The sequence below is a fragment of the Podarcis pityusensis genome (assembly GCF_964106645.2).
Source record: "Podarcis pityusensis genome assembly, chromosome: 1".
Taxonomy (NCBI): Eukaryota; Metazoa; Chordata; class Lepidosauria; order Squamata; family Lacertidae; genus Podarcis; species Podarcis pityusensis.
Genome location: NC_138028.1, coordinates 8,706,860 through 8,778,566, shown reverse-complemented (window position 1 = coordinate 8,778,566; position 71,707 = coordinate 8,706,860). Strand labels below are relative to the sequence as shown.

At 43.3% G+C, this 71,707-nt stretch overlaps 2 protein-coding genes across 3 annotated transcripts; one reads left to right on the top strand and one right to left on the bottom strand.

Moving 5' to 3' along the window:
* Positions 1 to 13,066: 13,066 nt before the first annotated feature.
* SIX6 (SIX homeobox 6) lies at positions 13,067 to 26,869 on the bottom strand. 2 transcript variants are annotated; one of them, XM_080992828.1, is made up of 2 exons: positions 26,191 to 26,869; positions 13,067 to 14,301 (listed from the first exon to the last, which is right to left on the bottom strand). In XM_080992828.1, the coding sequence occupies exons 1-2, from the start codon at positions 26,760 to 26,762 to the stop codon at positions 14,124 to 14,126; spliced, it is 750 nt and encodes a 249-aa protein (XP_080848954.1). In that variant the 5' UTR covers positions 26,763 to 26,869; the 3' UTR covers positions 13,067 to 14,123. The 2 variants fall into 2 exon arrangements, with proteins under 2 accessions (XP_080848954.1, XP_080848955.1); XM_080992829.1 differs by having other exon boundaries at positions 26,250 to 26,869.
* Positions 26,870 to 42,607: 15,738 nt separating this feature from the next.
* Positions 42,608 to 67,648, top strand: LOC308474616 (protein SIX6OS1). Its single transcript, XM_081001148.1, has 22 exons — positions 42,608 to 42,631; positions 44,281 to 44,338; positions 44,927 to 44,983; positions 45,806 to 45,932; positions 47,374 to 47,463; positions 47,838 to 48,025; positions 49,255 to 49,297; positions 50,373 to 50,493; positions 53,253 to 53,347; positions 54,520 to 54,653; positions 55,794 to 55,873; positions 58,214 to 58,299; positions 58,407 to 58,471; positions 59,325 to 59,395; positions 60,419 to 60,549; positions 60,703 to 60,835; positions 62,532 to 62,589; positions 64,256 to 64,323; positions 65,498 to 65,628; positions 65,783 to 65,915; positions 66,495 to 66,549; positions 66,999 to 67,648. The coding sequence occupies exons 2-22, from the start codon at positions 44,290 to 44,292 to the stop codon at positions 67,187 to 67,189; spliced, it is 2,106 nt and encodes a 701-aa protein (XP_080857274.1). The 5' UTR covers positions 42,608 to 42,631; positions 44,281 to 44,289; the 3' UTR covers positions 67,190 to 67,648.
* Positions 67,649 to 71,707: the final 4,059 nt, after the last annotated feature.

Genomic DNA, 71,707 nt, shown 5'->3' with positions numbered 1-71,707 from the left:
ATTGCACTTTGCGCATACGCAGAAGCGCCGGATCGCAACCTGCGCATGTGCAGACATGTTGCAAATGCTGCGGGTTGCGAACGTGCTCCCCGCACGGATCACATTCGCAACCCAAGCATCCACTGTATTTGTAACTGTACCTATGTAGGCACTTGATTTATATAGCCTGCCTTCCAGGCTCACCAAGCAGTTCACAAAGTAAAATAAACACTCCAGCATGATAAAAGTTTTAAGAGGCCCTAAAATGGTTTAAATGATGTAGATGGTCAAATAACAAGCAGAGATAAGATCTATAATAAAAACACCAAAGAATCAGCCATAAAGCCAGCAAATCAGTGTTGATTACAGTGGAACCTCGTGTTACGTCCTTGTGAACGCTGTGGGTTACAAGCTCCGCTAACCCGGAAGTAGATGCTTCTGGTTGTGACCTTTGCCCCGGGATGCGAGTGGAAGTCGTGCGCTGTTAGCATGGCAGCAGCAGGAGGTGCCATTAGTGAAAGCACGCCTCGGGTTATGAACGGTTTCGGCTTAAGAATGGACCTCCAGAACAAATTAAGTGCATAACCAGAGGTACCACTGTATAGTCACCCAACACCCTGACACACCCAAAGGCCTTTTGAAACCTTCTCCATTGCCTCAGGCGGCAAAATGTCTTGGGCTGAACCTGATCACCCACCCAAATGTGCACATGTCTATAGTCAAATGGACTTGGGCTCCATCCAAATTGTGCATTTAAAGCTTTGTTTCTACATTAAACCTATATACTATATCAATTATGGCTTCCCCTCCTGTCCCAAGCACCCTGGGAACTATAGCTTGTTAAGGGTGCTAAGCATTGTTCAGTGACCCCTATTCCCCTCACAGACCTATTGTCCCCAGCACGGCTGAACAACCAATCCCTCTTCCCTGGGAATTGTAGCTCTGTGATGGGAATAGGGGTCCCCTAACAACTCTCTGCTCTCTTCACAAACTACAGTTCCCAGGTTTCTTTGAAGTGGAGGCAGCCAAGATGATCAAGGGCCCGGAAGCCAAGCCAGATGAGGAACGGTTGAAGGAGCTGGGTATGTTTAGCCTGGGGAAAAGGAGATGGAAAGGAGATTGGATAGCTCTCTTCAAATATCTCAAGGGCTGTCCCATGGGAGATGGAACAAACTTGCTTACTGCTGCTCCAGGGGGTAGGACTTGACTCAATGGCTTCCATTTACAAGACAGGAAATTCCAACTGAACATCAGGAAGATCTTTCTGATAGTAAGAGCTGTTTGACCGTGGAACAGTCTCCCTCAGGAGGTGGTGGATTCTCCTTCCTTGGAGGTTTTTATTTTTTCCCCAAAAAAAATATTAGTTTTCTCTTATAACACATAGACAAAAATACAAAAGCAAAACATTACATTTGACACAACATAAAACCTTAACAACAATGAAAACACAAAAAATAAAAGAAGAATTTTTTCTTCTTATTCCCTGGTGTATTTACATTGCTAAAAGACTTCCTCGACATCCTCCAATCTGGATTTCATCATATTACATATTTAGCAGTTCCCAATTTCATATTTATAACATCAGTATCTTCTTTCATTACAAACTTCTTAACCTTACTTCCAATTGTAATCCATAATAATCTATATTATTAATCTTTTTTTCTGCCTTAGCCTAGTCTGTTACTTCTAGGGATTTCTTAATTATCTTATACAGTGGTACCTCAGGTTAAGTACTTAATTTGTTCCAGAGGTCTGTACTTAACCTGAAACTGTTCTTAACCTGAAGCACCACTTTAGCTAATGGGGCCTCCTGCTGCCGCCGCGCCACCGGAGCACGATTTCTGTTCTCATCCTGAAGCAAAGTACTTAACCTGAAGCACTATTTCTGGGTTAGCGGAGTCTGTAACCTGAAGCGTATGTAACCTGAAGCGTATGTAACCCAAGGTACCACTGTATTACAATATCTCACTAAATAGTCTTTAGATTTCTTCCAGTCTTCTTGTGTTTCCTTCTCTTTCTGGTCGCGGATTCTTCCAGTCAGGTCAGCCAGCTCCTAAAAGTCCATCATCTTCATCTGCCATTCATCTATTGTTAGTATTTCCAATTTTTGGCTAATAAAAGTCTTGCTGCTGTAGTGGCATACAAAAACAGTCTTGCATCCTTCTTGGGCAATTCCAGTCCTCCTTGGAGGTTTTTAAGCGGAGGTTGGATGGCTATCTGTCATGGATGCTTGAGTTTGAGATTCCTGCATTGCAGGGGGTTGGACTAGATGACCCTCGCCGTCCCTCCCAACTCTACATTTCTATGATTCTATGGAGAGAAAGCCATAGGGGGAAATGGGTGCTTCTCAGCAGTATAGCATTTATTTGCATGCAGAAGGTCCCTGGCATCTTGAGGTAGGACAGGGAAAGACTTTCTGTCTGACACCCCAGAGAGCTGCTGCTAGTCAGTGTTGACAATACTGAGCTAAATGGACAAATGGGTCTGACTCTCAATATACAGCAGCTTCCTGTGTTCTTGTTGATTAAACAGTTTTAAAGATGATTGTTATCAAAGTGATAAGGTGCTTCATCCCCTTTTAATCTCAAGGTAACTGTTAAAAGGGACGCAGGTGGCGCTGTGAGTTAAACCACAGAGCCTAGGACTTGCCGATCAGAAGGTCGGCGGTTCAAATCCCTGCGACGGGGTGAGCTCCCGTTGCTCGGTCCCTGCTCCTGCCAACATAGCAGTTCGAAAGCACGTCAAAGTGCAAGTAGATGAATAGGTACCACTCCAGCGGGAAGGTAAACGGCGTTTCCGTGCGCTGCTCTGGTTTGCCAGAAGCGGCTTAGTCATGCTGGCCACATGACCCAGAAACTGTTCGCGGACAAACGCCGGCTCCCTCGGCCTATAGAGCGAGATGAGCACTGCAATCCCAGAGTCGGCCACAACTGGACCTAATGGTCGGGGGTCCCTTTACCTTTACCTTTACCTTTAACTGTTAAAAGCGTTTTTCTTTTCTTTTAAGAAACGTAATTAGTCATTTCTGTGCTCCCTCATTTCCGAATGGGAGAAGCAGTAATCCTCGTTGGCTTCACAAATAGGCATGCAGAGTGAAGGTTCCAGTATTTATTTCAGAGCAAGCCTCTCTGTCCCGGAACAGAGGATGGTGCTGCTCTGACCACACAAATTGTCCAGTGTGGCACCATCAGTTGGTGGGAAATGGCATTCGAGAGGACAAAGTGGAACTTTACAAAGGCTCAAACAGGAATCTTGGACTCCTCTCAATGCCAGCTCTGAAATTAAATGGTGTTTAGAGTCCATTCTAGTCCACAATGGGCAGAAAGTACCCTGGAAAATAAGAAATCACATTCCCCTTACATTGCCAGCTCTTTTAGCTCTGCAGGATAGAGGACCTCCATAGCTGTCTGTCTCTCTCTCGAACTGAGTTACAGCAGTGTATCAGCCCAGAGATCTGTTTGGTGTTCTTGACTTTGATAGCTCCAAACGCACTTTAGTGCAAATTCTTTGCCCTAAATTGCTCTGCAATTTATCCAACAGAGGCCTCACGTTTTCACCCAGCTGCTTACAAATCCAGCGCAGACCACCTACCTTATTTGTCCTCTCTTTCCAAGCAACTCAGGGTTGATCATGGATGCCCCGCACCACCGTCCCCCCCAATTTTGTTTCACATCGCAACAACCTTGAGGGGCAGGTTAGGCTGTGAAATGGGGATTGGCTTAAAATAACACACACACACACACAGGTGGGCCAAGAAGGGACCTGAACAGTCTTCCCATGGCATCACAATGGCTGTGTGCGACAAGTTCCTGGGACAGTTTTGTAGCAGCAGCCCAATTCAAAATAATAATAAATTTATTTTTTTATTTCTTTTAAAGGAAGGCTGTGTAATGTTTGCATCCTGCGGGATCGCCTTGCTTTCTAATCGTGCACTTTGCACACAGCTCCCTCCCAAAGGTTGACCAATCTGGATTGCTTTGTCTAAAGCTATTTTAAACCTATCTGACATCCTGCAGTGCTTGGTGTGAAGCTGCTTTGACTCTGCGATACCCAACTGAACTTTTCTGGAGCGCTTAATCAGACTCTGTTTTTAAAATCCGTGATCCCAGCCACCGCTGGACTTTCTGGAGCTGAATCTGTGATGCCAACCTGAATTCCCTGCTTGAGTGTTACCTGCTTAACCACTCTGGGGATCCCAGCTATTGTGTGTGTGTGTGTGTGTTTGCGTGCCTAACCAAAGTTCCATTTCCCCTTTTTGTCCGTCCACTTTGCTGTTGCTCAGCTTTAGCCCTGATGAGCAGAAGGCAAGCGGAGGGGGGGGGTGCTTGTCAGTGTGTGTATGAGAGAGAGAGAAAAGGGGGGTGGGAAAAGCTGTGAAAAGAGGCCCTTCTTCTGTCCACAGCTGGGCAGAGGCCCACCCTCCCCCTTTCTCTCTCCTCCTTGCAAAATCAATCCCTCCACAAGCCAAACTCATCTCTTCCCCAAAACGCATTAGCCATTCAACGCCCCCCCCCCTTCCCAGCAGCAGTGGCAGCAGCAGCAACCCCCCCCCCCCAGCTTGCCTTTTGTCCCAAGGAGGACTGCAAACCCTCTCATTAAAGCTTATTACTCTGAGCGGTTTGACAGCCTCCCTGCCCGGCTTGCGAGACTCCCCTATTCAGGCCTGCCCCCGCCTGAAAAGAAAACGGAAGTATTCAACTGGCTGAATAGAGGGGAAAAGCTGTTTCACTTCTCCTCCCTCCCTATTCATGTTACTTCTGATACAATACTTTCCTCTTTGTCCGCCTAAAGAGAGACAGGTCAAGGCAGGCCCTGTAGCAGGCTTTTCTTCTGCGCTTTGTTTAACGTAAATAACCAATTCTTGCTTTGTTTCTTAATGCCTCTCTGTCCGGCCTCTGCATTTGACATCTTGCTGGTCTGGTGGAATGAATGCATGTCTACTTGGAAGTAAGACCCACTGGGTTTTTATTGGGGGGGGGGGACACACCTTACTCCCAGGTAAGTGTGTGCACACTGCAGGGTTTCAGCCTTAAAGTGTTCTTCTGCTAATTTGGATGCTGGTCTGTTTATTATATCATGCCATTTTGAGTCAGATTTCAGCTCATCCCGCCCTCTAAACATAAGCAGGCTGGGTCCAGTCGAATGCGGGGTGGGGTGGGGGAGATGGCGGAGGGGAAGGGAAGCTGAGCAGACTGAAGGATGATTCATGCCGTCACCAGAGGCAAAACCTGGGTATGTGGGGTGGCACCAGGCCTCCATCTCCTCTCGGGCTGATGTGCATCCACTCAATTTCTGCAATCTGTCCAGCCTTTTCTCCCTGATACGCAAGGACTGGAGGGTTGCGTGTGTGTGTGCATGCAGAGGTAAAAGACTCCAGAAGTCCGATCCTCCAGTGAAAACAGGAACAGAGCCTTTGGATCTCCCATTATCATGGATTTGGGGAAGGACTCAGTAGAAGAACATTTCCTTTCGCTGGTTCAGTCCCTGGCATCTCCAGGTAAGGCTGGGAATTGTCTCGTGTCTGAGACCCTGGAGAGAGCAGCTGCTAGTCTGCTTAGGCAGTACTGATGGATCAATTAGTCTGACTCAGAGTAAAGCAGCATCGTTTGTACCTCAGCTACTTAACTCCCAGAAATAAGCAAATGGCATTTTTTTCATGCTCTTCATGGGGCTATCTTTGAAGGTGCCTCAGAAACTACAACTAATCCAGAATACGGCAGCTAGGCCGGTGACTGGGAGTGGACCATATAATACCAGTCCTAAAGGATCTTCACTGGCTCCCAATATGCTTCTGAGCACACTTCAAAGTGTTGGTGCTGACCTTTAAAGCCCTAAACGGCCTCAGCCCAGTATACCTGAAGGAGCGTCTCCACCCCCATCGTTCAGCCCGGACACTGAGGTCCTCCTCTGAGGATCTTCTGGCAGTTTCTTCACTGTGAGAAGTGAAGGGAACCAGACAGAAGGCCTTCTCAGTAGTGGCGCCTTCCCTGTGGAATGGCCTCCCATCAGATGTCAAGGAGATAAAGAGCTACACAACTTTTAGAAGACATCTGAGGGCAGCCTTGTATTGAGAAGTTTTTAATGTTTGATGTTTTATTATGTTTTTATATGTGCTGGAAGAGTGGCCAGGGAGACCCAGCCAGATGGGTGGGGTATAAATAATAAAATTATTGTTATTGTTATTGTAACATTTCCTTCACCCATGCCAATAGCACTTGCTGTGGCTGCAGAGACAGGTAACTTGTAACTGCTGGCTCCCGTGTTGTTTTTGCTGTGTTAGCAGGACCAAAGTGATTCTGGGGCACAAGCTTGGGCAGTGTGTATAGAAGTCCTGGGCTGCCCAGATGACAAGACCTCCCTGCCAACCTCACTGATGTGATCCACAGGAAAACAGAGCAATACATTTGGCCCCAGCTTGGCTGCAGAAGTTGCCAGAAGGAGGCGTACAAGGCGCCATCCAACTATCTTAGGGACTCCACTCCACATTTGTGTAGGGTTTATTCCTTAGCCTTTTCTTCTCCCGAAGATGTCCTGCAAGGTAGGGATTTTTATCTCAGGGCTTACTCCTGAAGTATTCTCCCATTCATAGATGCTGGACATAGGTTCAGAAGCATACAGCCACCATTTGGAAACCTATGTCCCCAATGTGGAAGGACGTGTAGATCCAGAACTGGCCTCCACAGTCACTTACGGACTAACTGTTAAGACCATGTTCATGGAAGACAATCTTACTCGGCTATGAGTGATCGCCCGAGAAGATACTGGAACTTGGGATCACACAATAAAGTTGGTGAGACAATAACAAAGCAGGCAGAAAGAAAATGGTTTCACACAAGCACAAAGACCCCCATATGCATCGTACATTTAAAGCAGTATTGTACCACTTTAAAAACGGCATAGCTTCCCCACCTATCTGTGATTCTCAGGAACTAGGAGTACGTCCTGCTATGTTCAAAGCAGCTTTTTGTGGGAATGTTAAGGAAGGTAGGAGAAGATATATTGTTTTGATATTATCCCTCCTCACTCTTGCTGGTGAGTAAATGGCAGAGCACATTCCCTTTGCAACTTATTGGAAGCAAATTGTTTATTCGTTAGAATCCTTTAATTAAGCAATCCAGTCTGGCTTGTCCAGTCTGGATTATTCCTGGTAAATTCCCCCTTTATTTCCCTCTTAAAATAATAACAACACAACACAGTCTTCTTTAAAAATAAGAATAAAGTTTTACTCACATTCAGTTCACAGCAGTAATCTGAAGGCGGGCTTTATCTTGTGGTTACAGTGAAAAGAAGTCTGAACTACATCTCAGACTTTCTGCTTGTGGGCTCCATCCTATGTGAAGGTTGAGCCATGCTCTGGCTAAGAGCCAGGAGATTCCAAGAGTAAGAGTAAGAGAGTAGGAGTCCAAGAGAGAGGTGGTTGCGTGGCCAGCCCTTTTATCTGGTAAACTAGGGTCACAGACATCTTCCTAGTCACACACATGGGGAAGAAGCTTCAGAGCAGGTAAGACAGGAAGTCCTCCCTGTCTGGAGCCACATTCCCCTGTGTGTCCATTCTAGGCAACTGGAAATGTTGTACTTGACTGCTCTGGTAATAATACTTATTAAAAAACACTTATTTCTAGGAAAGTTTGAAAAGTATTGCAGTAGAAGTCCTATAGTTTTCAACTTGTGTAGGGTTTAAACTTGAGGTCATTAGACACCTGCTTAAGCATGGGCATAGCCAGGATTTATCTTGGGGGGGACATGACACCCACCTGTCATCGTCCTCTGTCTGGCTCTGTCTAGCAGATTTGGAATGAAATCTCTCAATAACAATTGTTTTAAATCACTTTCTTTTGACCCCAAGTGCTCAAGAGAATCTGTCAAAATCTTTCTACAATTTCAACGTTTGGCTTAATATTTTTTATTTATTTACTTGATTTAAGGGGGCAGCTGTCCCCTTGCTCCCCCCCCCCAATTACACCCATGTGCTTAAGGCTTAGATGAGCCCTGAGGAGCACAGTGGCATGTAAAAAAGGTAAAGGTAAAGGGACCCCTGACCATTAGGTCCAGTCGTGGCCGACTCTGGGGTTGCGGCGCTCATCTCGCTTTATTGGCCGAGGGAGCCGGCGTACAGCTTCCGGGTCATGTGGCCAGCATGACTAAGCCGCTTCTGGCAAACCAGAGCAGTGCACACAAACGCCGTTTACCTTCCCGCTGGAGTGATACCTATTTATCTACTTGCACTCTGATGTGCTGTTGAACTGCTAGGTTAGCAGGAGCAGGGACCGAGCAAGGAGAACTCACCCCATCGCGGGGATTCGAACCACTGACCTTCTGATCGGCAAGTCCTAGGTTCTGTGGTTTAACCCACAGCGCCACCCGCATGCCTGGGGTTCCAAGTCTGTAGAACAACCAGTTCAGGATTCAGTTCAGGATTGGCCTGGAGCTGATGGAAGATGGTCGCAGGTTAGGGTCGCAGGTTAGCCACCCTTGGTGCAATTGTTGCTGTAATCCTGTACTTATTTACTTGGGAGTAAGCTCCATTGAACTCAGTGGGACCTTCTGCTGAGTAGACAGCTAGCAGGGGTCAGCAAACCTTTTTCAGCAGGGGGCCGGTCCACTGTCCCTCAGACCTTGTGGGGGACCGGACTATATTTTGAAAAAAATAATAATGAACGAATTCCTATGCCCCACAAATAACCCAGAGATGCAATTTAAATAAAAGCACACATTCTACTCTTGTAAAGACACCTGGCAGGCCCCACAAACAACCCAGAGATGCATTTTAAATAAAGGGACACATTCTACTCATGTAAAAACATGCTGATTCTTGGACCGTCCGCGGCCGGATTAAGAAGGCAGTTGGACCAGATCCGGCCCCCGGGCCTTAATTTGCCTATCCATGAGCTAAAAGATTGCTCTGCCAGCTATTTTAAGAACTTCCTAAAGCCTAGGAATATACTGGTTCGTTTTTCTTTTATGAATTATGTTAAAAATCACAGGCTGCAAACTGATGAATGAAGGCTGCACCCTAATCGGATAGGGAGGGTTGCTCCAAAATAAGGTACCAACCCGAGAAGCTTTTTAGTTACCATTTTAGAGTGGACACCTCCACCCAAAAAACCCAGTGGTTTGGTTTATCCATTTGCATGGTCTGACTTTTCTGACCATCTTCCTCCTGCTGTTATTGAGATACACACTTAACCGGCAGTAAGCCCCAAGTTGAGCTCAGGGAGACTTACTCCCGAGTAAATATGTATGGAGATGGGCAGTGAGGCTGCAATTCAAGATGCATTTACTTAGGAGAAAGTCTCCATTGAACTCAGTGGGACTTACTCCCCAGTAAACATGCATGGAATCCTACTGCACCTCAAGCGCTTCTTGGTAAATTTTTATTGGATCTGGGCCGTCAGCATGTCCCACTCCTTTAATTAAACAGGGATTCTAATTAACGGAGATCCCTTTCTCCCTTCTGTTCTCAGCGCGCGCCCTCCCCTCCTCAAACTTCTATTATTTTATAGGCATTAATCCTTCACGCTATTTAAATCACATTAATGGCGGGGCACCGGGAGGAGCTGTACTCAACGAAACTGCAGTGCGGACTAAATGCAACGTCAGCGCCTATCTCCTCCACACACACCCAGCCGGTATCTCGTCGCTGTTTGGTCTCCCGTACCAAACTGGAGAAAATGGGATGTTTCTTAAGGCAAGAAAGAGATGATTAAAATGGAGATTTACACCAAATCCTGAGCATTTAACGATTCCCCCAGAAACAGGGAGTTTTGTTACTGAGAAGTAAAATGTTATTATGCACCTCAGTCCTATAGATGTTCACTCGGAAGCAAGTGGCGCCGTGATAACCAGTAAGGCAAGTAAGCGTCTGTTCAATGGTTCATTCGTCCTTCCTTCCTTCCTGTTTTGTTTTCTTTTATTATTATTTTTTAAAAAAATAATAATAAAAAGGAAGCAGCCAAGGAGCGCAGCGCAAGAAGGGGATAGATGGCCCGGCCCCGCAAGCAGAAGTAATACAGTGGTACCTCGGGTTAAATACGCTTCAGGTTACATACGCTTCAGTTTACAGACTCCGCTAACCCAGAAATTGTGCTTCAGGTTAAGAACTTTGCTTCAGGATGAGAACAGAAATCGTGCTCCGGCGGCGCGGCAGCAGCAGGAGGCCCAATAAGCTAAAGTGGTGCTTCAGGTTAAGAACAGTTTCAGGTTAAGTACGGACCTCCGGAACGAATTAAGTACTTAACCTGGGGTACCACTGTAATAATAATAATAGTAATTTATTATTTATACCCCGCCCATCTGGCTGGGTTTCCAGTTTAAAATATTAAAATACAAGAGTCCGTTAAACATTAAAAGTTTCCCTAAACAGGGCTGCTTTCAGAAGGTCCCAACTTCAACCCTCAACGTCAGGCATCCCCCAACTCGGCCCTCCAGCTGTTTTGGGACTACAACTCCCATCATCCCTGACCACTGGTCCTGTTAGCTAGGGGTGATGGGAGTTGTAGTCCCAAAACAGCTGGAGGGCCGAGTTTGGGGATGCCTGCTCAACGTCATCTCCAGCTCGGGCTTGGGGAGACTCCTGCCTGAAACCCTACAGTGCCGCTGCCAGTCCGTGTAGACAATATTGGCGGAGATGAACCAATGGCAGGTGAAGCGTTGTTCTGACTCGTTACAAGGCACCCTATAGAATCAAAGAATTGTAGAACTGGGTGGAACCCCCAGGGGCTTTCCAGTCCAACCCCTTGCAATGCAGGAATCTCAACTAAAGCATCCGTGACTGATGTATATTTTCCTAGGCATGCGTCTGCCTTAGGCAGCTGGTTTGGAGCGAGGGAATGAAAGGGCACCAACGTTTTAGTTGCGGCTCCCTTTAATGCATTCTTGTTGGGTTTTTGCTGCCAGCGAGGAGCAAAAAACAAAACAAAACAAAACACCCACCACGTGCGTCGTGGAAGTCTCTGCTGTAGGTGCCAAAATAACATGACCCCCCACCACCCACGCATAGACGCCTTGCACTAGTTGCAAGCGCCCTTGTTCGGCGCTCTCTCGCGCGCGCTCTCTTTGCGCTGCGCATCAGGAAGCAAAATGTCTTGGTCCGGCCCTGAAGGCGCTGCGGGCGAAGGCAGTGCGCGCGAGCCGCGACTGCCTCCGGCTCCGCGCTTGGCTTCTAGGAATTCGCCAGGCGGCGGGGAGAAACAGGGGGCGACGCAGGCGGGAGGCAGAGGAGAGAGGGAGGGAGGGAGGGAGGACTCGGGCAGGTTCCCCTGCGCGCTCCCTTTCCTTCTCCCGCTGCAAAGAAGCCAAGCCAAGCAAGCAATCAGCTTATTCGGGTAGCCGAGTCCCCGAGGACAAAACGCGAGACCGAAAAAAGCACAGCTCAAGTGATTTAAAAGATCAGCGTTCAAATTGTATAATATTGTGAAATCCTCTGGGCTGGCGGAGGGGGAGACGCGCGCAAGGAGCTTAGCTGCCTCTCGGCGCGGGCTTTCTCTGCAAACCCGAGTCAGTGAGCGAGTGCGCGGCGAAGAAAATTAAGCGGGTAAAGCGCCCGGAATCTTGCTATATTCCACCCAAAATTTAGGGGGAACCGGGCGGCCAAGGTGCCCTCTGCCTCCGCACATCGAGTTGTGCGGCTGCTTCGGAGCTTGAGATCTAGCAGTGCAACGAGCCCGCTGTTTTTAGCTGCTCGTGAAAGGTAAACAAGGGCTCTCCATCCGTCTTGGCGCAAGAAGGTCGCGGCGACGCAGGATGCAACGCGAAGCTAAGCAGGGCTGGGTCTGGTTAGGGCCTGGATGGGAGACCACTCTGGGACCCCCGCGGGAAAAGCCTTCAGGTTCCACAACAGAAGAAACGCGGGATGTTGATGTAATAACAAAAGTACCCTGTTGCAATCGGTTGCAACTTGCTTTCCAACATTAACTCGGGACCCAAAAGCTAAGCCGGGTTGCATTGCACCTTACAAAAAGCTGTTGGTTTCAAAAAGGGAAAGGTCCATGGGCGTAGCCAATCAAGATAAATAAAAATAAAAATACTTTAACTGAGGTTCTGTACCCACAACATGAAGCCGGCTCCCCAGAACACGGAGTCTGCCCCCCAAACTTAAATCCTGGCTCCTTTCCCAGCGGTGCAGCCCGGTTCTGTACACATTTACAAACAAGTGTTCAGGAAAGTGTGTCAGTATTCTGTAGGGTTGCAAATTTATTCCGCCCCATCCTGTGTATACCATTAGCGCGCAGAACGCATTGATCCGATGCATCACTTTGCACAGGATCGCTCTAGCATAAAGAGATAAAACTGGTATGTTGAAGGTAAATAGCATTTTTTTAAGCGCGCCAAGTTTATGCTCATAAAGCCTTACTCAAAGGATGGATTGTGGGTGTGTGGTGCCCAATTTATGCTCTGTCAACTGCAAGTTATCCCCGGGATATTTTTACTTTAAAGTAAGCACTGTTGAAAATCTGCCCTGTTTTCCATATTGAAAGGACACGGGAGCTACATTTTGCCTTACCCAGATGGCTGCAATATTTTCCCCCTCTTGCATTAGCCCGCTGCGCGTACAAACAGGGCTTAATTCAGAAGCCAGAAAAGGCAAAGATGCCATCTTGGCAGCTCCGACCTAACCTCTAGTTTCTGCAAAGAGCAGCTGTGCACTGCGATCCTAGTAGACCCGTTGAGTTTATCAGGGCTTACCCCTCATTGCATTATGTTGTTATTTTAATTGCTTTTAAAAAAAAAGAGTAACTGGTTCGGAGACCTTCGGTTACTGGACGGCGTTGCAATGCAGTTAATAAAATAGCTACTCCTAAGTCTGGATAGGACAGACTGCTGCCTTGTTCTCTCTTCCAAGGCCCAAAGATTTTCCTGACTTTTGTCTTCTTTTACCGAAATGCTCTCTTCTCTCTCCCTACCCTCCTTCCTTCGGCTCGGTTTGTCTCTCAAAACTGCTTTACTCCAAGACGGTAAAACCTCCTTGGTGCTGAACCCACAAGCGCAATAAGGGGCCTTCTCTTTTTTTGCGCACCAACGAAAATGAATAAGCGTTGCTCAAGAACGTGGATAGAATGGGCCGCCTCTGGTTTTCTCGAAATCACGCTTGGTTTTAAATTCACTTCTTTTCTTTTAAATCCACATCCAGGTCTCTCTGTGGACCTCGTTTAGACCCCAGATCCATGCAAACAAGCAAACAAAGCGCTTCCAACTCTTCTCCTGGTTTAAAAAGCATTTTAAGTCAAGGAAGGGAAAGAAAGAATCTCAGATTCGCTCACCTATTATTTTATTACACTGGAATTGTTCGTTTCTTGGTCTGTTTGTTGTGATTTGGCTGCCCCCTCCCCCTACAATCCCTGGTCCTGCTGCACATGCTCCACGGGGAGGAAAAGGAAATTAAATCACCAGCGCACGCAGGCATCAAGCCTCAAACAATAATTATAATAATAATATTAATAATAATTAATAATAGCAATTATGATAATCAAATAAAACAATCTACCCACAGAGCAATTCTTTAAATAAGTCAATAAACATTATATAGAATATTTATATTTATATATATGTATATGTATAAAAAAAACCTTTTAAAAATAAAAGCGAACTAACAAACCAAACCAAACAAACAACCTCCGAAAAACAACCACCAGCAACTTTTCAGCTGGAAATCCCCAGAGGGAGGAATTAGGATTTGCGGCAGGCGACGGAGCTGCAATTTCTATCCTCCTCCCTCTAGGTTTGGCGTCTCTCTTTCTCCCTCTGCGCGCGTGTGTGACTTTTGAGGCATCTTTACAGCAGATCCTGGCTGAAGGATGGAAGGCGACGAAGACGCCGCTGGGAGGAACAAGCGTCAGCGGAGTCTCTCCGAGCGTTTTCGCGTCCTGCTTTTCAGACGGGCTGGACGGTCCTTGGAGACTCCGGCTGCTCCGCAGGCCCGCCACCAGCCGTCGGGCCCGGGATTGCGGACAAGGCAAAGCGGCGCAGGAAGCCGTGAAGGCGGGCAAGGCAGGCAGACAGGCACTGGCTGGCGAGGAGTGCTTGGCTGGAGGCGGAGGCGGCTGTGCCACCGCTGCTGCTGCTGCGCCCTCGGCTCTCCCGCGCGCCCGGCCGCTCCGTCCGTCCGTCAGTCCTTCCTCCTCCTGCTCTCCCCCTCTTCTTCCTTCTCACAGATCACATTCGCTGTCGCTGGAAGTGATGGAGATGGCCGAGGAGGCGGCGGCTTTGCTGGACAGGCTGGCGGCCGGGCTGGCGGCGGCGCCCAGGAGGGGCTCTCCGGCGCTCTCCTCCTCCGACTGCAGCGACCTCCCTGCGCCTTGCGACGACAAGACTTGCTGCTGGAGCCTGCGGCGGGAGAAGCGAGAGGGAGCCGTCACTTTGGGGAGGCAGCGGAAATAACCAAGGGCTGCCCCTTCCCTCCTTCCGGAACACCCCCACCTCTGTCTCCAGGCCCACCCACTGCACCCCCGATGCCCATCCCTGAGCCACCTAGCCAGGGGTCCTCAGCCCTCAGACGCAGCCTCCTGCTTCCGGGCAATGTGCATTCATATTTCTAGAGGGGCGAGGAACAATGTTGACCCTCCACCTTTGGGCTAAGGAGGGCCAGTGAGCGCCAGACACTTGTTTTCTATATTTGTTTTTTTTTTTCTGGTGGTGCGTATTTAATCCAGCCAGATGGGCTTGGGCAAGGTATAAATAATAAAATTATTATCATTATTATTAAGGCGGTAATACATTTGGATATATAATGTTTTCTGCATTTAGGTATGAGCTGCACTCCATTGATTCTCTCCGCTTCAAGTACACTTAAAATTTCTAAAAATTTGCAAGCTGCTCTTTCCCAAGGAGATTCGCAATCTATATGATGATGATGATGATGTTCCCAACTAAATCCTACTCAGAACAGATCCACTGAACACAATGGGCATAAGTTCATTATTTGCAGTGGATCTACTCTGAGTCGGGTTAACACGGGACGCAATCCATTATGTTTGTTATTATTGTCAAAATACAGCCATAAGTAAAACAATGACACAATGATTTTTTTTAATTAAATGATTGCAATAGACTATAGCATTAAACACACACACACCCCTAGCAGACCATATTAATGAGAACCCCTGTCTCTTTGGCAGAGATGAACACACCTCTTTCCCTTTGTGGTCACTCATTATGCTTCTTCTCACCTTGAGCAGCCCAAGGTCTCACCTGCATTCCAGCCTATGCTTTCCTCTACAAATCTGTGGTGTGACTGCATTTGGAAAACGGTACGTTTCAAAGCACAAACCAAAGTGTTGGTGCTGACCTTTAAAGCCCTAAACAGCCTGGCTCCAGTATACCTGAAGGAGCATCTCCACCCCCATCGTTCAGCCCGGACACTGAGGTCCAGCTGCGAGGGTCTTCCGCTGGTTCCCTCACTGCAAGAAGTGAAGGGAACCAGACAGAAGGCCTTCTCAGTGGTGCCCTCCCTGGGGAACGCCCTCCCATCAGATGTCAAGGAGATAAAGAACTACACAACTTTTAGAAGACTTCTGAAGCAGCCTTGTATCAGGAAGTTTTTTATGTTTGATGTTTTATTATGTTTTAAATATGCTGTAAGTTGCCCAGAGTAGCTGGGGAAACCCCGCCAGATGGGTGGGGTATAAATTTTACTTACTTACTTACTTACTTACTTACTTACTTACTTACTTACAGTTTTGGTCACTTCATCTCAAAAAAGTAATTGCAGAGCAGAGGAGCCAACTCCTAGGGGCTGAGGTCCCTTTGCCCCCCAATAAAATATTTGAAGGGACTGGGCCACCCAAAGTTAATGAGCATTGCCATTCAAATGGTGCGCATGTGCCATGTCGTGTGATCGATTTATGTGGGGCAGGGCTTACCTGGCACCCCCAATATTTTATTCAAGTTGGCACCCCTGTTGCAGAGCCGGAAAGGGTAACCAGATCGAGGGGATGGGACAACTTGCCTATTGGGAAAGATGGCAACATTTGGGACTTCTCAGATTAGAGAAAAGCCTAGTAGAAGTGTATGAAATTTATGAATGGCATTTCAGAAAAACCGAGAACTCCGATGAAGCTGAATGCTGGAAGATTCAGGACAGAAAAAAGAAAGGGATTCTCCACACAGTGCAGTTAAACTATGGAATCTGCACTGCACAAAGTGGCAGTGATGTTCACTAACTTTGATGCCTTTAAAATAAGTAATCTCCTCTAATAAGGCTACCAATGGCTACAAGTCATGATGGCTCTGTTCTGCGTCCACTGCTGGACGCAGTATGCCTCTAAACCAAATAGTAGTAATATTAGCAGTAGTAATAGTAATAGTAATAGTAATAATAATAATAATTTATTTATACCCTGCCCAACTGGCTGGGTTTACCCAGCCACTCTGGGCGGCTTCCAACAGGATATTAACGGTAAAGGACCCCTTACAGTTAAGTCCAGTCGCGAACAACTCTGGGGTTGCGGCACTCATCTCGCTTTACTGGCCGAGGGAGCTGACGTTTGTCCGCAGACAGTTTTTCCGAGTCATGTGGTCAGCATGCCTAAGCCGCTTCTGGCAAAACCAGAGCACTACATGGAAACGCTGTTTACCTTCCCCCCAGAGTGGTACCTATTTATCTACTTGCATTTTGACGTGCTTTCGAACTGCTAGGTTGGCAGGAGCAGGGACTGAACAATAGGAGCTCACCCCGTCACAGGGATTCAAACCACTGACCTTCCGATCAGCAAGCCCAAGCCTCAGTGGTTTACACCAAAGCACCACCTGCATCCCAACAGAATATTAAAAACACAATAAAACATCAAACATAAAAAACTTCCCTAACAGGGCTGCCTTCAGATGTCTTCTGAAATTCAGACAGTTGTTTTTTCCCTTGACATTGGCTGGCAGGGTGTTCCACAGGGTGGGTGCCACCACCGTTAAGGCCCTCTGCCTGGTTCCCTGTAACCTCACTTCTTGCAATGAGGGAAACGCCAGAAGGGCCTCGGAGGTGGACCTCAGTGTCGGGGCTGAATTGCACTGTTGCACTAAGGTCTTGTTTGTGGGCTTCCCAGAGGCATCTGATAGGCTGCTGTGAGAACGGGATGGTGGACTGGATGCACCACTGGCCTGAAACAGCAGGCTTTTCTAATGTTGTTTGCACCCCTGTGCTAACCCTACAGTCCTCTTTATCTTATCAAAAGGTGGAAATGCAATCATAAGCTCTGCCACTGCCTCAGGAATTGCAGCCTACCACTTCTCCAGCTCTTAACTATTCTGATTCTGTTAGCCAAAAACGCACACAATAGCAGTCGTGTTTGCATCATCAGAAACCACGCTTCTCCATGCTTTCATGGAGAGGGCAATGAAGAAGAAGAAGAAGAAGAAGAGTTTGGACCTGATATCTCACCTTTCACTCCCCTTAAGGAGTCTCAAAGTGGCTAACAATCTCCTTTCCCTTTCTCCCCCACAACAAACACTCTGTGAGGTGAGTTGGGCTGAGAGACTTCAAAGAAGTGTGACTGGCCCAAGGTCACCCAGCAGCTGCATGTGGAGGAGCGGGGAATCGAACCCGGTTCACCAGATTATGAGTCTACCGCTCTTAACCACTGCACCACACTGGCTCTCAGTGAACGAGGACAGGGGTCAGAAAACTTTTTCAGCAGGGGGCCGGTCCACTGTCCCTCAGACCTTGTGAGGGGTCGGACTATATTTTGAAAAGAAAACAAAAACGAATTCCTTTGCCCCACAAATAACCCAGAGATGCATTTTAAATAAAAACCACATTCTACTCATGTAAAACTCGCTGATTCCTGGACCGTCCGTGGGCCGGATTTAAAAGGCGATTGGGCTGGATCCGGCCCCTGGGCCTTAGTTTGCCTACTCATGAACTAGGACTTCCCAGCTGCTCTCAGCACACTGCAGGGTGTGGGGGTCTCATATCCATACAGGGAGAGTGGTTCTCTGATTTCGCAAAAGCCCAGGCAGACTTAGGAACTAATAAATTGTTTTAATGAGCCACAAGAACACAGAAATAGCTGGACTAGGACAAAGGCCCTTCCAGTCCAGCATTCTGTTCTCCCGATGGCCAACAAAGCTCACAAATGGGACCTGAGTGCAATTGTGGGGAGGAAATTCCACCACTTAGGAGGTACTGCAGAGAATGCTCTCTCCCAGAGCACCACCACTCAAACTTCTGAGGGCAGTGGAACTTCCAATGGGGCCTTTTCTGCAGTGGCTCCCCATTTGTGGGATGCTCTCCCCAGGAAGGTTTGGCCTGAGCCTTCATTATATATCTTTAGGTGCCAGGCAAAAATGTTCCTCTTTGACCAGGCCTTTGGTTGATTGACATCCAATAACCTTTAAAAATGTGTTGTGGAGGCGGGGGATTATTGGGTTGCTCTTGTTTTTGTTGTTATTATGCATTTTATGTTTTTTATATTGTGGTTTTAGCTTGAGGTCTGCGGTCACAGGGCGGTATACAAATTTTAATAATAATAATAACAATAATAATAATAATAATACCAAGAAGACCTGCTCTGTTGATGTTAATAAATGAGTGGGTTTGTAGGGAGGGAAGCAGTATTTCAGATATCTACATCATTTAGACCTTGACATTATTATTATTATTATTATTATTATTATTATTATTATTATTATATTTATACCCTGCCCATCTGGCTGGGTTTCCCCAGCCGCTCTAATCATAGCATTACTGTATGATTAATAACAAATGATACACCTACCCTCCATGAATTTGTCTAATACTCTTTTAAAGCATATTCTCTGTGCCTTGTGTCAATGAGTTCCACAGATTAATTATGCACTGCATAAAGAAGTACTACCCTTAGTATTCCCAGTGGGATGGCTTGGCCATAGAGTATCAGAAAGGTACACAACAATGATGTGACCATATCCCCAAGCACCACCACCCCCCGCTTAAAAAAAACTTTCACTTTAACCAAGCCACTCTGTTCCCTATTAGTTCAATGCATGCTATTTCCCCAAAGGACAAAAGCTTATCTTGGAATCTGTACCCTTGGACGGTGAGAGAAGGCAAAAGCTTACTTAAAGATGTAATTTTCCTGTTCACCTACTCAGCTACTGCAAAGGAAATTTTAAAAAAATCCTTACAACCTAACAGTGTAAGACACATTTTGTCTCCTCAGAAATCACTCTATCTTTCCTTTATGGTGGGGGAACCTGATGCCCTCCAGGTGTTATTGGACTACAAGTCCCATCATCCCTGACCATTGGCAGGGGATGAAAGGAGTCTGGCAATATATGGAGTGCCACAGACTAGCCACCCCTGCCCTAAATATTTGCTTTCCTTTGGATTTTTGTGTTTCTTCATGAACCTGCTTCAATCAGAGATTATAGAGGTATAGAGAAATGAGTATGCCCAATATTGGCCCTATCAGCAGGGCTTTTTCGGCCGTGGCCCCAATCTGGTGGAATGCTCTGTCACAAGAGACTAGGGCCCTGTGGGACTTGACATCTTTCCACAGGGCCTGCAAGACAGAGCTGTTCCACCAGGCCTTTGGCTGAGGCACAGTCTGATCCCCTCCTTTTGTAATCCTCATAGAACTCTAGCCCAATGGTTGTCATTAATTTGACTCTGAATTGATTTTGGAATGAATTGATTTTAGAATGTATTTCAATTAAATGATTATGATTTTATGTAAACTGTGCTATTTTTACTGTTGTTAGCCGCTCTGAGCCCAGCTTTGGCTGGGGAGGGTGGGATATAAATTAAAAATTATTATTATTTTTAGTAGTAGTAGTAGTAGCATCATATCAGGTTCAAGGCTCCTAAGCACTGCTTTCTGTTAGAGCCACGTTTGCCAAATTCAGCTGGGTCCTATTGGCTTCCAACTCCATCCATCTATCCACTTGTTAACCACCTATTCTGATGCTGCAGTAGCCAGTGTCTTACACTTCCCCATCAGCTATCCTAGCCATGGCCACTTCCACAATTTAAAATGGCCAGTCATAGAATGACTTCACGTACATGTACAAATAACTTCAGTGTAACTTTGGTGCAGGGATGCGGGTGGCACTGTGGGTTAAACCACAGAGCCTAGGACTTGCCAATCAGAAGGTCAGCGGTTTGAATCCCCGCGACAGGGTGAGCTCCCGTTGCTCGGTCCCAGCTCCTGCCCACCTAGCAGTTTGAAAGCACGTCAAATTGCAAGTAGATAAATAGGTACCACTCCGGCGGAAAGGTAAATGGTGTTTCCGTGCGCTGCTCTGGTTCGCCGGAAGCAGCTTAGTCATGTTGGCCACATGACCCGGAAGCTGTACGCCGGCTCCCTCGGCCAATAAAGCAAGATGAGCGCTGCAACCCCAGAGTCGGCCACAACTGGACCTAATGGTCAGGGGTCCCTTTACCTAACTTTGGTGCAGGGTTCCACAGGTTTCAAACCATCTCCCTAGGGAACCCTAAGACACTACGGAAATTTGTCAGAGGTCCTCAGTGAAAGGTTCAGGAACGACAGATAAGCCAGTTGATTCCTGCATCAGCAGGGGGTTGGACTAGATGACTCCCCCCCCACACAGGCATTCCTTGCAATTCTACAATTCTAAGCTTCCCTGAAAGAGTATTACCAATTCCCCCCTTTAATGCACAACCAAAGAAAAGGGTTGTGTGCATTCTGCAACAGTCGGTCACTTTGCACAGGGGATGGGCGTCCCTCGTGCCATGATCTTTCTGCAATGGCCAGGGGTTCACTGACAAATACTCACAGGTTCCTCAGCAGACAGATCAGGGTGGAAATTCCTCCTGAATGCAGGAAGTTTGAGAAACGCGTTGGTATAGCTCAAGGGGGTATTTGTCCTGCTTTGGGGGCTAGGGGGTGTGGCAGGTCAACTGGAACAAGCTGTGACTCTTCCTCATTCTGCAAACTTTGCTAATTCACCATGCCTACATTTGCATCCACTGCAAGGTTTTAAAACTCTTGCCAGCTGATCCACTCATGCAGTTTTAATTAGTCCATTTGTGCATTTAAATTATATTTCCCTAATTCCAAATTGTATTATTATCATTAATATATATCCGTAATATTCTGGATGAAGTTTCTTTTCAAGAATGCATTTCTCATTCCGCATCATATATTATTTCAGATTCTGTAAATGCGATTATTTCTACTGTTATTTTTCTTGCAATGCTATGTTATTTGATACCGCCAACTTATACACCCAGACCTTGTAAATTACATTTTATTTGGCCCCCATTTTGTTTTCATTGGGAGTAATTGTTTTCATTTGTGTAATAACCCATACAATTTGGAGATGATATTCAAACATAAATCAAAGGCCTTTAACATATATATATATATATGTATATATATATATATATATATATATATATGGATTCATTTCAGTTTGTGAAATTTTCAGTAGGGAAGGGTCGCAGGGTTGAGTGATGTTCGAAAGGCCTGCTAGAGCAGTTATTGTCAGACACAACAGAAGTCCACAACAAATGTTCTCAACAATAATGCTTTTTTGTAGTTCTACCTTGAACATGTCTGCAAAAAGTACAAAAAGAGCAATGTATCGTTCAGAGTAGAGCAGCAAAAAAGGCGAAATCAATGTATTTTGAGAAGATTTTTAGTGGTTTTTTGTTTTGTTTGGCCTCACAATAGCTGCTGTAGTATTATCGACATGGATGAAGTCATCACACATACAGCTTTTTTAATATAAAAAAACCAAAGGCACACACACACCTAGCACATGGACCCAGTTAACAATAGTCACTCTCTGGGTAGAATCGGCATGGAAGACCAGTTCAAGATAGAAATACTTTGAAGCAGATGTGAAACACATCCTACAGAATAACATCTAGGAACATAATTTAAGATTGTATTGTTTTCCCCTCCTCTCTTTTTCTGAAAATCACGTTTTTAAAATTAAACCTGCCTTGGGCAAACATGGGTGTTACAGAGCTGAAATAAAATACATCTGTGAAATATTGCAACTGCTTAATGTATGCTGTTTTACTGTTATTCATCATCATCATCATCCCTTCACCTCTTTATGGAGCCGGGCTCATTGTTACGGCTGACTACATCTCTTAGAACAAAGAACCGAAGAACTGTGTTAATCTAAGCACCGAGGGTTAAGCCTCGTCTATAGAAACGGCTCTTTTTAGCTATCAAACTAAGACAAATACATTAATGGGTGACGATCCAATAATCTGGCATCGAAGCAGCAGTTTCTGTTTCTGCAAACTATATGTCGTAATAGTAATTTTATACACACCTGCTTTCAAGCAACTTTTAGCAGAAATGTATCTTGGATCCCTTATTTGAGGCGGCTGATGTCCCCACAAATGTTTCAAAACATTGTTTCTCCCCCCCCCCCCCCCGCGCCGCCCCCAGTTCCAATAAATTTAACCACACTTGCACTACAATGGAGAAGAAATGCAGTTTCTGCAGATTGCACTATGGAGTGGAATCAGCGCCTCTCCAGTAATTTAAGGAATGTCCTACAAGTGATTTCCACCAAGGATAGTTTAGAACCAACAACAGTATTTTTTTCACTGGATTCATTCTTTGTATTTATTGCGTAAATGGAACATCCACTCCCAAGTACACCGGATTTTAAATTTTGTTTTTGTAATATGATATTTTCTTGTGTGCTATTGCTCTGCCCTTATTTTATAAACATTTATGAAATAAAGAGTCAATACTGTTTTAAAATGACACATCCACAAAAATACAGAACAAAGAAGAGTATTTTCTGAACAAAGCTTTCAAGGATGTTAAGATTAGAACCAATTTTAGCTCTGAGCAATCCAGAGTAGATTTGGAAAATACTTTTTAAAAACAAACAGCAGGGCCGTTTTTAAACACAGTCTGCTAAATGTTCTGCTTTTTCTCTTGTAGCCTTTCTCTCAGTTGAAGAATCCGCAACCCACTTAAAATAAAAGTCCTTTAATTTTCAGTTTCGCTGCATTGGCTTCTGTGGGCCTGCCTGAATTTAAAAATCTCTTTACAGCTGCAATCCCATGTGCACCTGACCTCAGAAAGATTTACTTCCAAGTAAACATGCATGGGGATTATAGCTGCATCCATATTGCAAAACTCTCTTTCTTCTTCACCGGTTGCAACTGAGGAATAGATTCAAAAATGTATATACTTCGACTGGATCCCAAAAACTGCTTGTCCCCAGCAATTTCCCCCCTCTGTCTTTTCGTCTCTCTCCTTGCAAGTTATTTATACATTGGTGTGCATCGCCCTCACATTTAAACTTTGTAAGATGGAAGCCTTTCTATGTTTACGCAGAAATCAGTCGCGCAGCACAGGATTTACTCCTAGGTAAATCTGTATGGGATTGTTCTGTTAGTCGGATTCGCAGACTTAAGCCGAAAGAATCCTATTGGATTTAAGCCGAAAGAATCCTACTGAAGTCCGTGCGACTAAACCGGTTTACATTCAAGCACTTTGGCACAATGGAATCGTAAACACGCCTCCTGCAAAATATAGGTCATTCGTGCTAATTAGTGCACCTAATTGTCATCAGAAATCCTTTCCCATTCTAAGCTAGGCGTCTTCTTTTTTTACTTTCCCTATTTATTCCTTACGTCAAGCTCCCCATGCAGTCCTTAAACCAGCTCCCTGTTTGGCTAAATAAAAGTCCTAGTTTTGTTCTACGCTTAAATGGCAACATTGAGCATCTTTTTAAAATTATGGGCTGTATCCATAACCCTAGAGAGGGATAAAGGATAATGGTGAAGGGAAGCTGATGTGAATTTCCTAGGAATGGCATGTACCTTAAAATATGCATGAATCACAACTGAATATTTGACAGGTTCAATCCCGCTGCCTACTGCCATGGTAAAGAGGCTTTAAGAACCATAGCTTTCAAGATACCATCGTTCTGAATTCTGTTAGAAGTGGGTCTTGCTGCATTGAATACAGGCATTTACTACTGTTGTGTCTTTGCACTGAAACACAGCAGTGTGTCTATGTCCTTTTACAAATTGGATTTAGAAAATGGATGGACGAACGGACAGCTGCTTAAAAGGAGAATGGCATAGCCATACCACATACTTCTCAACAGGGGAAGTACTTTGCTCAAACACTTTGCTCGCGAGTTGCTCCTGGTTTTAAATTAAGAGTGCTTGCTCGTGGTTGATTGCATTTAGAGACTGATTCGAAACTCATTACTCAAAGTAAGCCATTAAAAAACACACACTTAAGTGTGGTCCCGTGTCCCTGTACACTTGGGAATATCTTCTTTCGAGTTAAAGGGGACTTACTTCTTATAAACATGATTTTAAGGTAGCTACACGTGCATTTAGGACTGGCGAGCAATCAGCTTGATCCACTGAAATGCTTGTTTTAAATGAGCCATTAACGAGGTTATGCACCAGAGAGCATTAACAGTATTAGAAATATCCATCTGTATAGATGGGTATCAGCAAGCATGGCATAATGGTATTAAATGATAACCCCCGGTAGTGAAATAGATATTGTATTTTAAGATATGCTTATTTTAAACCCATCAGCTGGTCTCTACCTATGCATTCATACATGCAGGCAATTCATTTTTCCTTCAGTCAAGCAGAGATGATGTGCTGGATAGTAAAAGGAAATTAAAAGAAAAATGAAAGCCAAAACTTTAATTGTAGATGAATTGTTAGAGGAGATAACAAAAGTAAAAAATAGAAAAAACCTATATCCTATGTCATGTACCTACTTTCTTTCCTTCTTTAATTTTAATTGTTTGCAGAATCATTTCGCAGTTCTCCAAACCTGCCTAGTTTCCTTCCCTTCCAAAAAGAGGTTTCATAAATTAATTTCCAAAAAGATGTCCCATACATTAATTAAAATGCAGAATGCAACAGTCTCAACAGCAATACACCTTTACAGATACAGGGATGCTGCAGAAAAGTAGGCAGATGTAAATGCCCGGCTGATCCTCAACATACTTACTTGGAAGTAAAATGACATTTCTGCATCTCATATCTCCCTGACCTCAAGTTTTTTTTACAACCCCCCACCCAACTATGTACCAGCAACTCAGGATAATGCTTTGTGCATCTGATGAAGTGGACGCTCAAGGAAGCTTATGCCACAATTAATTAGTTTTTTCTTGGAGGCCCCACAATACTGCAGCGTTGCTTATTCTGCAAAAGGCGATCAAGGCTGCTCATCTGGAAATCGGTTACATGAAATCTGGTTTCTAAATAGCAGCCCGCCCCGCTGATATCAATGTGGCTTGATCCTAATTTAATACTTGTTTTGCAACTCATTTCCCAGCTCCGGGCTTAGGATCCGGGTGGACAAAAGAAGCTCACATTCTTACTTGTCTCCTCCCACAAACCCGCTCTGTGGGAAATTCGAGCAGGGGAAAGTACAACCCTAAACGCTGTATCTAGAGAGCAAACCTCACTGAACTCAGTATGACTTACATAAAACTGTACTGCAAATTTCCTCCAAAGTCCTTGCTCTTTGGACTGAATTGGGAGGGTGAGATTAGCGAGGACTTGCTCCAAAGTGAATGTAAAGACGGCCGTGGAATAGGGAGATTTTAAGCACATTTTACATATGCGGTCTTCAGACACCTTAAGGCGAAGTTTAAAAACCCCCATCTGTTTCAACGGAGCAGATTCACACGAACGGCTTCCCGGATTCTCCCCTACGAATTCAGATTCAATTCAACTTACTTAAAAAGGGGGGGGGATTATTGTGCAGTGCTTTCAGCTTAATGGGTCCTGTTCTGGAAACCTGAACATGAATTTTCGCCTGAGTATCCTCCTCCTGCCTACGTTAGCTGCTATCTCGGTTCGGTCGTAAATGCTAATACCCAAAGACAGCAAACGAAGCTAACCAAGTGAATCTGGCGCGGGCCGGGGAAGAGAGCATCAGGATTCGCACCCTCGCCTCCCCGCTATTTGGGAGCGGAGACGGTCGCTGCAAAGGGGATTCCGAGCGGGCGCTAGTCCGCTTTGAGGCCCCTGGGCATGGAACAACTAACCCAATAAAATGGGGTGAGGACGTGGGGGCACGAGGAGAAATCGCCAAGCGAGCGGGGGGGGGGGGAATAAGAGGAACATCTCCTTTTCCTACAGTGCCAGCAGCGCAACTGGAACTCAATCTTCCTAGCTGTGTTTGGAGAACTCGTGAGTGCGCGCAAGAGACTAGGAAGGATATGAGTGTATCTACAGCGGCGCGGTCGCCACCCCGCCAGCCACCCTCCCCCGAGATCTTCCTCCTCCTCGGTCCATCCCCGCCGTGCGCTACCGACCTGTTCTTGGCGGCGGCGGCCCTGTCCCTTTGCCTGCGGTTTTTGAACCAGTTGCCCACCTGCGTGGGGGTGAGTCCGGTGGCTTGGGCCAGCTCTCGCTTTTTGCTGGGGTTTGGGTAAGGGTCCTGCAGGTACCACTCTCGCAGCAGGTGCCGCGTGCGCTCCTTGAAGCAGTGCGTCTTCTGCTCGCCGTCCCAGATGGTGCGCGGCAGCGGGAACTTCTTGCGCACGCGGTATTTGTCCACCGGCCCCAGCGGGCGGCCGCGCAGCTTCTCGGCCTCCTGGTAGTGCGCCTCGAGCCACAGCGCCTGCAGCTTGGCGTGCGACTCCTTGGGGAACTTGTGGTTCTCCAGGATGTGGTACAGCTCGCGGTAGTTGCCGGCGTGGAAGGCCACGATGGCGCGCGCGCGCAGCACCGACTCGTTGCGGTTGAGAGCCTCGCAAGCCGCCGGCGCCACCGGCAACGACCACAGGAAGCGCCCGAGGCGCTCCACGTCGCCGCTCTCCTCCAGGGTCTCGCACACCCCGGCCACTTGCTGAGGGCTGAAGTTGAGGATGGGCAGCTGGAACATGGAGGCGGCCGGCGAGGGGGCCAGGGCAGGCGAGAGGGATGGCTGGGCTGCTGGCGACCACGCTTTCTCCGGGTCACCTCTTGCGCGCAATCCGCGGGGAACGCCGAATCGAGGAGCCTCTTCTCCGCGCCTCGGGCTGGGCTGCCTCTACCGCGGGTCCAGGCGCCTCGCCCCTTAGTTATGGGGCTGCAGGGTTGCGGCGACTCTTCCACGCGTCGGAAGCGACTCCCAGAGCCTCGCCTCTCCAAACAGCGGCGCTGGTTTTGGCGGAGGCCACGCTTCTTCGCTTTTCTCCTGGGTTCAGAAAGCCAGCGCTCTCTCTCTCTCTCTCTCTTTTTTCAGCCCTCGAGATAAGGGGTAAAAAGCATCTCTCTCTCTCTTACCCTTCCCGTCCCCTCCTCCTCCTCCTTTTGCGCGCTTCAGGCGCTCGCTTGGCTAACCTTTCGCAGCAGCAGCAGCAGCGGCCGCCGCGCGCGCGCGCTGCGCTAGGGCGCTGGGAGAAAGACTGCGCCGCGCTCCGGCGGCTGCCTCAAGTTGGCAAGAGGGAGGGACCTGTGCGTGAATGGAGGAGGGAGGGCGAGGGAGGGGAAACAGGGGAAAGCCCCCCGCTTCTTCCACCCCCACCCCCCCACACACACCGCACCCTCTGTCTCCCTTCCAGCTTCTGATTTGCTGCTGTTGGCCTCGCCAGATTGGCTGCCCCCTCGGTTTCCATGGCAGGCCGCCTGCCCATCACTGCCAAGCCTCTGCCAATCAAAGAGCGAAATCCTGCTAGCGCAGCAGCTCCGAGCGCGCTTGTAGAAGGAGGGTGGGCGTCCTCCGCCCTTTCCCCGCTTCTCCCTTTCTTCCTTTCAGCACCTCCCCGCGGTCGACAGCGCCCAGTCACTGCACTGGCCCTTCGCTCGCAGGGAGAACTGGAGGGTGGTGATGGGAACAGTGTTTCTTTGCAAGAGATTTGCGCTATATTCAGATAGAGGGCGCAGGCGCGACCGGGCGCTGCCTGAGATGGCGAAGCGGTGTGGTTTTCGCGAGGAAAAGGGAATGGTAACTCTGCCACTCAACTTTGCCAAATATAATCCGAAATAAAACCAACTCATTCAGCATCTGATCTGGAAAGGGAAAGCACCGCGATCCTACGCCAAAGTATCTCATTACAGGGAAATGTGTCTCTTTTAAAATAAAAAACAAAAAACATTGTCCAGTAGCGTCAACAGGTTTACCATACGCAATGAGTCAATCACCCATCTCCTACTACCCTCCTGAGAAAAACCCCACCCCACCCTCCCACTGTATATAAGGCTCTGGTGACTTCTGTTGCAGTGTATCTGAAGAAGTGCGCATGCACACGAAAGCTCATACCAAGAACAAACTTAGTTGGTCTCTAACAAACACGGCTACCTACCTGAATCTTTTTTAAAAGTTAGCTTCATGCAGCCTGATGAAAGGAGGCGGAGGCTTCATTTAGGACACAGAAGCATTGCACCCGGGTCGGACTGTTCGCCCATCTAATCCAGTATTGCAAACTCCGACCGGCAGCAGCTCTCTCTGGAGATTTAAGCGGAAGGTATTTCAAATCAGCTGCCGCCTGGTACTTTGCCAGAGATGGAAGTTGGCACTTTGTGTGCGGAGAGGCCTCGCCGCCAAGCTGTGATTCCCAGCACATGCACACGCAACCCGCCCAAATCTAGGCAGCCTATATAGCCCGGACACGCTCTCACGTGCAGCCAGCCACACGTTCCACCTTTTCAGCCTCTTCGCCTGGCTTTGGGATGACCCGCAAAGGGACACAAAGGGTCTTTTTCCAGTGACATCTTAAGATTCCTTTCCTGCCTAACTGGCGCGCGCTTGGGGGAAACAACGGCCATTGGGTTCCTTGGACCGTACATGGGACTGGCTTTTGTAAGGGGGTTGGGGCAGAACCTTGAACCCTTGGAGGAAAGTTCGGGCCAAGAGATGTTGGGCTTGCAGTGCGGAAAAGAAGAATCTCAGCGCGAGAAGCTGGAATAATCTTAACACATCCTTCAGCCACCTGGTGCACTCCAGACGTTTGGGAGTTGTAGTACAAAATATATGGAGGGCACCAGGTGGCCTGAGGCTGTCTTACTTAACGCCGCCCATGAAGTTGGGTTCTGGCCAAGACTTGCTGAAGGCACCCGCGCACAGCGATCCTATGCATCTTTCCTTGGAGATAAGCCCTCCCCGGTTCCAAGTGCGCAGAGCTCAGCCCAGGCGCAGAGCTCAGCCCTTCTCGACCGAGTTCTAGATGTTCTCTTTTGCGGGGAGACCTTTAACGCCACCCCCATGAAAACTACCACGGGAAACGAACAGTCCTCTGCCTCTGCCCGCCTTCCAGGGCCTGCTGAGGATCGACCCTTTCCCGATCCGTTCCTCCCTCCCTCCCGCATTCATTTTCTCCTTTATTTAGCACCCATCCTTTCCATTTTAAACCTCATTGTTTTCGCTCGAGCGGCCTCGAATAAACACCCAGGAAAGCCGCGGAAGAAGTGAGAAGTCATTTGTAGGTCAGGGTGAGCAACTTAAAGGCATCTTTTAAATTATGGATCATCTTTTAGTCATAATTTTGGCCCCTCCCCGCAATATTTCTTCCCCTTTCTCTCTGCGAAGTCTAAGAAAGTACGAACCACTATTTTACCTTCCCATGAAATAATAATAGCAACATTTTCGTCTTCGTCGGTGTCAGCAAACGGAATTAAATCGTTTCCCGGAGGGTTGGAATCTGCAGTTTTATGGCGTCTCGGGCAACGAGATAGAATAAACTGATATTTATTTACAGTCTCAAGGCGGCCTACATGATTCCTGCATTGCAGGGAGTTGGACTAGATGACCCTTGGATCCCTTCCAGCTCTAGGATTCTATGATTCTCCCCCGGCTCATTTAATCTTGAGAGGTAGGTCAGGCTGGGAGGCAGTGAGTGGTCCAAAGTCACTCAGCGACTTTGGGGAGGATTTTAACCCTGGTCTTTCCCAGTTCCCAGCCTGTGACATTTTAACCACACAAACTGTCTCTCGATTTATTTTGCTTTTCTTCCCCTTCCGTCTTTAATAAGCAAGCATCCATTCTTCTGGAAAGAAAAGGAGAGGAGAGGGAATAGAGCTAATCTCAGAAATTTGGAATTAAATTCTATATTAGTGCCAGGCCTTTCACATTTAAAGTTTAAAATAAATCAATTCTGTTTTCAAGCCTCGCCTTGGTTATTTTTCACACACTCCTCAGTCCCCGCGCAGACGTAAAATGAAATGCCCTCCGATTCGACGTGGTTTGTTTGGGAGGAGGAGAGAGAGAGGGAGAGAGAGAGAGAGAGAGAGAGAGAGAGAGAGAGAGACTTCTACTGCCTTTTCTTTAGTATCAAGCACACTGTGACTTTTTCCCGGAAAGATTTGGTAAATCAGACGGCGGATACATAGCGCAGATGGTTTGGAGGTGTCGGGTCACATTATGGCATGCCTGGCTTCGCGTCTAAGTTCATTCTGACGGAAAACCCTGATATTATTTTCACAGATCTACACAGTTCACTTGAAAAAAAACCCTCCGAGCCATTTTCATCATTTATGCGAGGCTTGCTGCTAGCGGGATGGAAAGCCTTTCGATATTGCTCATTTTCATAAAGACGACAGGAGGAGAACTGCAGAGAAACAAGACCGGGCAGGGCGTGTTTGTGCGCGCGTAATCAAACGCTGAGTGCGGGGAGCGCCGGGGGGGAACGGACCCCATTCCGTAAGCATTTCTTTTTATCAAGAGTCTAGCCCTCTTGAAGGCAGAAGAGTTGGACGTGATGCAACTCGGTTCCTCTGTCCAGCTACGCCGAGGGTTCGGACCGGTTTTATAGACACTTTTCTGCAGAGCACACAAGCGGTGTACGTATAGAATCGGAGAGTTCGAAGGGACCCCCAGAGCCATCTAGTCGACCCCCCTGCATCTCAGGAATCCCAGCTAAAGAGATGGCCATCTTACTTCTGCTTTTAAAAAATCCCGTGAAGGAGAGTACACCACTTTCCGTTCCACGACTGAGCAGTTCTTACAGCGGGAAAGTTCTTCCTGAGCAATAACCAGAGCAATAGTCTTACAGAGCAAAACTGAAATAATAAATAGCAAAATTAAAAGAACATGAAACTGATTCGAGGCCCATTGCGGCCTCCAGTAGAACCCAATCCACAGGTTCCGAAGCCAATTCCGTCAAACTATTTGCTATTTTTCGCTTTGTTATTGTTCAGTCCTTTAGTCGTGTCCGACTCTTCGTGACCCCATGGACCAGAGCACGCCAGACACTCCTGTCTTCCACTGCCTCCCGCAGTTTGGTCAAACTCATGCTGGTAGCTTCGAGAACACTGTCCAACCATCTCGTCCTCTGTCGTCGCCTTCTCCTTGTGCCCTCCATCTTTCCCAACATCAGGGTCTTTTCCAGGGAGTCTTCTCTTCTCATGAGGTGGCCAAAGTATTGGCACCTCAACTTCACGATCTGTCCTTCCAGTGAGCACTCAGGGCTGATTTCCTTCAGAATAGATAGGTTTGATCTTCTTGCAGTCCATGGGACTCTCAAGAGTCTCCTCCAGCACCAGAATTCAAAAGCATAAATTCTTCGGCGATCAGCCTTCTTTATGGTCCAGCTCTCACTTCCATACATCACTACTTGGAAAATCATAGCTTTAACTATACGGACCTTTGTTGGCAAGGTGATGTCTCTGCTTTTTAAGATGCTGTCTAGGTTTGTCATTGCTTTTCTCCCAGTCATGGACAAACAAAGTGAAGGGCTCTTATCAAATCTGCTTCGCGCGCAGAAGGTTCTAAGTTTAATTCCGACCATTTCCCGGCAGGGCCAGGAGAAAACCCAACCTGAAACGCCGCTTGCCGGTGTAGTGGCAATGCCCAGCGAGATGACCTGTTGGCCTGAGTCGCTCTTGAAAAGCTTCCGGTGTTCCTAAACCAGAACCACAATGAACTGGAACCGGTGTGATCAAAATAAGTCGTGAAAAATAAAACGAAAAAGGCTGATTTTAAGAACTGGGCTGGTGGAGACGCCAGCCATTGAACGACTTTGTGTTGGTGTTTATTGCCATGAGAGAGGAATTCCGAAGCCGTGGGGTACCGGGTCGCTTCTTCTTCACCCCGCGATGTCTGCTTGGGGTGAGGTCCTCAATCTCCGTCTGAAATGCGCCCTAATTCTAACAGGACTGGATACGAAATTGGTAACGATTTCGCATTGCGCGCACGTTCATGCTACAATTCTTCTCACGCTTACCACTCGGTAGGACGTGGCTCCGTGCAAGTAGGTATAGGGTCGCGCTGCACGTCCTATAGAAAAGTAAATGTGTTTCGGACTGGGTTAAAAGCTGGATCCTTTCTCGTCTGAGTAAAGCACTCCAGCCTGCAATAACCTCCCTTACTTGGGGGTAAATTGCGCTCAATAGGGATTACTTCTGAGTAGACACGTATATGACTACACTGTAAAGGCGCCGTCGATTTAAAAGTGAGAATCAAGCGGTTTGTTAAATGACTCCAGATGAAATAAATAGGGTTTAACATGTTTGCCTTGAGCAGGGTTTGCGCCTTTGACTCCCACTTCTTTCAAAGGGAAAGAGAGTTGAGCGTACATTAAATATATCTGGATCGCGCCCATTATTTTACTGGCGAATGAAGCATAGGCGCATGTAATTGGCCGCCAACCGCTTAGCTCTGAGAAAACTGACCCCATTTCTTTAGCAAACAGATAGTGATTGCTCAACCCTCTACCCGTTGGATTCAATGGGATTACTTCCAAGTATAAGATCGCGCTGTTTACCAGCTCTTGTATACAACAGAGTATTTAGTCACAGAAGTATAAAGTTGGAAGGGACCCGAGGGTCATCTAATCCAACCCCCTGCAGTGCAGGAATTTCAACTAAAGCATCCATGACAGATGGCCATCCAACCTCTGCTTAAAAACCTCCAAGGAAGCAGAGTCCGCCACCTCTCGTGGGAGTCTGTTCCACTGTCGAACAGCTCTCAGAAAGTTCCACCCGATGTTTAGTCTGAATCTCCTTTCTTGTAATTTGAAGCCCTCCAGAGCCAGAGAAAACAAGCTTGCTCCATTTCCCGTGGAACAGCCGTCCAGATATTTGAAGATGGCTATCATACCTCTTCTCAGTCTTCTCTTCTGCAGGCTAAACATACCCAGCTCCTTCAACCGTTCCTCATAAGGCTTGATCATCTTGGTTGCCCTCCTCTGCACAATTTCCAGTTTCTCAATATCTTTCTTTAATTGTGGTGCCCATAACTGGATACAGTATGCCAAGTGTGGCCTGACCAAGGCAGAATAGAGTGGTACTATGATTAAACCTATCCATTCTGAAGGAAATCAGCCCTGAGTGCTTACTGGAAGGACAGATCCTGAAGCTGAGGCTCCAATATTTTGGCCACCTCATGAGAAGAGAAGACTCCCTGGAAAAGACCCTGATGTTGGGAAAGATGGAGGGCACAAGGAGAAGGGGACAACAGAGGACGAGATGGTTGGACAGTATTCTCGAAGCTACCAGCATGAGTTTGATGAAACTGCGGGAGGCAGTGGAAGACAGGAGTGCCTGGCGTGCTCTGGTCCATGGGGTCACGAAGAGTCGGACACAACTAAACGACTAAACAACAACATCATACCTCTTCTCAGTCTTCTCTTTTGCAGGCTAAACATACCCAGCTCCTTCAACCATTCCTCATAAGGCTTGATCATCTTGGTTGCCCTCCTTTGCACAATTTCCAGTTTCTCAATATCTTTCTTTAATTGTGGTGCCCATAACTGGACACAGTATGCCAAGGCAGAATAGAGTGGTACTATGATTTCCCTTGATCTGAACACTATACTTCTGTTGATGCAGCCTAGAATAGCACTCGCTTTTGTTGCTGCACTTTCACACTGTTGACTCATGTTAAGCTTGTAGTCTACTAAGACCTCTAGATCCCTTTTACTACTGGCTTTGAGCCACTGGCTTAGATGGCTTTTGGCCAATTGGTGATGGTAAAGAAGAAGATTATCGGCTGTGACAGCTAAATGGGAACTTCCAGGTTCGGAGGAAGTCTGCCGCTGAATACCACAACAAAGGTGAAGAGGTGTTGCACTTCCCCACTGCTGGGCTGCCCCTCAACAGAGCGGTAAAACCTTTGCCTTACATGCAGAAGGTCACAGGTGCAATCCCCAGCGACATCTCTAGGTAGGACTGGGAGAGACCCCCTACCTGAAACCCAGAAGAGTCTCTGCCAGTCCATGCAGACAGTATTGAGTTAGATGGGCCCATGGCACAAGGCAAGCTTTCTATGTTCCAGAAGACTTCTGAAAGGGAATTTGCTCTCACCCAAGGTTTCCCAAACTTGGGTCTCCAGCTGAACTACAATTCCCATCATCCCTGAATACTGCTCCTGCTAGCTAGGGATCATGGGAGTTGTAGTCCAAAGACAGCTGGAGACCCAAGTTTGGGAAACCCTGGTTTAACCAATACTAGCTATTTTAAATGCTCCTCTCTATATAAAGCAGGGAGGGGTAGCCAATGTGGTGCCCTACGCATGTTCTCCAACCCTTCTCAGCCCCAGCCAGTATGGCCAATGGTTAGAGCTGATGATGTTTGTAGTCCCGAACACTTGGAGTCAACAGGTTGACTAGCTCTGCTCTAAGGATCATTTCATTGATTTGGAGCCTTGAGGGTGCTGTGGAATTTAGAGTCAAAATAGTTTCTCAGTTGTTGGGCCGGAGGAGGGCGGTGACGCTGGGAGGAGACTGGAAAGCAGATTCTTCACGCCATCCACGCTGCGCTCTCTGCGCTTCCAAGGACCAGCGGTGTTAAGGTGCACGCACCTCGATTTTATGGACAGCTGGATTAAAAACGGCCTTCGGGTGTCCTGGCAGGGGGAAATAAGCTCTCATGGCGCCGGATTCTGTCCACCGGACCGCAGTTCTATGTATACAGGCAGGGACATCTAATACATTGCAGCAGCTCGCTCTCTCTCTCTCTCTCTCTCTCTCTCTGTGTGTGTGTGTGTGTGTGTGAGAGAGAGAGAGAGAGAGAGAGAGAGAGCGCATTCAGGCATTTTTATATATTCACTTCCACTGGCTCCTGCACTGAGGCCCGTCCTAATTTCAGCAGCAAAGCAGAGTCCTGCGTAATTTCTGTCGCAGCAAGGCGGACGCGTGCGTAAAAGCCTAATTTGGATAGAGTTGGGTGTCAAACTACCCCACTCCCTCATGGGCGTAGCAGAATCGAGTAGGGGCAGAACAGAGCTATATGCCACGCGCTTGATTACTTTGTTAAGTATTTTTAGTTATTTACTTGAGGGAGGGGCAGCTGCCCCCCTTCCTCACCTTGGCTACGTCCATGGTGCCGCCATCCGTAGCTCAAAATAAAAGCAATACTAAACCCGTAAAATAAAAATTCACAACAAAATAAAACGTGGATTTATTATAACACTTGACCGGATCAGATTTCCTTGCATTGTTTCCATCTACCTTAATAGGGCGCCCCTTGGTTTAGTTGGAAAAGTGTACGGAAGTCAAATAAAGCTCTGATTCTTCCCATGATGACTACTTCGAAGCCTTTTCTTTTAAAAAAAAATTAAATGCCAAATTCTAAAAAAATAAAAATTATAATAAAATCAATGTGCCCCTGCTTTGTTGCTGCCCCACAGTGTGTACTTAACTTAGTCTGCCTATTGGAGAGTCCAGCACAGCGGATGAGCCTCAGACCTGCCACTTCTTTTAATCAGTCCCTATCCGACCCTTAGGGTTAAGTCAAAACTGAAAGCAGTTTAGATTCCTGCCAAACTGTAGCGACGCCAAGGATTCTGAAAGTTGCCTTTCCGATGAATCTGTCATTCTGTAAGAAAGGCCTGATTCCCTGTCTCTTGGAGAGACTCTCTTCTCTTTTGTCTCTCTCTTTCTATTTCTCTCTCTCACGCACGAAAAAAAATAGCAGGAGTAAGGGAGGGAAAACAGAGACATAAAATAATACAGTGCAAAGTCATAACTGTGAAACCGTCACATTTATCACTTCGGGGTTTCTGTGCAGCTTTGCTAGGGAGTTGCAATTCCCTGAGATCTGAGGTTGATCTACAGAAGAGAGAGCCATTTGCTAAATTTTTGATTCCTGCAAGCTGACTGTTTTCTAAGCGCAGAAGTGCATCTCCCCAGTTTAAGCAGACAAATCTGTCATTCCAAGTACAATGTTGCCCTGTGACTCACATACCCCTCTTCCTGCGTAAGGAGGGAAGCCTCTCCAGCACAACATCCCATTATACTGAGTCAAGGAGCAAACAAGTGTAATGGGGATGAAAGCGGCCCTTTGTCATCCGTGAAACATTTAATACTTTCAAAGTCCTACTGTTCGCCTTGCATATCATAACAGCAGGCTCATGAGACCAAATCCAGCCCAGGAGGATGGAGAAAGAAAAAAATATATCTCTGGAGTCAATGGAACAGTTGTCAAAGAACAAACGACTGGTTTATTTAGACAAATGAATCTGTTCGTGATAGTGGATATAAATGTTAAAACGAAACAAAACAGCTCTATTTTTTTTAGGAATTATGCTGTGGATAGTATTGCTTACCTTCCCCAATCGTGTTTTTTATGTTTGGTTTTCTGGATTCGTGAACAATAAGATCAGGCAAACAACGGAAAGCAAGTCAATTTATACACATTTGTTTAATTTGCATTGCCTGCTTATTTATTTGCTGTGTAGATTTTTCCTCCTTCCTTGAGGAAAGGCGCACCCTTGAGATACCTTAAAAATGTACAATCTATGTGAAGTAGATCATGCCGGCCACATGACCCGGAAAGCTGTCTGTGTGGACAAACGCTGGCTCCCTAGGCCTGAAAGCGAGATGAGCACCGCACCCCATAGTCGCCTTTGACTGGACTTAACCGTCCAGGGCTCCTTTACCTTTCCAAATTCACATTCAGGGATCACAGCAATGGCCCGGTCTATATATTTGCAGCAGAATGGCCAAGTTCTGATGTGGCACAATGGATTGCACCACTTTAGGTCGGGTGGAGGGGGCGGGACAGACCACATTTTTAAAAGAGTTGTAAAAATAACTGTATCAGAAGGATGCTAGCACGGCAAAGGGAAAGATTCTAGCCCAGCCCATTGTCAGCTGTTCTGCTTTTCTATTTGTAAAAGGTTTTGGTTTGGAATGCATGTGTGAGCATTCACAAATGTTATTCCACCCCACACAATGTGAAGTGGTATAAGCCGTTATCATCTTCTTTTCCTGGACAAAAAGGACCCGTTGAAAGTCCGGTAGAGATTCCCAGGCCGGTTTTCCATTGAGGACAAGAGATAAGGAATTGTATGGACAATATGAAGGCAACTTCCCATTAGATATAATTTTGGATTCCGTGTTGCCTAATCATTGTTTTCCCATCCGCTTCTGCAACTTGTGTATCTCACGTTTGGCAATATTAGTGGCATAAGGCTATATTGTTTGCATACACAGGTCTTGTCAATTGTTTGACGTGCTTAATTCATAAATAAATATCTGTCCTGGGTCAATAAGAATCAGTGGTGGCTGCAAGAAAAAAGATGGGAAGGGGGAAAGCATATGATAATGACAGGAGTTCAGCAATGGCAAGGCAAGTTGGTGGGGTGAGCTTCTTGCTTGGGGGGCGCTTGTGATAAGAATTATACATAGCCAGCTCCTGCGTTTATTTTATTTATTTATTTACAGATTTATTAACTTTTAAAAGATGATAGTCTTATTCTTTTTTGGATTTTACAGAATCTGTTTACAAAGTTGCATCTATGGTCTGATGAGCCTCCAAACAGGTCATGTAACAGAACAACACAAAACACTTAAAATACAGTTTTGGTGTTGGGAGCTGTGTTGTTAAGGGTGTTGGGAATGAGAGTCACTGAAAGGAGGAGATTTGTAGAGCACAGCTAGAACTCATTCCTAATCTCCAAGGGTGGGTAGCTTGTTACTTTCCTGTTATTGTTGGACTCCAGCTCCCATCAGCTGTGGCCAGCATAGCCAATGGTCAAGGATGACGGGAGCTGTAGTTCAGCAACATCTGGACGTTTCCAGATTTCCCACCTTGCCATAGACAGTATCAGGCTCTGCTTAAAATATAGCATTAATAATATTAATTGACCCTGCTGGATTAGGCCAATGGCCAGACTAGCCCAGCTTCCTGTTGTCATTGTGTCCAACCAGAAGATTATGGGAAGCCTAAAAGCCTTAGGCTCATTATGAGCCAACTATCAATGACACCTGTTATTTTAAGAACACTGAGATCACCTCTCAATTATAAAATTAAATTTCCAGCCTTTATGATGGCTGAAATAATATTGGAACCACATAAACTGCATCTATTGAAGCTTTTGAGACACTGAGCAGCAAGCCTTTCCATTTAAAAATGAATATCTCATCCCCTCTTCCACTGGGAAAATTGAGGTTATTGTATTTGCTTTCTAAAACAACTTAATTTATGTGTGTACACTTTGATATTCAGTATTTCTACAACCGCATTTGGCATTTCCTCAGCTCAGGAGTAAAATTGGGGGGGGGGTTGGGGGGGGACCACCCATAACTTCAGTGTTTGACCTATCGGAGACCACTGTTTCCTTGTTAATCACTGGCTTGCCTCAATAAAATAAGAGTGAATTATTTCATGATGTGCTTTTATGGCGAGAACATTTATACTAGAGATGACATTGCTCATCCAAACGTATGAAGGATTTTCATTTCTACTATTTAGTTGTGGGCCTTTGTAATCAGTATTTGACAACTTAAGGCACTTCATGATGGAGCAATCAATTGGTCCTCTTTGTTAACAACATTTATGGCATTGTCATCATCGTAAGTAGTTCCAGTAATGAATTTGCTGTATATTACTTGTAATTCATATCTGACCTTGGATGGCAATTATCAGCTTCTCTGTCTGGGATTCCAAACACGCCCCCCCGCCCCCCGTTCATAGCTATGCTATTGATGTTCCATTGTCAGAGTAACCATCAACTTATCTTGCTGGGTAACAATTGCATAAGTTCTTATCCGTGAATTTATCCACACTGTCAAAGCCCGCTTTCAATAATGTTTTAGGGCACTTACTATAGTTGAGGGGAGATGAATGAACTATCAATTAAAGCACTGAATGCTCTCCTTCTTCAAGGAAAATAGTATTTTTTGCCAAACGGACGCAATCAGATACAAACGAGTAAAGAAAACGGAAGGGGAGGGGGACTGAGGTAAACATAGGATTCTGTTTTTTTTTAATCTCCATAGCAATCAACTGCAAGAGTTCTTCCTTGACTGAATAGAAACTAAACTTTTTGACAGTAAGAGCAGTTTGACAATGGAATGGTCTCCCTTGGGAGGTGGTGGACTCTCCTTCCTTGGAGGTTTTAAAGCAGAGGTTGGATGGTCATCTGTCAAGGATGCTTTAGCTGAGATTCCTGCATTGCATGAGGTTGGGCTAGATGACCCTCAGGTCCCTTCCAACTCTAAGACTCTATGATTCTATTACTGTATTCATCTATTGCACTAGCTCAGCTCTTGAAGTGTTACAGGATGTTCATCAGCATTCCAATTGCTCAGATGTTAAAAAACAAACACAAAACTGCTTGTGTGTAAGGCTTAGGGCAGTGGTGTCCAAACTTTTTTCAAAGAGGGCCAGATTTGATGAAGTGAAGGGCCATGAGGGCTGACCAAAGGGCCAACCCAAGTTGTTGACCTTTTATTATTACAGTATTATTATTATTATTATTATTATTATTATTATTATTAAAGATTTTCTTGGTTTACAAAAGTATGAGCAATCTCTCTCCCCCCCCCCCAGCTACATTTTTACAGATCAGTTTCATTTGTTGAGGCATTAGTGGTACATTAGGAAGAAAAAGGGAGAAAGAGGTGGATGGGGGAAAGGTGAGTGGGGCGGGGACAGGTGGCGATGTTTCTCTTTTACTTAATATATGTGTTGACCTTTTTGTAGAATTGAAGTTGTTGAGCTTTTTTTTAGGGTTGAAGATTTTACCCCAGGAAATAAACTGTCACAGGGGCTGGATTAAACCAACTGTTGGGCCGGATTAGGCCCCCGAAATGGACTTTAGACATACCTGGTTTAGGGACAGTTAAGAAATGTACACCTGTTTCCTCTGATGGGTATGGATCAGAGCAGCAAAAGGAGTTCTGCAATGTAAGCCTATACATGTATACTCTGGAGTAAGTCCCACTACAATGGGGTTTACTCCTAGGGAAGTGTGTGGATTGCAGCCTTAGGCTGGATATGCATGATTCATTTGTGAGACATTCATGAAACAAGAAGCTTGGTGACAGAAAGACATTAACAAGTGCCTTAAACTGCAGCAAGGAGGGTGGTGAGGTGGTGACAGAATACTGTAAACAGACAACGATGCCATAAGCAAATCAGAATAAAACGAAGAGATCTTAGTACAGATGCTGATGCCTATATAACAGTATATTCAGCGGTGTTTTTCAATGCCAAATTTGAGCAACTGTGTATTAAAACATACTGTATATATTATAAATAAACCTCTCTTTTTATGCAATTATGTTGGTCTGATTCATTTTCTGTCTCTTTGTGTTTTCAACCTAAGGTCAGTTTAGTCAGTGCTTCCTCCATGCTCCTCCTGCATTTCTTGATGCGTGAGTTTTCATTTCCCCAGGCAACATATCCTGTCTGTGACTGACAATAGGCTACATTTTGAGCAGAATTAATTCATTGCATCTGCCCATATCTCACTTCCAGTGTGCTTTCTCCTCCTCCTTCTCCAGTTGCTGCATCTTTCCTTCATCTCCTGCCTGACCATCAGCTTTAGACTACCACATTTTACTTCCCTCTTTCTCATTAAACAATTTGCTTCTCCAAACATGCGCACCCATGATGCTCTTCCTATTTGTTCTCTCTGCCAGTTCAATTGGGCAAGCAACTCATGAGGTTGCTTGGGGCAGGAAAATGTATGTGTTGCGGTGAAGCTGCATGGAATCTAAGGGGTGGACCCTGGGATCCCTTATAATGACACAGAATACTTTGGGGATAGAATTATGACAGTAACAACTGTACTCAATTTTAAGTGCTGCACGGCTCACACATGACCCAGCAGTTGCTTCCATGTCTGGCAAAGAATGTGGTACAACAGCCCTTGGGTCAATAAAGTGCCTTGAGGTGGCGTGATCTATTTAGAAGTACATCCTACTGGGTTCAATGAGGCTTACTACCATTCACTACCATAGGTGTACCATTCACCATAGATTCAAGTTACAAGAAAGGAGATTCCAACTAAACAACAGGAAGAACTTTCTGATGGTAAGAGATGTTCGACAGTGGACCGGACTCCCTTAGAACAGACATGACCAAAGTCCATTTCGGGGGGCCTAATCTGGCCTGCCGGTTGGTTTAATCCAGTCCCCATGGCAGTTTATTTCCTGGGGTAAAATCCTAAAAAAACCCTCAACTACTTCAATCCTAAAAGAAGCTCAACAACTCCAACCCTTTAAAAAAGCACAACAACTCTTCAATCCTAAAAAAAGGTCAACAACATTGATTGGCCCCCACGGCCCTTCACTTCATCAAATCTAGCCCTCTTTGAAAAAAGTTTGGACACCACTGCCTTAGAAGGTGGCGAACTCTCCTTCATTGGAGGCTTTTAAGCAGATGTTGGATGGCCATCTGTCATGGATGCTTTCAGTGGCAGATCTTGGGGCCCCAAATTTCACTGGCGCCCTGTATGACACTAAAATTCGGCACTCTTACACCTCTCATGCTCCATTGTAAATCATAGTTGTGGCGTCCCCAGCAGCACCCCCAAGGCTCTATGCCCAGTGTGACCAAACTGGCTGCACTCCCCCAAAACAACATCTGATGCTCTAGTCGGGATTCCTGCATTGCAGGACATAGGACTAGATGAGCCTTAGCGTCCCTTCCAACTCTACACTTCTATGATATAAACATGCATAGGGCTGCAACCTTGTATTCAGTCCTTTGTGTCTTTGCAAGGGAGGTGGGTGGGGAGAAGATCACAATTAATTGACTCCACCATGGGGTCACAAAGAGTCGGACACGACTAAACAACAACAACTGTGATCCCTGACTCTGCCTACCAGTAGCTGCCAGTGGGTACCAGCCTCCAGGTTTAGAGGCAACTAGCCTCTAGATACCAATTGCTGGATAAGGGTGAGAAATACCAGTTGCTGGAGAAGGGTGAGAAATAGTCATTGCCCTCGTGTCCTGCTTGTGGGGCTTCCAAGTGTCTTTTGGCTAGCTTGGCCACTGTGATTTGTTTTCCCACACTGAACTTCAATTCACCAAAGCTGTCATCTGTGCATGTGTTGTCATCAGCACATACGTGGCAGCTGCCTGAAATTGTCTGGGGATATGCTGCATCAATTCTCCAGTAGATGGAGCATCTTCATTGCTTTTCTTCAAAAGTATTTGGGGAAAGAGAAAGGAAGAGAAAGTGAGTTGATTCATTAAAAAAAACAAATACAAAGAGATCTGTTCCCACTGATTTCAGTCAGGTATTCAAAACTTTGGGGCTATACTCATGACCACCTTTAATTTCCCAATTTTGGTGCAGTATGATATTGCATTTTCCTAGTAGTCAAACCACAGTATTATGTACTTTGGAAAACTGGATACTTCTTCCTCCAGGATCATAGCTGTTAACAATGACTGTATACAGGGCTTTTTTCAGCCAAGAACCACACACTTAAGTGGCCGGTAGTAGTACTCTTTAATACTTCAATCTTTTTTTTAAAAAAATGTGTGCATTTATTTAATCCCGAGCAAATATGGTTTAGAACTGCACTCTTCTTGTGGGGTTGCCCAGGGAATCAAGCAGACGTGCAATCTGAGTCATGGCAGGGGAATTGCCCAAAGGTGCTTGGAGAAGATTATGGTTGTTAATATAGATGATGATTATGATGATAATAATAATAATAATAATAATAATAATAATTTTATTAAATTTGTATACTGCCCTCCATCCAAATGTGCTTGGAGAATACTCTTGTTGATAATTTAGTAGATTATAATTCTAATAATTTATTAAATTTGTATCCTGCCCTTCACCCGAAGGTGCTTGGTCATGGGGTTGCCATATGTCCAGAATTTCCTGGAAGACTCACTTTTGTGTCTGGATTTTCACTTTTTGAAATATGTCAACCCTATTAAGTTTGGAGAAGAATACTGTCGTCGTTATTTTTATATATTTCTCGTCACCACCAATTAAATTTGTATACCACCCCTTAATCCAAAGAGCCCAGGGAGCTTCACAGAGGGAGTGACTAGGGAGCAAAGCCTTCTTGGACGCAGCGGGCTCAACCCCTTCAGGGCTTCCCGCCAAATGAATCTCCTCAGGCGGCGCAGCTCCCCTCCCCCGCCCGCCCCGCTGCCGTTAGGACTTAAAATAAAGGCGGGAAACAGGCTGCCGAGCGCCTGAGGCGGATCACCGCAGCCAAACGGCGGTTAAAGCACCGCGAGAAGCGCCTCAGAAACGCGCGTCTTTCCTCCGCCTCCTCAGCTTTTCCCGCGCTTTCCCCCCTCCAGGGCGGCGCCATTTTGCTTTCTGCTGAACAGTGTTTTAAGAGGTTGACTCTCAGCCTCCCTGTGAGCCTTACTGCCCCCTTTGAATAAACAGGACCCCCCCCTAAACGAAGTGGGGGGGTTGTTTTGTTTTTTGACGAAGGACAGCAGGTCTGGTGCCATACACGCCGCAGATTATTTTTATCTGTTCTTCTGAAACCGTGTTTGTGGTGGTTTTTTTGTCATCACTATTTTTATTACTGTTGTTGTCAGACTGCCTTTAAATCACGTTGGGGGTGAAGGCTGTAGTTTGAAAGTATTTTTAAAGTGGCCTTTGGTTGAGGGGGCTGTATGGAAATTTAATAAACAAACAAAGAAAGAAACAGGGTTTTGTAGAAATGCAGATTTCACCCAGAACCATCATGTTATGTGGTCTGGAAACTTTACACCTGACTTAATTTTGAATTTAGACAAAAATGTCGCTGTCGTGCTAAGCACTCCTCCTGACTGATCATTTAAGGATCGTGTTTATCGTTACCTGTGAAAACATTTATGATGGGCAAAAGATTGGTGAACGTGGGGTGTAACTTTGAACACTTTTAACATTGGAAAGTTTGTGATGCTTATTCAGATACATTAAAATTTATTAATGGTAAAAAGCAGCTTAAAGACTCCAGCTATCATTATGAACAGGTCAGTGGAAAAAACTGCCTCAGACAAAGTGGGATAATTTTACAAGAGGGTTAATGTTAGCTTCATATTCCCTCCTTTTTCACGAAAATTTCACCCCTGCCTTACAAAGCATCTCCCGCGCTAGCATAGCCTGTAATAATAATAATAATAGAATTTATATACTTTACTACCCTACACCCAGGCCTTTACAGCAAGGGGTGGGTTTTCTTTTCATTTGTCTCCAATTTTCATTTTGTATTGGTGGGGCTATTATGTCATTGTGAGTTTGTTCTTTTATTATGTTCTTCCTTTTCTTTTCCCTCTTCATGTAGGTTTACAAAATGGCTGATGTCATGTTAAACAACCTGAACAAACTACTGCTGCAGCTTGGTATGTTGCCGTGTGGTTCAGCTTTGGAAACAAGCAAGGGAGAGTCCTTCAGTTACCTATAGTTTTTGATTATTTGCATATATTGTTTGCCTCACAGTGTTATAACACATTTAAAACACTTTTTCTTTACAGTACTAATGTAGCCGAGTCCCATATGGATCTGTGTTACTGGGTTAAGATAGAATTACACTTGACGCCAAACTACATGTTATAAGGTCCTAACAGTCACTTCTAAGCAAATTTGAGAGAGGAGAATTAATAGCAAAGAATGGTGGGAATGGTTTAATTCTTCCTCTCCTTTCCCCATCAGCAGTTTTCTGCTTTGTACAGGTTTGGATGGATGTTTATAAGGGAAATGCATCTGAAATACAGGAAAAGCAGCTTTGGGATGTGGAAGGAGGGGAAGCAGCTGATAGGGTATAGTTTAATATAGGCAAGCCATAGGCAAACAGCTTGAATACACCTAGCACTGAAATAAAATATAGTATTCAAGTGACTAAGTTACTGTTTTAAAATGCAAATTAGTTTTCACACTTACCGTAATATCTGAAGGCAATGATATCATTCATCTATATGTTTCTGCTACAGTGTTTCAGCTGCAGCAAGCATCTTACTCCAAGGAACATTTGAGGCAACAGATACAGAGTGAGTCGACTTTAATACATAAATTTTGTCAGAATCTTGCATTTGTTGCAGTTTAAGCTCTCATATATACTTCTGCATGCCCTTTGCCTTTCCTTGATAGAAACATCCCTCTTATCCTTGGTGGGTTGTAATGGAAACTGGTCCTCATTGTCGAGAAGTTGTACTCTTGGTCTGAGAATTGGTTATGATTCACAACTTGTGGTGTCTATCCAAAGGCGTGTCTAACAAAAAAACACACACAAACAAAAACCACCATGCACAAGGACCTGCTACCTTATTGAAACAAATGTAGCAGCCCTAGAAAGCAGGGGAGCTCCAGGTGCATAGTAGACCTCCAGTATCCATAAGAACAGGCATAGGCAACCAAAGTCCTCCAGATGTTTTGGGACTACAATTCCCATCATCCCAGACCACTGGTCCTGTTAGCTAGGGATAATGGGAATTGTAGTCCCAAAACATTTGGAGGGCCGAGGTTGCCTGTGCCTGCATAAGAAGGTGCTGGATCAACATTCTGGGTGGAATTTAGCATCAAGCTCTTTCAAACATTCTATCTGCAAGCATTTCTGCTTGCTGGTCAGAATTATACCCTCTCCCCCAACCCCAAACTAATTTTGGGAGAGTGTGTGGGGAGCAGAGGAGGGCAAGTCTTGTTGTGTAAGCAAGTCTTTGTGCACAGCTTCTGCTGATGAGACTGTTAGGTAAATTCTGCTCTATAGCTCTAACCTTGGAACATATTGGGTGGTTCCAGTTGTATAGTTTGTATCCCAGTGACCTATTCCGATCTTAAATTCCATCAAACATGAAATAAACATTTTCTTTCAGTATATTCTGCAAATACTGCAGGGAAAAAGATTGAGATCTGTCAGCTACAAGAAGAAATTAACAAGAACAAGGAGGCAATTGCTAGCCTACGCAAACGAAACAATAGCTGTAGAGAGAATTGTAATGCGTAAGTATATGGTAAAAACTTTATTTCTGAAACCGCAATTGGCTATAATATACCTCTTTGTAATCAAGCAATTATGGATTTAGCTAGTAAGAAGGGGTGTGAAGTTATTTTGTTATAGACAGAGAAGATACATAGCACTTTCTGAGGTTTTAAAGTGCTTTCAGTACATTATCTCTATAATCTTACAGCAACTCGGTCAGTCAGTATTATTATTTACATACTGCGTATGGGTGGTAGAGTGTCTGAATGGGTCTGACTGGATTAAACCCTTTCAGAGGCCCCTAGGCAGTCTCAAACTTGGGGGGGGGGGGCTTGTGTGTGTGCTTCAGTGGGATAACATTGAACTAAGAAAGCTTGGTTGTAATTTTCTTTCAAGATCAAATCAATATTATTTTGATCTGTTGTCGTGGGGTCCCTAAAAGGTGTGGGGCCCATAGGCCAGTGCCTACTCAGTCTGTTTGGTAATCCAGCACTGCATGGTTCACACCAGTTTCTTAACTACTATGTCTTTCTTTCTTTGTTACACTTATACCCTGTGTTTCTGGCAAATGGCGATCCAGTCAGCTAGCAGCAATAATACAAATGCAGTGGTACCTTGGTTTAAGAACAGCTTAGTTTATGAACAACTTGGATTAAGAATGCTGCAAACTCAGAAGTAGGTGTTTTGGTTTGTGAACTTTGCCCTGGAAGCAGAACATGTTTCACTTCTTGTTAAGTGTGTTCCATTTGTAAATTGAGTCCCCTACTGCTATGGAAAAACACACTCTGGTTTAAGAACGGACTTCCAGAACGGATTAAGTTTGTAAACCAAGGTATCATTGTATAATAAAAATATCAAAATACAATAAAACAGCAATAAAATACAAACTGAAAAACATAAAATACGAGACAAATAACCATTTAGAGCCAACCACAACTTACTTGCAAATCAACATGTGGGTCAAAGGACTGTACTGTATTAATAAAAATGCATTTGCCAAACAGTGGAAAGTCATCAGAGACAGGGATAACTGGGCCTCCCTTGGCAAGGAGTTCTGGGGTCTGAGAGCAGCAACTGAGAAGGTTTTCTGGGTTCCAGTTAGTTTTATTGTATTAATGAGTATTTTTGAGTGTGAGTATTTTGTGATATGAAAAGTTGGTATACATGTTAGTACTGAACTTTACACTGGATACAAGCTACATGCAATTGAAATCAATGAGAAAAGCACAGAAGTTTTAGCTTAGGCTCACAAAGGTGACTGTGAGCCAAAAGTATATCCCGGGTTCCTGTTTCTCAGAGGACATCATCACATTATCTTCTGGTAGCAAGAACGGAGAGTGTAAATAGAAAGGTGCTGTTATGAATTACCCATTTTTATGATGGTTTTGTTACTTATGAATATAATTAAACTATGCTTTTAATAATTAGATTCTTACTGTAGTTTTAAATTTGTTACCTTAGCTGGAAACCAACATACATGATTCTTAGTCAGCATGAAGAATATTTGCAGAAGGAACTTCAGAATTACCAGGAATCAACAGAAAAAGACAAGTATGTAGAAATGTTTGACAGCTGTATATTAAGACTTCCATAAAATATTGCTGATTATAAACAATGAATTTGTTACCTATAAAAATGTGAACACTCAGGAAGATAAGGATCTATTCTTTAATGGAGAATTATATTTTGGGGTACACCACCACTTCAATGGCAATTGCTGACTACATCCTATCACTGAAAAGTAAAAGAAAAATACAGGTGGTTTCTCATATTCCCAACTATGTTGTAGTTCAGTTAAGGCAACACATATTTTTTTCAAATTTCCCCTGTGTTGAACTGAGCAATTGTCTCAAGTACTGGCCTTGCTTTGAAAAGATAGTTAAGTGGTGTCTAAGGCGGGTGATTGTATTTCCTTGTTTTAAAAGGAAAATGTACCAGGATTACACAACTCAGTATCAAGAGACTTTTAAACAGCACCAAGAAAAATATTTAGCAACTGCCATTGCTCAGGAATATCACCAGGAAAAAAATGAATTTGAAGAAATCCAAAACCGAGTTCTGAAGCAGTCTGAGCTACTTAAAAAGAAAGAAGCTGAAGTGATAGAGCTTCGAGGTAAAAACATAGTTTCTATAATGCCAGTTATCCCAACTGAAATAAAAGATACATGGTGGAATTCACTTAATGAATTCCATCAGTGGAAGCCGGGTGCAAGGCCTTCTGCTTGTTCAATGAGGTTCTTACCCTTTCTTGTGCACCCCCACAAAATGGGGTCTGGGTGTTTTGTGGGGAGAACTACTAGAATGGCACATGACAGGAGGAGAGGGGAAAACATTCTATAAGAAAAGCCAAAATGCTTTGAATTCATCCACAGAAATAAAACAGAGTTTGGAAGGGATCTAAAAGTTAATTCAACAGATTGCAGTGAGTTGGGATTATTTTTCTTTAAGGGTATGCCCAGATCAATAGTTTGCCCTTCAATCCACCTGATGTTATTGCCATTGTTTATTATTTATTTAATTTGTATACTGCCCTTCATATGAAGATCATAGGGCAGTTCACAATATAACAACGAATACATACTATAATAAACAAAAACAGTACCCCCAATTTAAAAGGTGTATATAGTTTAACTAGCCAAAGACCTAGGAGAACAGGAATGTTTTAGCCTGGCACCTAAAGATATGTAACAAAGATGTCAGATGAGCCTCCCTGAGGAGAGTGTTCCACAAATGGGGAGCCGCCACAGGAGATGCCTGTTCTTGTGTTGCCACCCTCTGGACCTCTCACAGAGGAGGCACACGAAGAAGGGCCTCTGATGATGATCACATCCCAGATGATGGTCTGGGTCGGTTCATATGGGGAGAGGCAGTCCTTGAGGTATTGCAGTTCTGAGCCATAAAGCTTTATTGTTAAAACTATCACTTTGAATTGAACCTGGAAACTAATTGGCAGCCAGTGCAGTCGGTCAAGGATTGGAATGATATACTCAAACCATCTTGCCCCAGTGAACAATCTGGCCACTGAATTCTGCACCAGCCAGTTTCTGAACCATTCAGAGGCAGCCTCATGTATAACACGTTTCAGTAATCTAACCTAGAGGTTACAAGAGCATAGACGACAGACGTTAGGCTATCCTTGACCAGATTCATGCCACCGAGGCCACCTGAGCCTCAAGCAATAGCAATGGATCCAAAACAGGATCCATTGTGCAGATTAACATGGCGAGAACATGATATAGCACAATCTGGAATGAAAAGCTATTTTTAAAAACCTTTGTGACCAGTTTTTACCCAAAATGCGTAAAAATGAGATTAATTCATGAACAACTTTCCTTCCTCCAGAACCTGGTCCGTTCCAGTCACTTTTGCAGTGGGCATTACAGATGTATCCGTATACTCAGCTTAAAAATTGTCTGTTTAAGAGTTGCGCTGTGGTTTTTCTTATCTTTGTTACTGACTTTATGATTGCTGAAAGATGTTGAAAAACACAGGTATCTACATTGTGTTCCAGCTCTTAAAGAAGTCTATTGAACTGTAATTGACGTAGAGGGGTAAGAACAAATCCTATAGTTCAGGCCATGTAGCTACTGTAATCAACAAGTCATGAGCAAGGAAGAAATATTAGTTTAACTTTGGTTTAGAACTGCCCTATTTACTGCTCTATTTGCTATTCACAAGTAAAGATTTGTTCTAAATTATTTACAATAAATGCTAAAAGTTCTGTGCATTTATTACTGGTACATTTTTGTCATATATAATTCACCATGAATCTTCAGGATAGGGTGGGATAAAAATGGGATAAGTATGATGTTTATAGATTGAATACACAAAGGCCTTTTGTGCTAGTTGTTATTTAATTTAATTTAATTTAATTAATTAAATTAAATTATTCAGAATGGTCTTAATTCTTGCAATAGCGTTCTTAACATTGTTTTAGATTTTCGGAAGCAGAGCCGAGCCTCAGCTTGCCCAAAGCAATGTAATAAATCTAAGGATTTACATGTTGTTCATATCCAGTTCTTTAGCCACAGGAGGACACTGAAAGCTCAATCCTTCAGTTCAGTTCAGTTGAAATACTAGAACTCATTTCACACAACCAGCACAGTTGTGATATGACAACTGTCCCCTCCATCAGGCATGAACAAAGGCTGTGATAAGTGGTTTATCTGAACATTAAGCCCTAAATATTGCATGGCATGCCACTGTTTATCATCCAAATGTGGATTCCAGCACATATCTGTCTGGGTTAATAGCAAATGATTCAGACAACATGTTCAGCACAAATGTGGCTGAATCTGGGTTGAGATTAAAAGTTACCCAAGTTAAACAACGTAAGTGTGAATAAGTTCATTTATTTCAAAGGCTTAAATCCAAGTGAGCACACTAAAATGTGTTTCCCTTTAGCATTTTACTTTGACTGTTTGTTGTGTATGTTTTATTGATTCCTTAACTTAAGAAAGTGCTTCTTTGAGGCACAACACAAAAGAAATTCTTACGCATGCAGTGGTTCTCAGGCAGCAATCACTTGAACTAGAAAAAACAGCAGAAGAACTACAAATGAAAATTAATTATTTCAAACAGGTAAAATGCCTTTTAAATTCCATGCTATGTTACCATCTGCTAAAACACTACTATATCACTCACAGTTGCTAAAGATATATTGCATTCTTTCAAGCTCTGTTCCATAGTTGGTAATTATTGTGTTCTTACTATTTTAAGATGACAAAATGGGATTTCCTCATTTCCTCTGAAGCATTGTGGATGATACCCAACCCACACATCAGATAACATAATCACCCAAGGTCTCTCATTTCACTCAGATCTAGCAAATCCTGACCCCCCCCACCCTGATGCAGTTCCTTGTTCCTGATGCTCTCCACCAGTTCACCTCTCAACAGAGCCCCACTGCCTCCCAACTCCCACAAATTTAAAAGAAATATCTTCATCCTATGTTAAGCGCCTGACAGGATTTTAGAATCTGACAGGTAACAACAGACATGGGGGGGGGGGCCGGAGAGAGACTGAAGACCCAGCTACATAGTGGTTGACTGATTAGAAGTTAAATAAAGGAACTGAGAGATAATATATAAATGTCAATGAAATTTCTTTGTTGTTGCCAGGAAAACTTTACACTACATTTTATTGAAGACACTAATAGCTCCAGCTACAATTCTTTTTCCTTTATCTTTTGAGTATGTAGGTCACCATTATTGTCCCCTATTGCAGATTTGGGGCAGTAGCTCAGAAATAGTGGCTTGCCTAAGGCTACCCACAGAGTTCATGGCTGAGCAGAGATTTGAACCATTTCACTGCTCAGTGTTCTGGTTTCTTTCTCTTTCTCTTTCTCTTCAATCAATGTAAAAGAAAGGCCATATTGCCATGTCATATTCACACAGTCACAAGCAGCATAAACACCCTCATTTCAGTCACACACATACCTATAGCAATTCAAAAGAACCTTTTCCCTCTTGCCAGAGTTGGAATTAAAAACCACCTAGCATACCTCCCCTTCAAACACCTAAAATCCTGCATCCTATTCACAATGTAGTCTGATCCATGCATTATTATTGAACAAGGAGAACTGGTCAGGCTAGGTCAGCTTTTTAAAATCTGTATATCAGTTCCCACTAAAAAGTCCGAAAGGTTCTGCATAGTCTAGTGTCATGCCACACAGTAACACCTGTAAAAATATTGTACGTGTCAGGCAAAGTATGTTGTACATAGCATTATTAATAAATGTATGACCTGGCGTGCTCTGGTCCATGGGGTCACGAAGAGTCGGACACGACTAAACGACTAAACAACAACAATGACTTGGGCCTCAGGCCCATATAGCTTTTGAAGAACTGGATTCAGAGCCTTTCAATCCCTTTCAACAGGGTTCTTTATAGCACTTGCTTTTCTGAACATACCCCATAGAGATCTAAGATTGGTTTTATATGTTCCTCAAGCCTCCACAAGGGTGGAGGACCACTTAAGACTTCTAGAGACTAATGCATCAGGTTAGTTGCCAGACTGGGGAAGTATTCAGCTGGCTGTATACTACTGTCCATTGCAGGCATATTCTGCTGATTCTACTATCCATAAGCTGTAGTGGTGGACTTTGGAACTCACTTAGGCTACATATGCAACATATATTTAATGCACCCACCCACAGAATCCTGACAATGTTAGTTTGTTAAGGGTGCTGGGAATTGTAGCTCTGTGAGGGGTAGACTACACTTCCCAGGATTCCTTTTATAGGGTGGGAGCAAGAAATGTGCTTTAAATGTATGGTGTGTACACAGACTCAAATAGTGGGCACAATAGCCCCTAGAACCCTTTCCCTCTTGCCAGAGTTGAAACATCTTTGTGGATTACTAGGCAGCTACAGGCAATGAGACAGCAGAAACAAAGATAAGAGTGCAAATGAAGAAAAACATCTGAAAATTTCAGCCAAAACAGCATAGAGCCCATTTGAAGGCTTCCGTGGTGGTGATAGAGAGATGACCTTTTCTAATAGGTTGTTGTCTTAAAACTTAATAATTTTTTTTGTAGTTTAGATTCTGATTTTAATAAGTTTAAAGAAATGTAATAGATCCTGTCATGCCCTCCCATGAACAAAAGGGCTCCTGTCATTTACAGAAGTGATTGCAATCTGACAGATGAAGGTGATTTTTACTAGTTCCCTGTAGCCTCCCCACCTTCTATACTGCTTCAGAGGTTCCCACAACTCTCAATAACAGATTCATAGGGGGCTATGTGCAGTAGAAAGTGGGAATCAGTGAAAATTGCTTCCCTTTCTTTTGTCAGGGCACGTGTTCTCCTGTGAGTAGATCAAGTTCTGAATCTAAGCTACTGTAATTGATTCCTTTTTTATTTTACTATTGGTCTAAGTCATTCTGAGGGCTTTTTAAGGTGGAAAGGTGCCATTAATTAAACAAGGGCAAGCAGAGATAGACCCTTGGGTTTCTTGGGTTAGTGTAGACAAGTCATGGAAAAATAAGACTGCCTTTCTATGCTGGAAGCAACTTTACAACTTTTAAGGAACCACCAGATTTTTCAGTGAAGCCTATGGGGTGCCCTGTAGTGCATAATAAAAGAGGGGCATTGTATTAAACATAATGCTACAGTGAATATTCTGTTAGTGCAAGGGTTTTTCCCTTTGTGGTAGAAGATTCTGTCCCCGTCTCCTCATCTCTGTACTCCCTAAATCTATTCTGGGGGTTCCTCCAATCCATGAGAGCTTGGGGGGGGGGAATCCCCTTAAACTAGTGCTAATCCTTGAACTAGTACAAGAAGTTAGTTGAATACTGTCCATGGATACAGTTATATCATTTGTTTATATAATTTTTCTTTAGCAAATTGAAAAGATTAAAGAAGATCAACACAATCCTGAAGTGATAGAAAAAGAAAATGCAAAAGATCTTGAAGCAAGGAAGGCATCTGATGAAAGGCAATATTTTAAAATTGATTTTATCACACATAAACAAGTCCCGTAAACTGTAATGCTATAATCCTATCTATATAAACATTCAGACATATCTGCACAACAAACATACATCATGTTTATACCCCTTTAACTGCCCAGGCTTTCCCTGAAGAATAATAGGAGCTGTAGTGTTGGAAGATTGTGCAGATTATATTGTATTGATTCCTTACATTATCTTGTATGTGAGTCCCCCTCCCCCCAAAAATAACACTAGAGTTCCCAGAGGAGAGGGAATAGTTATTGTCAGTGCTCTATAACAGTAGAAAGTGGCTCCTGCATTACTCTAATGTCAGTGCAGATCTTCTGATCAGCACATGAATAAGAGGGGCTAGTTCTGAACCGCCATTGCAGTTGTAGTTGAGAATAGCATTGCCTTTATACCTTTTTATCAAGGAAGAAATATTTATTTTAAAAGCTTTATCTCTATCTTAAGATACTTTACTGAAGTCTAAGGGTGCAATTCTGACTTCACTTAAATATTTGGCAAATCTCCCATTGAACTAGGGTTGCCATATTTCAAAAAGTGAAAATACAGATACAGAAGTTGTTGAGGTTTTTGTTTTTTGTTGTGGTGGTGGTTTTTTTTTTTTGCAAAGATGCTGAGCTATTCTTAAGGACTTTTGCCAGAATCTACACTTGACATTGGTTGCCATACGTCTGGATTTTCCCAGACATTTCGGCGATTTCTGCCCAGGCACTGTTTCCGATGGCCAAATTCCGGTTATGTCTGGGAAATTCTGGACATATGTCAACCCTATAATATACATACTGTGCTACCTTTCTGCATTTAATGTCACATGTCTTTGTTTTATTGCAATTAATGCAAGATCCTCTATACTGCATTTTAGGATGGGGATTTTTTTTTAAAAGGAAGGTAGAGGGATGTATTAAATGTTTTGTCCCTATATGGCTCCATGTTACGTTCTTTCTGTTCTATAATTTGTCATGTTTGTGTCATGCCCATTGGCAGGTATTACCCAGCAAATATATTATAATGGATTCTAGCTTAGGCAGAGAAGGTACATCTTTTCAATGTTTTGTCCTTTACCTCATTAAGCCACCCCTGGTTGGATTTTTTGAAAATCCACTCACCTTGTTTACTGTTTGCTTTCATTGTAGCTTTTTTCTTCTTTCAGCTTGTTCAAAGAGAGTCACCATGTGTTAAAAGAGAAACATCAGATGTATGAATCATTACAGCTTCCTAGCATTTGTCAGAAATTAGTCCAAAGTTTCTCAACTCTGAAGCCATTGTTTCAGCAAACGCAGAGAGGTATAATTTATATCTGTAAAGAAAATATTTTGAGGTTTCATTTTTAGGTAAGGAGTAATGTAGATGTTAATTATCCCATAGTAAGCAGTCCCTGCCACATCTGAGGGGGACTCCACACTCTGTGCAGTAGACACAATCATTGTATGGGCACTAATGTTTCTGAAAGCATACATATGATTATTATTGGGTGGGTGGGTGGGTGGGTATTGTTTTTGTTTGTTACTTCTTGTTGGCATATGTCTGTCTCGAGAAACGATGGAGTGCTGCTGGAGACAAACTGCTGTGTTAGCACCAACATGACCTCCCCAGGGCACAAGCGTGGGCAGTGTGTGTATGGCAGTCTTGGGCTGCCCAGATGACAAGATCCTCCCCCTCTCGGTCTTACTGATGTGGTCCAAAGAAAAGCAGAGCAATACATTTGGCACCAGCTTGGCTGCAGGAGTTGCCAGAAGTAGGCATACAAGGTGCCATCCAATTGTGTTAAGGACTCCAGATTTGTGTAGGGTTTACTCCTTAGGCTTTTCTTCTTCCAAAGATATCCTGCAAGGCAGTGGATGTTTAGGACCAGAGTTTTTCTTCTCCTAGATGGGCTACCTTTCCAGGTTGATGAGCCCCATCTGCCCCTCAGTTCCCTCTACAGCATGTGCAGAAACTGCCTTCTTGACCATTGGACCCACTATTGGTCTCATCCGCTCAATCCACCACAGCCTGTCTTCGCATGCAGGAGAAGTCTGAGGCTCATCAGTTATCCTCACCTGGTTTAGCAGCTATGTTTTTATATTGTAAACCACCCTATGCTTTGCAGTTAATAATAATAATGTAGAATGATCACAATTGTTATATAGGCAAATGCATCAGTGTGTTTTCTGTACTCTGAATTGCCTACACCAAAGGTAACAGATATAGTATTGAGAGACTTTTCCACATAATACTTTGTGCCAGTTCTTCTCAGCAGTCATCCATATATATTTTAAGAAACTGGTATATTTGTCCTGAAGTTTGTTATCTTCAAGCTGATAGCTTTCTGATTACCTTCATGCTGTTTATAAGCATTTATTGTCAATTTTGTTTTCAGTTGTTTAATAATAAAGCTAAATTATGTAATGGCTAATTATATCAAACTGCCATTAAATAATATAGGTATGGAAGTGAGAAAAGATTCTGCAGGACATTCAGCAGTGACCAGTATATACTTCAGCCATGTAGAAAATGAAAGACAGGTATGCAAATGGAAAGCAGGTGAGACCAGGGGCAAGACAGGAGCAATTTTTTGTATCTATTGTTTAAAAGATGATTTGATTTAAAAGAAGCAGTCAATTTTCACATTGTAACATTCTACGTATATATAAAACAAGCAACAGAAAAACAAATCTAGATGTCTAAATGTTTTATTATTATTTTTGTATTGCTTCATTTATGTGCCACCACAAAAACTAAAGCCATAAAGATACAGTAGGATAAATACTAAAATAAAAACAAAACATACAAAAACAATCCAAGTAAACAACAGAGCAACATTTTTTTAAAGCTTCTGGAAGAGATAGGGTTTATAACTTCACTGAAGCTAAACACAACTCAGGGCCATGTCTCAGTTGTAAAAGGTACCAGGTTCAATAGTTGATATCAATGTGGGACTGGAAAAGACTCCCCTCGGAAACTCTGGAGAGTTACTACCAGTTAGTGTGGATAATATTGAGCTAGATGAACCAGTGGTCTGACAGAATAAACAGTGTCCTAAGCCCTTAAAGGAGGCCATTCAGTTCCAGCAAAATACCCTTATCTTCACCTCCGATGTCCCCATTTAATATAATGCAGCTATATGGAGGAGGACTCCACTGATACAGATTCTTTTTATTTTACTTCCGTATATTTCTCACCTTTCTTCTTTCCTGGAATCCAAGGCAAAGTGCATGTAATTCCCAGGTAGTCATATATGGGCACCGACTGAACCCAGATCTGCTCAGCTTTAGCAGAATGGTGGCCTCGTGCCTTTAGCCTATACAGGCTATCTAACAGGCTTATATGAGGAAGGGTGATTTCTGAGATAGATTTGGGTCTTAGTTTGTGAAAAACCTAAAAAGTGAAAAATAGCACTTTGATTTAGATTTGGAAGCTAAATGGTAACCATCACAGTAGCCACAAAATATGTTCTCGCTTCCAACATGAGGTGAGCTTCAGGTTCTCTCCCAGCCCTACCTGGAGATGCCAGCGATTGAACCTGGGACCTTTTACATACAAAGCATGTACTCAGTTGCTGAGCTATGGCCCTTCCATAGTTGATCCTAGAAGCATGGAGTTACCAGACACAATCCTTCTTCTCTAGAGAGGGGCACAAGCTACATCTATACAGCCATCACCTTATCTTAGGTATTTTTAATGCAAAACAATAAAATGCAAGGTCACTGATTCAGTGGGAGGTGTTACACAACCAGAAAATTTGTTCTGCCTGTTCTTCCCCTCCCAAGAATTGCAGGGCAATCTCACCTATCTATCCAGACAGGACTATGCATATGGGTCTGGCCCTGAGTCAGAGACTCCATGCAGATATACAGCAAGAAACACACTTCACCCACCCAGTCTACACCACTACTACACTGGTCCATCCCATTCTTCCCAGCTAACAAGGTATAGGTTTGATAGAAAGGGAAAGAGCTCTACAAACCCTCAAACCCTGATTCTTGTAAACCACTTAGAGGCTTTGTTACAATTAAGTTGTACATAAAATTAAATAAATAAATATTTATGTTTTTCATCCTTTGATATAGACTTATGTGATGCCAATAAGCAATTTGAAGTTCCATTGACTTCAGTGAGAGAAATATAGGTAGTCTCTTAATTCTGCCAGAAAAATCAATGGAACTTGCAAGTGCTTAAGTTTGACTTCATTGTGCCTTTGTTTTCATAAAATCATAGAATTGTAGAGCTGGAAGAGACCATGAGGGTCATCTAGTCAAACACCCTGTAATGTAGGAATCGCAATACGTGGTTCCCCCATCCAATCTGAAACATACCAGACCCTGCTTAGCTTTGTAAATGTGCTAGCAGTTTTATTGCTGTACCACTATGTGGTTCTTCAGCATGCCAGAACAATGTTCTACATCCTTTTCTTTTGACCTTCCTTGCTATAAATATGCATTGTCTTTCCCTTTTAAGAGTACATCAACTCACACTATAATGAGGTCTCCTAATATATTTCATATAATAGGTATATATCAGAGTTTGTTTTTGAAAGCCTAAGTAAAAAGTAAATGCTATACTCACTTCAGTTATACAGTATATTCTTTATTTAACACATAACAAAAATGAGCCTATTAAGTAAATATACAGCAATGCAAATTAATTTATTCACTATAGCAATTTTCTTTTAGTGTTTTGTTTTTTTTAGGGAAACCAAAAGGACAAATTGGAGCAGATCTGATGGCAGGAAAAATAATGTTTCAAAATCATGACCTGTAAATAGAGGTCAAAAGAGCTGTATTTGTACAGCCTAAGGAAAAGTCAACATGTCTGAATTTATCATTTTGTACTTCCCTTCATTTGAAATATGTCCTCTGTTTTAGAAATGTAATGACACCATAGGAACTAACATAGCAAAAAATGCCCAGCTTTCGTCTGTAACAAGCTTGCAAAACCAAACACCACTAAGGTAACTTTTAAAACAAATCATATTTTCATTAGTGAAAGTGTGGATTAAGAATCTTGCATGAAGATAATGTTTTTGAAACAAACTCGTTATCCTGTTTATTGTCTTAGGTTGCTATCTTATCAGAAGCAAACAAACAACAGGCAGTGGTTTGAGGCTGAGGCTGCAGAAATAGGTATAAAATGCAACTGAAACGTTAGAATACAAAACACTTTAAAATACTTTATACATAATCATATAGCTAAAGAAAAGAAGAAAACTTCATCCTGCTTATTGACTTACTGTGTAAATTACAAATTGAATAAATTAGAGTTCTTGATTTTAAAATAATGAAGAATTGTGAACTTATGGACGATTATGCCTAACATTAAATTGTGTCGCAACAACCACTATGTTGGTTGATGGTTATATTTGTGGTGGTGTTTCATGGCCACAATTACACACAGCATATGGGATCAACTAATTAGTGTCAGTCATCATCACTGCTTAATCAGGAACACTTGTCATCAGCAATTGCAGCATTTTACAAAGTAGATAAAGAATAGAACTATGAATGACTTGCCTATATAGTGTATTAAAGGTTTTCCAGTCAATATGGACCCACTTACACAGGATACCTATGCAGCCTTGTTTCTCAATGTGCCACTTATAGGACCCTTATTTGGCCCTTTGAGCCTCAGTGTTGTTCCTGAACCCCTTTGCTTTTGTTTGTGGTGCCCAGAATACCACATTCCTCACAGGTGCATGGATCACCCCCCAGGGCAACAAATCAAGAGGACTATCTTGCAGTCTGTGGAATTGAACTTCATACTCATGCTACACATTGCCTTTAGAATGAGGCTAATGTAAGGGACATGTAAGGGATGTGTTAAGTGATTTGTAGAAGACATCATCATACTCTGCTGCTAAAAAACACAAATAAACCAACTCTTATGTTAGTAGATCAATGGTACCAACAGTGCTACTTTTGAATATTCTTTTCACATGTGATGGGCCTGATTTTTTTTAATGCAAGCATTTTTTTCTAGGAGGAAAAAAGGTTGAGTATATGGAACGAGAAGAAGGAAACAGGACAGAGGATTCTGCACAAGCATTTCAAGTCCATTTACCTTTATTTTTGCTTTATCTATTTATTTTTCTTAAATAAATGCCCAGATAACAGTTTTTCAGTTCTAACATGCTCTATAATGCAATGTCATTTGTAAGCTCTCCTGTCTGAAAGTAGATGCAATAAAAAGAATGGGTCCTCTTTTCACAAGGAGGGGCTATGCTTGGTGATAGAGCACATGCTCTAAAATGATCAATGATAAGTTCAGCCATGGAGGCTCTGCTCAGTGGTGCTGTTGCCCAATGAGATTTGACAGATGATGGCATGTGAGGGCCTTTTCAGTGGTAGCCTCTAAGCTGTGGAATGCTGCCCCCAACGAGGTGCATCTTGCACCAACAATGCATAGCTTTTCTCAACAGGTCAAGATGCCCCTCTTTGCCCATGTTTTTAGTGAAGTACTGTTTTTAGTGATATATAACCCATTTTAGGGATCTTCAAGTGAAAGGAGGGTCAGAAGTTTAATAAATAAAAAAATACTGAAGGCCCTAGATTCAATCCTTGGTAGGGATAAGATCCTGATTGAATCCCCGGGGAGCTGCTGCCATTCAGTGTGCATACAAAATTGAGTTAGAACAATGCCCTTTTAGCATGGTGCAGCTTCATAAAGTTCACACACATGTTAGTGGTCCCCCATTGCTCAAATGCATGGTTCGTATCCAGCAGGAGCTATGTGTTCCATATCGTGGGCTCAGGCTTTTTTAATTCAGCAGGCATTTAAAGGCAGTACAGAAATTGTTTAAATAACTAATCAAATTTGTGTGTGGTTTCTATATACAGGTGATTGAAGGGTTTTTTCATTTTTTCACTTCTATTATATATGGATGGATGCATGCATACATTTAAGAACGTTTCTTATCCACCTTTACTAATGTTGTTTTAAGCACAGCAGTCTTATACCTGATGAATATAAAAATTGTTCTCTTTTTGAAAAGCCCCAATAAGTGTGTCTTGGTGTTTAAACAGCTGTGAATGCCATACAAACATGGTCTTGTATGTAAAATTTCTCTTTAACAGGATGGGCAGGCAACAACTGACTGTCATTTTGCAGAAAGAGAAGACGATGCTGAAAGCTATCCCAGAACTCCAGAGCCTCACATACTTCCAAAGACACCTACTTCTAGTAGGGTGGAAACTCCATTGGAACTGTAAGGATTCTTAGTTCAGATATGAGCTTTGTCATTCTTCCACACTTTTGGAGTGAACACCCTACAAAGCCCAGATTTTGACTGCTTTGCAACTTAACACCAATTCCCACCCTCAATTGCCAATAAATTTCTCCTCTTATTTCTTTACAACAGAACTCCATCAAAAGGTGAAGGATCAATGTCAAAGTCCCCTGCTTTTCCTTTCCTTTCTAGCTTTACTGCAAAGTCCCTTGGATTTAATTTCTTTGAGTCTTCTGTACTTGGAGCGGAAACTTCACTAGGCCAGGTAACATTGAATTTTCAAAATGCAGAGCTGTGTGAGCTTGAGAAATGTATTCATGATGTAGTTAGTGTCAGACTAGAGCTGAAAAGGTGCAGATTTAAATTCCCAATCAACTGCAAACCTCATTGGGTGAGGAATGGATAAAAGCTTGGGGGAGAAACCATGGCTTCCACAACTATGAGTTTTTTTGGAGAGCGAAGATATAAATGTAATAAAATAAATATTAGAAACACAGCATGAATAATAAGTGTAATCTGCGGGTATAGCCAACCTAATAGGCATTTTCATGTAAGGATACAATTCTGAAATGCAAAGTTCAAAATTTCTCTTTAGGGATTGGTATAGATTCTTAAGCAATAATAAAAAACTAGTTCATTGGGAGTCATTTGCAAAAGGATAACCCAAACTCTTTTGGATGTCCAGTCCCCTGGGATTTGTCTGAAATTAGTGATCTGTCCTTGGAAGTCACATTCTTTTACCAAAGATTGAGAAGAGAAGATTTGCTAAAACAGGCCACATACAGAATTAATAGCCTGTCAACCTGTAAAAGGATGATTACAAAGTTGCCTGTGACCTTCTCCGCAGAATCTTCCATGAAGTCTACCACTGACATCAGTCAGGTTCAAATTAGACATGCATCTCCTTACCTGCCTCTCTTCCTTGATGGAGTTGAGTTTTTCTTTTGTTACTTGTTTGAAAAGCAGCCTTGGTGACTCCAGTCAAAGTGTCCCAGTTCATGATAAACATGGTCATATGCATTTAGTTTTAAAAAGGTAAAGGGACCCCTGACCATTAGGTCCAGTCATGGCCGACTCTGGGGTTGCGGCACTCATCTTGCTTTATTGGCCGAGGGAGCCGGCGTACAGCTTCCGGATCATGTGGCCAGCATGACTAAGCTGCTTCTGGCGAACCAGAGCAGCACACGGAAACGCCGTTTACCTTCCTGCCAGAGCGGTACCTATTTATCTACTTGCACTTTGATGTGCTTTCGAACTGCTAGGTTGGCAAGAGCTGGGACCGAGCAACGGGAGCTCACCCCATCGCGGGGATTCGAACCGCCGACCTTCTGATCGGCAAGTCCTAGGCTCTGTGGGGCTAACCCACAGCGCCACCCGCGTCCCTTGCTGCCTTTAGTTTTACTTGGAAGTAAATTATTATTGCATTTAGGAGTGGTATGGCAATCTCAGTCCTCAGGTTGCAAAACTAGTAAAATGTAATGTTTGCTTTTGATTTGCTTTTTAACATGCACAAAATAATAAAAATATTACATTCAGGGTATAAGCCTCCATCAACCTACCTGGGATTAAAGCTGAATACAGTGATAATAAAGAGTAAACATGCATAGGATTGCTGTGAACATCTTAAAGAAAACGTAGCCATGTCTTTACTTTGACTTCTGGAGCACTTGGTGGAATTAATGTCTCACTAGTAGAAGGGATAACCCTTAGAAGTAACATGCATGGAGTTTAATAACAAGGCTGGCAAAAAAGGCAAGTTCTTACAGCTAGGGTTCATTTTTGGAATTTCAGTTTCACTACATCAGCAAATCTCCTGTAGTAGTATGTTTACTATTATTATTACCTCGCAGCATTTTAAGAACTTGGATAATTAAAACATGGTGCTTTTCAAATCCTGAATTTACTAATTTATTGATGAGTTTTCTAATTAATTCACTTATATAATGAATATTATGTTTCAGTTAGGTGAAAGAGATTCTGCTGGCAATTTAAATCCTACTTCATTACACAAAGGTATTGGTAAGCTTTTACCATGAAATGTTTTGTCAATTGTCGTCGTTTAGTCGTTTAGTCGTGTCCGACTCTTCGTGACCCCATGGACCAGAGCACGCCAGGCACTTCTGTCTTCCACTGCCTCCCGCAGTTTGGTCAAACTCATGCTGGTAGCTTCGAGAACACTATCCAACCATTCGTCCTCTGTTTTGTCAATAGCTTCCATTAATTCACATATTGCTGATAGGCACCCAGTAGCTTCATTCCTTTAACAAAATGTTTAAATTGGATTCACACGGTATCATAGAGCTTCACACGGTATCATAGAGCTCTTGGGCTTAGTGGTTTCTGTCTATCCATTCCACTTGCTCTTGTGATTTGTTAAACTTTAATTGTTCCAACCAACTCTCACAACAATTTATTTCACTCTTTTGAAGCAGTGGTCTGAATATTTGAAATGTAAGGGTTCTTTGAACACTGTCAGTCATGAAATCCTGTCCTTTAAGAGCAGTGGGACAATATCGGAATCTGTGTTATGTCTAATACTATTTATTTTTTTTAGTATTCAGGCCATTTTTAAAATAATGTAATTGTAATTAATCTCCAGTATTTTTTATTGTATTCCTTATAAAGTCAATTCAAATATTATTCCCTTCAAGGAAATTTATTTAGGAAAAGGGAGAATGATTATTAATTTGCATTTTCTTTTCCATCATGCTCTTCCGGTCAAGCTTTTCAAGATGAGAAAGATGACATCAGTTTTCCTTTTCCAGTTGGATCATTCCAAGGCTTTCAATCCTTCCATTTTTTTTGCTTTTTAGAAATTGTTCCTTAACTGGGCTTAGAGTTCCTGTGCTGTGGAAACACTCTCAGTCTCCTGACCTACCAGGGTTTGCTAATTATATAGCTGTGAAGGAAAACTTCATACTGATTATCCACTTATTGAATGATTTACAAACTGCATAAAATAGAATTCTTGGTTTTAAAAGCATGAAGACTCATGATTGTTTGGACTGCTGTGCCTAAAAATAAATAAATAAATTTTTATTTAAAATATATATTATGTTGACTGATAGTTGAATTTGTGGTAATGTTCCACTGCTGCAATCACACACATGTGGTATCAGCCAATTAGAGTCTGTAATCACTGCTTAAGTGGGAAAATCAGCCACCACCAATTACAGTATTGTGCAAAGTAGTTAAAAAAATAGACCTGTGAATGATTTGTTTATATATGATGTTAAAGGTTTTGCAACTAATATGGATGCACCTACAGAAACCAGCTTTTTTCTTCTTCTAAATATGCTACTTGCAGGCCAAATTCTTCAAGTTTCTCTGGTCATTTGAGCATCTCTTCAGTATAGTTATTGTACCTCTTTGCTTTTGTTTGTAGTGCCCAGGATACCCCATTACTAACAGGTGCACAGGTCAGCCCCTGGTACAGTAGATCAAGAGATGGATTATCTGTTTTATTGCACTGCACTGCCTTTAGGTTGAGGGTATAGGCTGATGTAAGGGACACCATGATGGATTAAGTAATTTGTGGAACATACCATTATGCTCTCTGCTCCTAAAAAATACAAATAAGCCAACTCTTACATTAGTAAATTTATAGTATGAAGAGTGCTACTTTTGAATATTATTTTCACATGTGATGAGCTGAATCATTTTTAATGCGAACAATCTTCTCTAGAAGGAAAAAAGACTGAATATGTGGAACGAGAAGGAAGCAGATCAAACGATTCTGCACATGTGTTTCAAGTCAGTTTAACTTTATTTTTGTTTTTTCTATTTATTGCCTTCAAATTCATGCCTGGTTAGCACAGGTTTCTGCAGTTTTATCATGTTGTATAAATGCAGTGTCATTTGAAATTAATGTTTTACATGTGAGCTCTCCTGTTTGAAAGTAGTTGCAATAAAAAATAAAGTGTTTTCACAAGGAGGGGCTATATTTGGTGATGGAGCATATGCTCTAGAATGATCAAAGATAACCTTGGCCAGGGAGGCTCTTTTCAACGGTACTGTTGCCAAATGAGATTTGACAGATGATGGCACGTGAGAGGGCCTTTTCAGTGGTAGCCTCTAAATTTCAGAATGCTACCCCCTCCGAAGTTAATCTTGCAGCAACATTATATAGCTTTCCTCAACAGGTCACTTTTAGTGGAGTGGGCTAAAGTGCTATTTCTTGTAATTTGATTCAACTCACACCTACTGTTTCATTGTATTTTACAGTGGTTTTAAATATTGTGTTATATGTTTTAAGTGACATGTAACCCACTGTAGGGACTTTCAAGTGAAAGCCCACCCCCACCCTGATTCAATGCTTGGTAGGAATAAGAAAGATCCTGATTGAAACAGTGGAGAACTGCTGCCGCTCAGTTTGTATACAAAATTGAGTTAGATGGTATTTTAGTCTAGGGCAGCTTTATAAAGTTCACACACATGTTAGTGGTCCCTGTGGCTCAGATACAGGAGCTCTGTGTTCTGTATTAAGGTTCCAATTTTGTAGAACATCTCTGCAGCCGATATCAGACAGTCCTCCCTCCTTGTTGATATTCTTTATTTTAGCAGATATTTTAAAGTGATTCTGATTTTGTAGTCGTCTTTCAACTGATAAGCTTAGAGAAAACTGTAATCAAACATTATATTGTTAAATAACTCAAATGTCTATATGTGATGTCTATATACAGGTGATTGAATTTTTCACTTTTCACTTCCATTATACGTATATGGATGGATGGATGCATGCATACATTCATTTAAGAATGTTTCTTATCCCACCTTCACTACAGTTGTTCCAAACTTGGCAGTCTTATGCCTGATGAATATAAAGATTGTTCTCTTTTTGAAAAGCCCCAATAAGTATGTCTTGGTGTCAACACAGCTGTGAATGCCATATAAACATGGTCTTGTATGTAAAATTTATCTTTAACAGGATGGGCAGGCAACAACTGACTGTCATTTTGCAGAAAGAGAAGACGATGCTGTAAGCTTTCCAAGAACTCCAGAGTCTAACATACTTCCAAAGACACCTGCTTCTAGTAGGATGGAAACTCCATTGGAACTGTAAGAATTCTTATTTCAAATATTGTTAATGAGCTTGTCATTTTCCAGAGCACATGGTAAAAGACTCTACCAAATCTAGTTTTGGGATGTTTCCCATTTTAACACCAATTCCCTCTCCACCATTCTTACTAAATTTCTCCTTTCTTTACAACAGAACTCCATCAAAAAGTGAAGGATCAATGTCAAAGTCGCCCGCTTTTCCTTTCCTTTCTAGCTTTACTGCAAAGTCCCCTGGGTTTAATTTCTTTGATTCTTCTGTACTTGGAGCAGAAATTTCACCAGGCCAGGTAATATTGAATTGCCAACATGTAGAGCTGTGTGAAGTGATCAGCTTATTCATTACTAAAATATGGTGCAGTCAGTGTCAGACTAGAAGTGAGGAGATTTGAATTTCAATCCCCAATCAACCACAAACCTTATTGGTTGAGGACTGGATAAAAGGTGAATAGGGGAAACATGGTCTCTACAACTGTGAACTGTAGTAAGGATAGTGTTCAGAAAGGCAAAGTGGGATGTTTTCTTTAGGGACTGGTATGCCTGGCGTGCTCTGGTCCATGGGGTCACAAAGAGTCGGACACGACTAAACAACAACAACATAGCTTTAGAAGCAATAATCGGAACTAGTTCATGGGGAGTCTACCTTTTTGCATGTCCAGCCACCTGGATTGTGTCTGAGATTTGTGACATATCCTTAGAAGTAACACTCTTACCAAGACTGTCACAAAACATACGGCGTTTGAGAAGAGAAATTTTGCTTTAACTTGCGCTGTGCAGCATTTCCCTTAATAGCTGGTGAACTTGTAAAAGGATGCTTACTAATTTATTGCTTGGTTTTGCAATTAATTCACATATATATTATGTTTCAGTTAGGTGAAAGCTATTCTGGAAATTTAAATCCTATTTCATCACACAAAGATATTGGTAAGTTTTTACCATGAAATAAATTGTTCAGTCAATAGCTTCTCTTACTGCATATATTGCTGATAACATGTGTGCTGATAGCCACCCAACACCTTCCCTCTGTGGGCTTAGATGATGATGATGATGATAATAATAATAATAATAATAATAATAATAATAATGGCTTAGATTTCACTCTACACTTTTCACCTGCTTTTGAGATTCGTCACGCTTTAGCAATTCCACCTTTAGGAGTGAATATTTGACATAATTTCTTTGAACACTGTCGGTCAGAAATTCTTGTCCTTTATGAGCAGTAGGACAATCTCAGAATCCATGTCATATCTAACTGAAATAATACTATTCTTTGGCAATTTTTTTGAAATAATGAAATTGTAATTAATCTCCAGAATTATTGATTGTATTCCATATAAAGTCAAAAGTTAATTCAAAATATTATTCCCTTCAAGGAAATTTATTTGGGAAAATGGAGAATGATGATTCATTTGCGTTTTCTTTTCCGTCGTGCTCTTCCGCTCAAGCTTTTCAAAATGGGAAAGACGACTTCAGTTTTCCTTTTGCTTTTGGGTCATCCCAGGCTGCCTCACTAAAAGGCTTTCAATCTTCATCACAAAGCAGAAAGTCATTTTCACTTTTTTAATTATGTTCCTCAAATGGGCTTAGAGTTCTTATGCATTAACAAATGTTTTTCACCTTGCACCTAAAACAAAAGAAGATTACAAAGGAAAAAGAGAACAAATATTTTCATCCAAGTGATGACATTGTTGCATTTAAGTCTATTGATTTTAAATGGCTCCAGTTAAGAAAGTTAAAGGTAATTGTTTAACTATATTAAAACCTTTGACAAACTTTTATTTTATGAGCAGCATGTAGTGTAAGCTTCAAAACTTTAATCTGAAATAGCTTCTTCAACATGTTTGGTGCTATGTATTTATCAAGAATTTTACTGTCATCTCAACTTTGTAAAGACTTTTGGTAAAACTTCTACAAGTTGATATAGCAACAGAAAGTTGTCACTATTGTCACAGTTGTTTCCCTTTTTAAAAAAAAAATACTGTCCTGTAAGACATTTAAATTTTAAATAAAAAATTAATCCATATATTAAACGCCTCACATTTCTTCATGTGGCCAAATGTTTCTGTGAACAATGGCAAATGAATTCCTGTTTCAATTGAGCAAAACATTCGACCTGTTTAGAACATTATTTGGACTACTTGGTAGCTGACTGCTTTAAACTACTCTGAAAGGGTTTCTTGTGGCACTATTTTGTAGGAGTGATGGGTGAATATGCCATTTTAGTTCCTCTTGGTTTCCCATTTTTCCAATATTAAGTTCAGTTATCCACATTTCCGCATCAGTTTGTGATATATATATATATATATATATATATATATATATATATATTGTCAGGGAACTGCCATCAGTGCCGGAGGGAGAGAGCAAAATCCAGAGGGATTCCAGAGAGCATCCCGGGATTGGGAGAAGCAGCCCATCTTCTGGGGAAGAGAATCAGCGTAGCACCAGTGGAGAAGGGGGGCAGATGGGGAAAGCGGCGAGGCGGTCCCATGACTCCTTGCCGGGGACCAGCGGGGAGAGTAGGCGTCCTCCGCTGCCTACGCCCTCCTTGCGCAGAAGGCTTTCGCACAGAGAGAGTAGGAGGAGACTAGGCGTCAAAGAGCTTCTTTGCTGGAAGAAGTTTAAGAAACGCCCACTGATGGATTCTGCCAGTGATTGAGACAGCCACGGGTGAGTGGCTGTCCGGACAGAAAAGGTTCACTCAGGCAACCCAGCCAGGTGTTTGCACCGGCTTACGCACGAGCAACCCCTAGAACCATTACATATATATATATATATATATATATATATATATATATATATAAATAAAAGCCCTCATGGAAATTTATCAGTATTGTAGTGCAAATTTACCCATCTGTCTAATCCAGGAGTTCCCAAACTGTGGACTGCAAAGTTGTATGTCTATGAAGAACACAAGTGGCAGCTGTGGATTGTGGCGGCAACATCTGCTCCAAGACAGACTGGAAGTGATAGGTGTGAGGAAGTGGTCCGCCAGTATTCTCAGGAATTTTCAAGTGATAGTGGGGAAACAAGTTTGGGAACCACTAATCTTACCTCCAGTCAGTACTGATAGAGAAAATGACTGCGTGTATCCACTCCTGCTGCCTTCATGTCAATAAAAAAATGTAGGACTGTATGCTCTAACTTCAGAGAGCACACCTGGATTGTTGACTGTTTTCCTCAGAAATTGAGTTGCTGCCAGCTTGCCTGCCTTCAAGGCTGCACGGCTCATTTAGAAACTTCTCTGTTGGCTTTTTTTTTATGTTGTAGCTCTTGACGTCTCTGGAGTTGACACAAGTCACATGCAATCAAGTCTTCCTTCCTGGTGGACAGGGCCTGTCCTAACGTTCTCTGACTCACACCCAGGTTGTCTGTAGCTCAGCAGTTCTGCTTCCAGACACATCACTTTTATGTTCCCATGTTAACATCTTGCCAGGAAATTGCCTTTTGGTGTGCCACTCTCCTTACCTTTGCTTGATCTGATGTGAATATCATGCTCTTTTTTTGAACATTTGGAACAGTTCACCTTTGGAAAGGTAACTTCACTCGGTTCTCTCCTTTCTCCCTCAGCTGTACTCTCTCCTCCATAAAAGGACTTACATTCCCTCAAGAAGAATCTTCCTGGCTTAAAGATAGGCAGATTATGCATACCTTACTCAGTTTTCTGACCAGCCTGTGCCCTCGTAAGATCTCCGTAGGAGGCCTTTCTCTTCAGCACTAACTTTGACCACTGGGGAAAGTCTTCTATGTGGTGATGCAGGACCGAGCCTTCTCTGTGGTGGTGCCCTTCTCGTGGCGTGCCCTCCCCATGGAAGCATGCTTGCTCCTGAAACACCTGTCTTTTCCACGCCAAGCAAAGTCCCATGACTTCGCCAAGACAGTTATAAGAGGTTAGAGTTTTCACTGATTGAGAGTGAGTTACCCACTTTGCTGTTTATTCATTTTGAGCATTTAATACTGCGTCTTTGATGCTCCTGTTAGTAAACTGGTACATGGGGTTGTGTGAGTTAGTCTGCCTTTTAAAGCTGATTTTATGTCATTTGCAGTTTTGTAATTTGTGTATTGTAGGATTTAAGTCTCTCTTCCCATTCATAAGAGTTGCAAAAGTCTCAAATTTAGGTCCAATGACTCCAAGAAACAATCCTGGGTTAGGATGTGAGTGTGGCCTGAATGTGCACCTAATTCATTGAGTGGCTTCTTGTGGCCTGTTCATATGTGCGGCAGCCGTTGTCTCCAGTCCTATGCATGCATGCAAAAAAGATCAGCCCCCACCCCCCTTAAGATCAAATATCCACAAAATATTCTGTCTCAGTATTTGACATCTGATGATACTTGATTGAAATATTAAAATCAACGGAACAGTTCTGACCGTGAAAAGTTAATGGGTGGCATATAAATAATAAATTATTATTATTATTATCATTGTTATTAAAGTGTGGCTTAAACTCGTGACCTTACAAAAATGGGCTTTTACGATATCGCTGCTGAAACAGACATACGGTGTGAGTGCCTGCGGAATTTTAAGGGAGCGGCTTATATTCTGGTATTGTCTTTTTCTCTCCCCCCCCCCCTTGAATTTTAACGGTGCCACTTATATGTGGGCCATTATGGTATATTCATGTTCCGCCATCTGAGGGCTACAGGGTTTGGCAGAAGTGCATGGCAGATATTCTGGTGGGGAACCCTAGATATGCTGCCAGAATAGCTGGAATGGGAGTAGCACAAGAGGAGCACACTAAAGCCATGTTACCCTTGTCAACAGAACAACGTGACACCAGCCCCAGACTTGGTGCACATACTTTCTTTCCTGTTGACTTCAATGGATCTATGAGTCAATAAAGCGGTGCACTGGCAAGGAAGGCATGCCACGAAACTGAAGCGGACAATTGTGCAGGTTTCAAAGGACAAGCTATGGGTCTCTATGGGGCAACTGCCCGTTGTGTTTGCTAATGTGTAAATCCTATCTTTACTTCCAGCAGAGCTCTCTAAATGCATCTAACCACAAATTCTTAAGAGCAACACTGTAAAATTGGTTCTGCCGATTGGCTCCTTCAGCATCTCCCTTGATACCTTTCTGGAAACATCTATTATTCCATGACCCAAATAAGCGTTTGCAATTTAAGGATTGGGCAAGCAATGGTATGTTCAGATTTCCTGCGACTTGTTTGTAAAGCTTAAACAGTTGCTCAACAAGCAAACAGGCAGCTACTGATTTAGGAACATAGGAAGCTGCCTTATACTGTCTACACTGACTGGCAGTGGCTCTGCGGGGTTTCAGGCAAGGTGTATTTCCCAGCCTCACCAGAAGATGCTGGGAACTGACCACCAGACCTTCTTGCAAAACAGATACTCTACAAAGCTCTTGTGAAAACACTGTCCAGCAGGCTCTTATTTATATTTCTATGTTCTTATGACATTGCATGCTGCTGCTTTTTATTTCTTATCTCTCCCCCCCCCCCATTTTTATTTTGTCCTGTACCCCAGGACATTTCCCTTACGAACTGGTTGTGTGCTGCCCTACCAAAACAGGAGCATAGATACCCTATGTCCTTAAATCTTCTAGGCTAAGCCAAATTGGTGATCTTTTCTTTAAAAGTATTTTCTTCGAACTAAACATTAGGAACTAGGGTATGACAATTCATCTAATTCATTTTTTTAGAACCAGAATATTTTTAAATATAACTTTTCTCACCTTATATGTATGGTGGGACAGAGGACTAGAACAAATGGAAGTCCTCAACTAACTTCAACCCAGGTGGTGTTGATTTTGAATGTACTGTTTTCCAGGTCTTATACTTTCAATCTATAGATTATGCACAATATAATTTAAACAAGCTTATCCTGCTCTAGAAAGGTGGGTGGGAAGAGAGACTCCTTTCATTCCTATAACAGTTTGGCTAAGCCAAGCAATTATTTTGCTACTGTGTAATTAAGGCTTGCCAAGCTATCTGCTTTGATTAACAAGACGCTCAACATCTGCTCATGGAACCAAGGATTAGTAACCTCGAGACCTTTCCTTACTTGTGTGGTTAATTCAGTGTGGGGATGTTCATAAGGCAGATTTCTTGAATGGGAAAAATGA

Excerpts from the sequence above, each read along its gene's own strand:
- SIX6 (XM_080992828.1), bottom strand. The coding sequence starts at position 26,762 with ATGTTCCAGCTGCCCATCCTCAACTTCAGCCCTCAGCAAGTGGCCGGG. Across the intron at positions 14,302-26,190 it reads GCCGCCGCCGCCAAGAACAG|GCTCCAGCAGCAAGTCTTGT; the intron begins GTCGGTAGCGCA and ends CTCCCGCCGCAG.
- LOC308474616 (XM_081001148.1), top strand. The coding sequence starts at position 44,290 with ATGGCTGATGTCATGTTAAACAACCTGAACAAACTACTGCTGCAGCTT. Across the intron at positions 48,026-49,254 it reads TGAAGTGATAGAGCTTCGAG|AACCTGGTCCGTTCCAGTCA; the intron begins GTAAAAACATAG and ends TCCTTCCTCCAG. Across the intron at positions 58,300-58,406 it reads CAAAACCAAACACCACTAAG|GTTGCTATCTTATCAGAAGC; the intron begins GTAACTTTTAAA and ends TTATTGTCTTAG.